The sequence below is a fragment of the Pelobates fuscus genome, chromosome 10 (genome assembly GCF_036172605.1).
Source record: "Pelobates fuscus isolate aPelFus1 chromosome 10, aPelFus1.pri, whole genome shotgun sequence".
NCBI classification, from domain to species: domain Eukaryota; kingdom Metazoa; phylum Chordata; class Amphibia; order Anura; family Pelobatidae; genus Pelobates; species Pelobates fuscus.
The window spans coordinates 144,096,560-144,158,899 of NC_086326.1; the positions used below are offsets into that span (position 1 = coordinate 144,096,560).

Genomic DNA, 62,340 nt, shown 5'->3' on the forward strand with positions numbered 1-62,340 from the left:
ACCAGTATAGTAGATATCATCTGCTGCTGTCCTAGTGTGCTAAGGGGGCAGTACTGAACTAGCAGGAGATTACAAGTTCAGCTCCTCTTTGTTAGAGAATGCTAAAGGTACCATGTTAAAATCTATTTTAAATCTAACAATTTAAATCTGTTTAGTTTGTTAAAACAGCGCCTGAGAGGGGATATGATAACATTATACAAATATATTCGGGGCCAGTACAAACCTTTATCTGGAAATCTTTTCCTAAACAGGGCTATACATAGGACACGAGGTCACACATTTAGACTGGAAGAAAGGAGATTTCATCTAAGGCAAAGAAAAGTGTTTTTTTTTACCGTAAGAGCAATAAGGATATGGAATTTTCTGCCTGAACGGGTAGTTTTTTCAGAGTCCATACAGATATTTAAACTGCAATTGGATAAATACTTGCAAAAACATAACATACAGGGATATCATTTCTAATTAGTGGGGTAATAGCTGCTTGATCCAAGGAGACATCTGACTGCTATTTTGGGGTCAAGAAGGAATTGTTTCCTAGTTTGATGCAAAATTGGAAGTGCTTCAGACTAGGTTTTTTTGCCTTCTTTTGGATCAACAGCAACAACATACGGGAGGAAGGCTGAACTTGATGGACGCAAGTCTCTTTTCAGCTATGTAACTATGTGTGTCTTTTTCTGAACATAGGAGCTATTTGCTCAGCTTGGTAGGAAGAATGACCCATAATTGATTATAATGCCAGGTTAGGGTTAAAGACCAATAGTAAAATCAAGGTTCTGTCACATATTAAACATTTCAGACACTCTAATACAACAACAAGAAGAACAAGCAGTACGTATGTGTTACACAGTATTTTTCGATGTCTGTCATACATGGATGGATATGCTCACACCATGGTTACAGCAGGACCTGGTGTCTTAATTTCCTAAATTAATTTTATGGCAAAACAGCATTAATAATCTTAGTGTATTTTTTTTCTGTAGATGAATCCATGAACACAATTAAAGATGAAGAATATCACATGCCAGTAGTGAGTGAATACGGAGTTAAAAATCAACCAGTGGAAATATATCTAACTCTTAATAAACCAAAGACAACACTGGGTTGCCCTTTAACCTGCAAGGGAGGGGAATCTGCTTCTCAAGAACAACATTTCCCAAACACCAACATTTCTAAACTCACAGGATGTGCACACATCGAATATCCATCTATTCCGATCAAGGAGGAACCAGCCTCGTGTGACGAAGGAAGTCTATCAGACACTGACATTAATACAGCCACAGGACGTGCACAGATAGAATATCCATCTATTCCGATCAAGGAGGAACCAGCCTCTTGTGACGAAGGAAGTCTATCAGACACTGACATTAATACAGCCACAGGACGTGCACAGATACAATATCCATGTATTCCGATCAAGGAGGAACCAGCCTCGTGTGACGAAGGAAGTCTATCAGACACTGACATTAATACAGCCACAGGACGTGCACAGATAGAATATCCATCTATTCCGATCAAGGAGGAACCAGCCTCGTGTGACGAAGGAAGTCTATCAGACACTGACATTAATACAGCCACAGGATGTGCACACATTGAATATCCATCTATTCCGATCAAGGAGGAACCAGCCTTGTGTGACGAAGGAAGTCTATCAGACACTGACATTAATACAGCCACAGGATGTGCAAAGATAGAATATCCATCTACTTATATTAAGGAGGAATCACCTGTGTGTGAAGGTGGACGTATAACAAATGTTAATACCTATACACCCGCAGAATGTAAACCTCCAATCAAGGAAGAATCCTTTTTACGTAGAAAAGATATTTGCACAGACAGTTCTGAACCCCCGGAACCCACACACACAGGATACACACTCCGTGTTATAAAGGATGAACTAATCTCACAGGAAGAAGAAGATATTACACCCATAGCAAATAACTTGATAGATTCAGAGGCAAATTCATCTGTGAAAAGGGATTTCATAGATGGTTGTATTGCTACAGAATATGCATCAACGGGAAGTAAATCCACACATGCCAACGGATTCTATAATGAAGGTAATCACATTCAAGAAACAAATAGATTAACCCCGATGCAGAACAATGAATATAGTAACAATAATAATAACAATGTGCCTAAGCGGAAGAAACCATTTTCATGTCCAGAATGTGGAAAATGTTTCACTTGTAAATCAAATCTTGGCACACATATAAGAATTCATAAAGGTGATAAACCATTCTCCTGCTCTAAATGTGGAAAACGGTTTACTCAGAGCTCTGCACTTTTTGCGCATCAGAGAATTCATACCGGAGAGAAACCATTTTCATGCACTGAATGTGGAAAAAGATTTACGAAGAGTACAAATCTTGTTACCCATCAGAGGATCCACACAGGAGAGAAGCCATTCAGATGTTCTGAATGTGGGAAATGTTTTACTCGGAAATTCTCTCTAGTTGCACACCAGAGGACTCACAATGGAGAGAAACCATTTTCTTGTTCCGAATGTGGGAAATGTTTTACAGGTCGAACAGCTCTTGTTACACATAAACGAATTCACACAGGAGAAAAACCATTCTTGTGTTCAAAATGTGGGAAGTGCTTCACGCAACGTTCTGCTCTCGCTACGCATCAAGTCTTACATGTGAGAGACGCTATTCAACTTTTATAACTGGGGCAAATGTGTAAAATAATATGTAAACAAACATGCACAAAACAGAGGTCAATTTATATTCTGAGTAAGCATACTAATTTGTTTTAATACATTATTATTATTATTATTATTATGTTATTTATATAGCGCCATCAAATTCCGCAGCGCTTTACAAAGGGTGGACGAACAGACATGTAGTTGTAACCAGACAAGTTAGACACACAGGAACAGAGGGGTTGAGGGCCCTGCTTAATGAGTTTACATGCTAGAGGGCAGTGGCGTACATACCGGGGTCGCAGGGGTCGCGGTTGCGACCGGGCCCGGCCCACCAGGGGGCCCGGCCGCCCTGCCACCCGGTATGTACCCAGGAGCTGGCCACCTCAGGGCCCCCCGAGGCTGGCCCTGGTGTCACCCGGCTGGCGGGCGAGTGAGGGAGCTGGGCAGAGAGCCCTCAGGGGAGAGTGCTCCCTCCCTCGCTCGCACCGCACTGATGCCGGAAGATGACGTCATATTCTGGCTCCGGCATTAGTACGCGAGGGAGCTGAATAGGGAGCACTCAGGGGAGAGTGCTCCCTCGCCAGCCAGCCTGCCCGGTGACCGGCCGCCCACCACTGGACCCCAGGAAATCCCCTCAGCACTCCCAAAGGTAGGGAGGCTGGGGGATTACATATTTTTGTTAAAAACGTGTGTGTGTGTTAGAGTGTGTTAGTGTGTGTTAGTGTTAGAGTGTGTGTGTTAGTGTTAGTTTTTGTGTCAGTGAGTGTGTTACTGTGTGTGTGTTACTGAGTATGTTAGTTTGTGTGCATCTGTTAGTGAGTGTGTTTGGTGTCTGTTAGTGAGTTTGTGTTTTGTAAGTGAGTATGTATGTCTGTCACTGAGTGTGTCTGTCAGTAAATGTGTGTGTCTGTTAGCTAATGTGTATGCGTCTGTTCGTGAGAGTGTGTGTGTGTGTGTCTGTTAGCCAGTGTGTATGCGTTTGTTGGCACTGGGGATCCCTCCGTCCCGATCCGTCTCTCAGCTCCGAATGCGCATGCGCGGTAAGCGCCGAGCGCGCATTCAAACCGCCCATAGGAAAGCATTACTCAATGCTTTCCTATGGACGTTCAGCGTCTTCTCACTGTGATTTTCACAGTGAGAATCGTGGAAGCTCCTCTAGCGGCTGTCAATGAGACAGCCACTAGAGGCTGGATTAACCCTCAGTGAAACATAACAGTTTCTCTGAAACTGCTATGTTTTCAGCTGCAGGGTTAAAACTAGAGGGACCTGGCACCCAGACCACTTCATTGAGTTGATGTGATCTGGGTGTCTGTAGTGGTCCTTTAAATGTATGTGTATCTGAATGCACTGGCGTACATACCACGGTCGCAGGAGTCGCAGCCCTGCGACCAGGTGCCCGCCGCCATGTGTTGTGGCCCTGGCCCGCGCAGAGTAAGCGCGGGGGTACGGGGGGGGGGGGCCACGGGTTAGTTTTCGCACCGGGGCCCCATGGGTTGTGTGTACGCCACTGCTAAAGGGAGTGGGGTAAACTGACACAAAAAGGTAAGGATAGTATTAGACTAGTGACAGTTGCAGAAGAGGAATCAGTTGGGAGCTATTAAGAGTTTAATTGATAAGCTTTTATGAAGAAGTGGGTTTTTTTTTGAAGGAGTGGAGACTGGGTGAGCATCTAATGGAGGAGGGAAGCGAGTTCCACAGGAACGGTGCAGCCCTCGAGAAATCTTGAAGGCGAGCATCAGAGGATGCTCACTTAGACTCACTTAGTTGCAGCTGAAACTATTAGCTGCCTCGGATCATTATCCTTTCCAAGAATCCTGGGTTACGGTACTTGAAGGCTGTATGTACAGAGCCCCGTATCAGTTCTAAATGGCTTTCTCACTGTTAAGCAGACATGCTCAGTCCCTTGCAACCTAAGCTTCGATCATAAAATGGTGGAGGCATGCTCTAATTCACACCATACCAAGTGGATGGGCTGAGAGCATCACCTTAACACTGAAACCTTGCTCCACCTCTGCCATATTGTAATTGGAGGCCGAGTCATTATGATGGGGGACCTCGCACACACGAACGTGAGATACAATAACCACTTCAATCAGTTGAAATGCTTATGTTGCCTACAGAACTACTTGGCGTTTAGTTGCCCAGAAGAGATTCGTTGCCCACTAACCGCTGAATGGCAGTGAACTAAAATCTAAATAGCAAAACTTTAGTTAAAATAGGCAAACTGTGCCTATAAGATAGTTGGAGAATTTCTCCTGATTAGCTGCTTTTAAATTTAGAGCTTAGAGAATAAACCGAACCTAAATCATCAGTCACATTACTGTGCAGTGGCATATTCATTCATCATTCAAAAATTCATTTAGGAAAACACTCCAAGCACCTTAAATACTCCAGAGCACTGTAGTGGCTATGGTGTCACGAGTTCCCTTGAGGTCCCCTTACGTAAGTTGACAAACCATTTGACGTCTGACCTAGAGTGCTGCTACCTGCCTCTTACTTGTGGTATTGAGAACCAGAAGCTCCTGCTTGGAGCTCCTGTACTTTGTCATAATTAACTAGCAACTTAGTCAGCTTTAAAGGCAAAATGAGGTGAACTGTATCTCGAGAATGGTGGGTTACATTTTGTTGGTGACTTTAGGAAAATCGTCTGAAATGGCCAGCAACTAAGACATGTTTTATTTTGCTGTTTGGAGAAATTTACAGCAGGTATCTGGTTGTTTGGTTAGGTGCTCTTTATTACTTATCATATATGGCCCATGATGTCAGAAAGAGCTTGAGAAACATCACTCTTGCGATATATATTACATGTTAAACGAAGAGTCATTCATGTCAAGTTCTGGAAGTGATTTTAGACGTAATTTTCTTTTGAGTTCATTATATATGATATATATAGCATGTTTGTCACAAATGAATTGTCTGGATTCACTAAGATGATCTGGTATGGTTACAAAGAGATTAGGAGTATCTGTACATAAATAGGTAGCACTGTACATTTTCAGCCAGGTTTGGAATACAATATCACCATGAAAAAAAATCCCTTAAGGGAGTAGATGACGTACTGGAAAGACCTCTAGTGGGGATAACCCACAAACAAACTACATAGACATTGATAGTCTGATATACCAAAGGATATATAAGATATGGTCATATAAATCTTTTGGTATATTAGACTATCAGTGTCTTTGGAAAACAATATTCCTGCTCCACCCACGGCCCCTCCTCAGGAGTGCCACCCAAAAACACGAGATGAGCCAAAAAGTGTATAGAATCTCAGATGAAACCAAAAAAAATTGTAATCCATTTTGAGAGCCAAATTAAATTTGCAGTGGATTGCCATTTCCTTACCAAAAGCTCTCTTAAGACAGAAATACTGGTACTTCGCTAGTACGTTAGTATTAAGGTTTTCTGTTAATATTTTCTTTTGTTTGTGTTGTGTAATTTTTTTGTAATGTTTTTATTTGTATGCACTGTAACAAATATTTTTCATAATAAATGTTCCTTTATTAAGTTCTGCCTTTGTCTGGTATAAGACTTACATTACTGAATTGACATGGATATAGTACTGTGATTTCATAGACATTTTTGGTTAAATTGTGTTTTGTCAATTTTTCATCTAATCTGGACCAAGGACTCCCCATTTTACATTTTCCCGGTGGTGGCAGGTTTTATAACCCTGCTCCCTTTTTTCTCAAAGCATCTGGAAAGACTTGTCTTTACCCGTCTGACTTGCTGCCTCAATTCTCAACTCTCTCCTTGATCCTCTTCCGTCTGGATTCCGCCCCCTTCAACTTCACGGAAACCGCTCTGATTAAAGTTACAAATTATCTAATTGGGGGGCGTGTCTGGCAGAACATGGCCGCTTAATCACTGAGCTCCACGAGGCACCCGCTATCAGGACGATTAAATCGCTCACCTCACCCAACGGAAAAAAACCCTAATGGGTCGCAAGAGACAGGCAGAAGCCAGCGGCACCCCAAGACCGGCGGGACCGGGAGGCGAACAATCAATAAGGTCCTTCCTACACGCCACGACCCGCGACATGACACCGCAGCACGAGACGGAGGCCGCCAGCCTGACCCGGGACTCCACTCCCTCCACCCCGGCTAGATTCTCATTGTCACCGTCCCTGCTGTCAGAACCTCAGCTACCGCCGGACGGTGAGTGGAGGGCGATACTGCCCAATCTGCTCACCAAGTCTGACTTTGAGGCCCTTTCCGACCGCCTGGGCCACGTGGTCCGGGAGGAAGTGGCCCAACTCAGGACAGACCTGACAAACGTGGAGGCAAGGATGTTAGTGGCGGAGGCAGAAACCAGGGCGCTCCGCACGGACCTCAAGCAAACTAACACCACAGTGACAAGCTATGAGGCAGACATAGCCCACCTAACCACCTAACCTAACCGCGGAATGAGATATGGAGGCCTAGCTGAAAATGTCCCAGAGCTCCTGAGACAGATCTCCAGCCAGGTACTGGGAAACCAAAATATGCCCAGACTGGGCCTAGTCAGGGCCCACCGAGCACTGAGGCCCCCACCCGCACTGGAAGAGCAACCCAGAGATATTGTGTGCTGCCTGGACAACTTTCAATTAAAGGAAGAAATATTACACAGCACGACGCATGGGCACCATCCGCCTGGAGGGCCAAACTCTAGACATTTATCAAGACCTATCCCACTACACATTGGTGGCCAGACGAGCCCTGCGCCCAGTCACCACAGCCATGCAACATGCCGGCATACAATACAGCTGGAGGTACCCCTTCTCACTATCAGCCCGCCACGGCCCAGATTCTCTGGTGGTGAGGAAACCCGATGATGTTCCTGAATTCCTGCGCACCCTGGGACTCCCACCGGTTACGGTTCCCAATTGGCTGGCGAGGTCGTTCCTCCAACAAGCAAACGGACCCCAGCAGCCGCAAGGACGCGACCCAGGCCTGCACAGGCCCCAACCACAACGCCACTGAGATTGGCGCCGCGGTCAAGCAAGACGCAAGATCTAAACCCACAACAAGCCGCACTGCCTTGGCGGAAGAAGGGGGACCTCCACAACACCAAAAGGGCACGACGGACCGTGAGTACTATACATGGGGACACATGATCACGAATCCTACATGCAGGGATTAGGGAGGGGGGGAAGGGGGTGGGGGGCCGCTTGAGGAAGGGGACTGACTGCACAACGCTCCCAGCAATCAAAAGGGGGTATGCCATACGGATAGCAAGCTTGGGAGGGAACCCAATCGCTTTGGGGTAGGGGAATGGGATGCAGGACATGCTTTTACAGCAATGGTGGACTCGGGGACCATATGGGGATCTATATGTACCCTTACTCCCACCCACACCCCAGATGGCAAGACCACTATCCCTAACCAAAAAAAACTATATACATATACCTAGCAGTTAGATAACAGGTTGGGGGATTGTACCTAGCTCCTAGCTCTGAGAGGGGAGACGCTACACATGGCCACGCGCCCCCCACCTCACCAGGTCATGATGACACCAAGGGCAGGCCAGGGGGAAATTGGCACAGTGAGGCACGAGCTGAATCATTGGGTCTCCGGCCGGCGTCTCGCCCCCCCCCCCTCCCCTGCAGGGGCATTGTCCAGCATACCGACCTGGGCCCAAACAACCACCCAACATCAACCAGGCGACAACCCACAAGATGGCCGCCGGCCATGTGCGTGAGCTGCCAACAGAGATCGAGCTATCGCTGATACACAAGTGAGATAGCCAACAAAGCTGAAGAAAGAGCACCCACTATTGTCCTACCAGCCTATTACAAAGCAATAAAGCTTCTGGAAGCTGCAACTGGGATCAAGCCGCAATTTCATGGAAATGATGGCAATAGCACCTACCACGAGACAGAACGATGCAGAACCCACCTAGACAGCACTGACCACTCAAGGCATCAAGACGGAAAGGACCGGAAAATTTTGGGGACACGCTGATGTGAACCCCCTGTTATCGCTCATCTGTGGTATAAGGTGACAACTAGTTAAAATGTTCCCTGCTAACACACAACAAGATTATCTCCAGCAATGTAATGACTCTTTGTAATTCTCAGTCCCAGGATTACCTCTCTCTAACGCCTACAGGACTCAGAGATGTTATTATCCCATTGTCTTGATAATAACACTCAGCAAACGAACACCATTTCTAATTCACCTAATCTCATGTAGGCCTGACAAGTCCCCTAGCACTGTTTTGTTTATCCTTATCAGCATATGACAAGCATTTAACTCATTGTGGACATCTAGTATCCTGAGTAACATATTAAGATAGCAAGCCCAGATGTATTTGTACTTGCATAAAATCAGACCTATTAGCCAATAATGTTCCACAGCCTGCTCTCTTCATGTTATAAAAAATGTGCTGTTTAACTGCCACGTATTGTTAAGCTATGAAAATGCATGTAGCAGCCATCGTGGCTCTGCACGCTTGTTGTTAATGCATGCACAAATAAAAATAAAGAATTTAAAAAAAATTTATATATATTTTCCTAGAATTGGGGAAACGTGATGATGTAGGCCGAGAGGGTGAAGGAATGTGCTCAGAGCTTGGTGTCCCTCCAAGTGCTCAGCCTGAGCACGGTGGGGACAGAAACAAAGTGGAACGCAACATCGTGTCCCAGAGTTGGACAGTTGTAATATTATCTCGTATATTGAGAAAGGGTGAATTGAAAGATCAGAAAAAGTATTTAAATGAAAAGCTCATTTGTACTTACACTGAATATGCTACTTACTCTATAAGTACTGTTCAATCCAGAGACAATCATCCTTGGACTGGGCTGGAGATATTACCCTAACAGCTAGATTTGTCTGGCACTGGAGTAGTTATACACTGGTCTACGTGGCAGCAAAGCTTGTTCAGTCACGATGGAAAGATGAGAGAAGGAACCCTCCAGATACTCGGAATGGCTCAGCAGTAAGGGAGGTTTACAATGTCTCCAGAAATGATATTTCCTCTGATCTTATAACCAGACCTATTACTTTTAAATTCTTTATTTTCTTTGTGCAAGGAATAACATAGCATTAATCAATGCCACAACAGCATTTTCAAAGGCATAAACATTGTGGATTTACATATATGGCATGAGGGTTTCTGCACATTTTTTTTTTGATAAGATATGAACTCGCTATTCCGTCATTAATGCCTTATTAGGTCGATTATCGTACGAGGGTCAAACAAAGCTTAAAATAAGAATAGCAAAACCAAGCTGGGTGCATGCTGGTCTTCTATAATGTATACTTCAGTCGTCTGATTACAATAGCTTAGGGTTGGTGAATGTGTTGGATTTCGTCGCTTAAACCTCGGGCCCTAGGTGCAGTCTTGCTTTTTTCGCTTAATTGTGCTTTAGTATGGCGTGCATGTTCTATGTGGTAGTGAGCAGTTACAGGTGGTCCGACCAGTCCAGTCATAAAGTGAATAAACAGGTGGGTCACGTGTGGAGTGTTATGTCCGTCTCTAGTGAAGTCGCGTTGCCTAGGTAAACTAAGTGTGCCTATTCTAGTCCTGCATGTGTCCTTTGTCAGGTTAAACATCATTTAAACATGCATTTATGATTTCAATAGGTGGCAGACATTTAGAGACAAGCTGGTGAGATCCATAAGCTGGGTGTTCATAATTGCGGTGTGGTCTATAGGCAGGCATCGTGATGGGGTATAGCACCAGGCATTCTGTCTCAGGCTTTGGTGGCATAAAGTTCCTGAGGGGAAGGTGGCGAAAGGTAAATCTTTCATTTAGTCCAAGTCCCTCTTCAGGTGGACGGGGTCTGTCTCCCCTCTGCAGCTGCTGGTGTGTGGTGTCAGGACGCTCAGGCTGTAGTGCTGGGCGAGACTTCTGCTTTGCCCACTCTGCTTGCGATGGTTTCTCTGATAGCGGCAATGGGGACGGTGTACATTTTCCTCTTCCTGTGCTGGCGTGTCCCCTAGTGCAGCGGTAGTTGGGGGTCGCTACTGTCCCTCTGGGGCGCTATGTTGCCTTGCTTGAAGGGGTGAGGGTGCACCGGGGACCCGTGGTCGGCCTCTGAGGGTACTGCCTCTGCTGGGGTAGGTGGCCTGCTAAGATACAGGAGTGCCTGTGGCGAGCCGCCATTGTGGATGAGCAGCTTGGAGAGGTACTGGTCTGGGCTCCATCCCACGTGGCCTCCGCCATCTTGGCGTCCATGTCTGGAGCGCGGGTTATAGTGGCCCTGCTGCTTCGCTCGGCGGACCTGTTGGTGGTCGGGTCCCGAGGGTGTCGACCGGGATCACCCCCCCGGTCCATAGGGGGGGGGTTCGGGGCCGGTTCCCCCGTAGGTCTGACTCTGAGCGCCGGATGGTGTGCGGCAGGGCAGCGGCCGTCCGCCCTGCTCGCCTCTGGAGTAGGCCGCTATGGAGTCAGGTCGGCTTCCTCCTCCAGGGGACTGAAGCCCGTCGGGCCAGCCTCACCCTGGTTCCAGGGTACTCCGCCCGGTGGGGGCCGACGTCGCCGGTCAATTTAGTGCCAAAAATCGGTAGGTTGCTGTGTAGTTTCGCCTCAGGCTGCAGGAGCTGGTCCGCCATGCGACCAGCCAGCTCGGCGGTCCGGCCCCGCCCCCCGACCTATTACTTTTAAATAACCTGTGACAGATCCATCTGTCTAAATACTAATTGCTGGTTCGTCTGTTTTATCTACTTTCGTGGAATTACCTGCCCGTATGTCCCTGTTCGTTTATTGCAAGTTATACCGAATAAAACTACCGAACGGACGGCCACCCAGAAGAGAAGTGTGCTACTGGTTAACCTCTTGGCCCCATTTAGAACGTGGTGGTTAACCGCAGACACCTCTTCATTTTAAACGTATGCAGGATGGTCGGCATACAAACGACGACCACAAGGCGCCGGACATTTTAAACACGCAAATGAACAGCGGTGTTCGACGAAGAACTTATGGAACTCTAAACGGACACTCTTTCTACTGAACACCGCTGAAACTGCCGACCGCCCTTCTTATCATCAGGCATACAAACGCCGGTCTGTTCGGGACTTTTGATGATACAAATGGACTTAACCCAGATAGCCATCCCATGGAGTCAATCGTATACCGAAAGAACCATGTGAAAGACTTTGACTCCATGGCGATTGAACTGTGTGCATTGGGTCTGAGCGCTATTCGGTAGTAATGTGCGCTCAGATCCAGGCTATCTGGGGATACGTTACACAAATCAAATGTATTCGGTATTTTTACAGTTATGTATTTTTATGTATTTTTAATGTACCATGTAAAATGGCGGTTTGCCTCTATCCCTGGAGATAATTGGATTTCTCCCCAATTATCTCCAGGATAGATAGGAGGGATTTACTTGTGCAAAGGGGAGTGTTTAAACACGAGCCACTGTGATTGGCTACTGTACGTTATGTGTCCCAGTCTTCCATCTGGTGCCCTAGGGGAGTGTCCACCAGGTGGGAGACCTGCATAAGTACCGGGCAGGTAGCCCTCATTAAAGCAGATTCCTGCTTTACCCTCAAGACGGAGCTTGGTCTCGTGTTTGGGGGGATTGCTACTTGGAAGTATTATTTCACCTGTTCTAGCTGTGGAAGGAGTTCGGCTGATTCTCCGTTTGGTAGTTTAACACATTCCCTTATACTCCGTTCGGGAGTTTGGAGGTCTACCGCAACAGCGCCTGTGTCTCTAAAGGGGGAAGATCAACTAAACGGTGGGTTCACTCATTTAAGCTGGGAGTGTCTTAACATAGCCCTTTTTTTCAGAGCTGGATACTAAATAGATTTTTTATAGATATCTATAAAAAAACATTTTTTTTAAAGCCCTATCTTTGCTTCTGCTGAAATTATCTAAAACTGAGCTGAGAGATATTTAAAGCAAGTTAGGGCCTGTGCAAGCTGGGCTCTCAGAGACAATCTGGCCTTTGTCGTTGTGACTCCATGTGCTATTACACTGGATTGCTACCACTCCATTAAAATTGATCCATTTTGTACAAATAAAATCTACATGTTAGAAGTTGAGATTACCAGGAGTTATTTTTATTTTATTCTACTCTATTCAAAGAATCATAAAATTATTCACATATGTACTTGGTTTTTGTGGCACAAGTGAAATGCTGGCATTGTGGATTTATAAGGATAATTCAGAATATATGAACACACACATACACAGATGTACAGACACACAAATACAAACACTGACAAACATTGAATTGCACAGTCACACGGATACACACACTGACTCACATACAGATACAGACACATAGATACACACACTGCCACAAATACAGATACAGACACATAGATACACACACTGACACAAATACAGATACAGACACATAGATACACACACTGCCACAAATACAGATACAGACACATAGATACACACACTGACACAAATACAGATACAGACACATAGATACACACACTGACACAAATACAGACACATAGATACACACACTGACACAAATACAGACACATAGATACACACACTGACACAAATACAGACACATAGATACACACACTGACACAAATACAGATACAGACACATAGATACACACACACTGACACAAATACAGACACATAGATACACACACTGACACAAATACAGATACAGACACATAGATACACACACATTGACACAAATACAGATACAGACACATAGATACACACACTGACACAAATACAGATACAGACACATAGATACACACACTGACACAAATACAGATACAGACACATAGATACACACACTGACACAAATACAGATACAGACACATAGATACACACACTGACACAAATACAGATACAGACACATAGATACACACACTGACACAAATACAGATACAGACACATAGATACACACACTGACACAAATACAGACACATAGATACACACACACTGACACAAATACAGATACAGACACATAGATACACACACTGACACAAATACAGATACAGACACATAGATACACACACACTGACACAAATACAGATACAGACACATAGATACACACACTGACACAAATACAGATACAGACACATAGATACACACACTGACACAAATACAGATACAGACACATAGATACACACACTGACACAAATACAGATACAGACACATAGATACACACACTGACACAAATACAGATACAGACACATAGATACACACACACTGACACAAATACAGATACAGACAATTAGATACACACACACTGACACACATACACATACAGATACAGACACATAGATACACACACATACAGACACATAGATACACACACTGACACGCAAACAGACACAGATACATACCCTGACAAACATACAGATACAAATAATACATACATACAGATACAGACACACCAAAAACACATACAGATCAAAATTTTAGCCACCCTCTTGTTTGCTAGCTTTTGGGTGCAGGAGGGTGGCTTCTGTTGGCTGGGGCTGTTGGGAGTTAGGGGCTTGCTCCTCTCCCTGTCCACACCTTTCGTGGCTGGTAAACATTTGTGCAAGCACTTACTTGAGTCTCATTGCAGAGCTAGTAAGGCGTTGGAGCTCAGTAATATGTCTGGTTCCATGAGGCTAATGCCTTCTACGGCCAGAGAGAATCTGACTGGCCAGATCCTATTTACTGTCACATGCTGTTCTTAAATGATACAGGTATTCCTGGAAACACCATCTGGAAATAGAATTCAGGGAGTTTAGTGAGAACTATCAATTTCTGTACATAAGTTGTGGCTGTGGCAACTAAGAGTTAGTATTACCCTAGGATCTTATTGGTGTTAGATTAATACAGAGAGCACCTGTTTTTGTGTATAGAACACTATAACTAAGACTAAAGAATCTAGAATATAAAAAAATTATACTGGTCCAATATGGGCACATAAAATGAAAGCCACACTCTAAGCAATGTAAACAGCTCATTTTACGGGTGATGGGTGCAATCCCCCCACTGTCTGAAGGATTTGACAAGAAAAGGGCTCTCTTGGTGCCCAAAGGTCTACTGTAGCTTAGCTAGTCCAGACATGACCATCCACATTAACAGCGACTAAAACGGAAAACACCACTGTTTACCATCACTAAGCTTCCATTATATCGGACTTCCTCCTCTTCTACAACCAATGCATTTATTACGGTTTCTTTTCTAGATGACAGCCATGTCTTTATTCCATCTTACAGACCTGGACTCTACCCACATGTCCTCTTACCTCACTGACAGCACCATTCCAAGTCCTCACTCATCCTGCAAAGTAAACCGACCATAAATAACGTGATTTTACTTCTGTGCCATCACCATTCCCGCCATACCATAACCCACTAGTTTCTCACTTTTCACCAAATTGTTACTTTCCCTCCTCTATGCTGACCTGCATCACCTCCACTTGTCATTCTCACTTCTTTGTATCCAAAAATATTTATGTGTCCTCAAACAACGTTCCTGAAAAGCCAACTATTTGTTTACACAATGTTTGATGCTCCACTGTTCATTCCACTATGAGATCTCATGTAATATTTGTAGCCGAGCGCTAGTCCTGACCAGGACTCTCCTCCACTAGATCCATGAAAACAGGAAGTCTGGAACGAGTTGCTGAAATGTGAATAGCTCTATCCCTCCCCAGTAACCGGACAACACACAGTTCTGGGAGTACAACTAGTTTATTCAGCTCAAACACAGTGTCTTATGCACAGACCCCGAGCATGGGGCCTCCATACAAAATATACAGAAAAACTAATAAACAAATAAACACACACTATACTTGTCACAATGTACAGACAAATGTGACAAGTTGTGTAGTCTGGAAAATGAAAAATAGCCCGATTATAGTCGAATATTCGGTATAAATACACAAAAGCCTATGTTCAAAAATAAATGGAATGTCAAAAACGATCACTATTAAATGATAGAAATAGAGTAATTAAAATTGAAAGGGTAATAGAAGTGAAAAATTCAAAAATGCTCCACAATATACACACATATGGAGGAGTAGTTAAGTGTATGGGTTTCTGGTATCTACCGTATATATGTGAGCTTTATTGTGTCTGGCTCTATAGATATCAAAACACCATCTATTATAATATACTCAAAAAATATATATGTATGGGGGGCGGAGCCTGGCTGTGGAGCTGATCGAACGCGTGAAGCATGAGCTCCCGTCTGAAACCCTAAGTTAAACTGAATAAACCCGACTCTCGAGCTACAAGATCCCCCTAAATTGCACCACCCAGGTAGGGGATGCAAGGGAGATCGCAAAGAGCCGACTCACAACACGCTGAGCCGCCGGGAACGCGAGCTGAATCATCGGGGCCTACTACAGCGACAACCAGCCTGTTTTGCGGCCTGGGTGGAGGCAGGGGCGCGGGTGAGGCGGCCGATCACCCAGCTCGGAGCACCCAGGAAGCAAACGCTACCGCAGCGGAGGACCACCCACGAGCCCTCCTCTCCCCCCCTGCCGGTGAGGGATATCCCGGCACCAGCAACTGCCCCCGGGCAAAGCGAGGCACCGTATACTCCAGCCATTTCAGCTCCAACGCTGAAAGTAAGATGGCGGCGGATGCACCTGCTCTGGCGACACAAGGCCCACAAGCGACACTCGAGGAACGACTAGACAAGCTGCTCGACAATTTCTGGCGGATGCTGCAGGACAGAGGAGCACAGACTTCCAGGGAGCAGAGGAGGGAGAACAAACCTTCTGACCCTCCTGCCCCCCCCCAGCAGACAAGCGGCAAACCTAGGGTCCCCGTCGCTATGCAGCAGGGGAGACAGACAGCCAACTCACCGAGCACCCGCTCACGCCCAAAACTGCCCAGAGCTGGCTTCAAGCATCCTGGGCGGAAGGCCCAGAGGAAAAAGACCCTGGGACACGTTCCAAGACCACAACAGAAGAAACCTCCTCTCCAAGCGGCACACACCATCTCCAGAGCTCCCGCTCGCGGGAGCAGTGACGACCACGCACGGGTCCCAGAACGGGTCCGGTGGGACAAGCAACTCAGGATTTTAACCTCTGCAGCGCTAGCAGGCGAGGACATATGGCACTTGTACCCCTGCCGCCTCCCATCACAGGGCATCGGCTGAGCAGCCTACAGAAATGCCTGCACCACGCAAAGGACACTTGCGGTACCCACACCAAACGACAGACTTTCAGAGGCACATTAGAGGAAAACCCCCTCACTTGTTCTGGATTTGCATACTCTGACCGCAATTACCATTCTAGCAATGTCCTTTGCATTGACCCTGCTGACATGCCTGCCAACATACTAAATCACATGTTGTAAGGTTACTGCCTATGTGTACCACCAACATTATCACCTTTCAAGTACCCAACAGGTAGTTAAAATATGCATAATATGCATACCCAACAGGTAGTTAAAATATGCATAAGCATAATAGCTCAGCAGAATCCAGTCTAGCTAGCACCTCAACAATTAACACACACTCAGCAGTTAGACCAACCACGTCCCTAAGTCCTTGCAGAAATATATCTTGCCTTGTATGTTATCCTAGAAATGTTCCAGCCTGCTCATATAACTAGCGAGGTAACCTTGTGTTCGTAGCGACAAGTATATTGTTTTACACTGTAGAATGTTCTATAGACGACTCGTCTTAGCCTGAACCACACTGCAACTAACTCAGTATGTCACAATAGGTTCACTCAGCCTGTAGTTAGACCTGTCTGTATGTCCTCTTAACACTGTGCCTAACTCCAGCGATCCAATGTTCAGTTGCCCTAATCATTAACACATATGTGCTAGTCATGAATATCGTTGTCCAGTTAATTTTCCCTTATTATTATTTAACACTCTATGTACACTCTCAAGCACAAGTCAAGTTCCCAGCATATATTACTTCTGTATCGTTTTTTCCATGACATGTGTAATATGTTATCATAGTTAAAATCAAACGTGATCCTGCACTACTGTTTTCAAATAATATAAAAAATGTGCCTGTATATCTAATGCCATAACATGTTATACCACTGTTTACCTACTCTACCGGATGTCGCTGTTGTGGCACACACCGGCTGTTTATTCAATCTGTGCACAACCAAAATAAAGAATAAAAAAAAAAAAAAAAGATATATGTATGTATGAATATAACCCTTCTTGGTAATACATAATCTTATTAGTGCTTCTGATTTATAGATATTCCAATTAAAAGGAAAAAGAGAGAGATTAATATGCTGCCAGGCAGTATGGCAGTAAATTATAAATTGTGTATCTCTATATCTAAATATCCGCAAGTAAATCAAAAGCTAGTCTCTTCCAGATATACTTCCAATATCTCCAAATAGCCACAAAAATACACAGCCCAAAGGCTGATTTCTAGGTGGACAGATATGGATATTTCCTTGTACATTATTTGGAATGGAAGTGACCAAATGATGTGTCTATTATTTACATATCAAAAGGTTAAAGATAGTTACTGTCACGATTCGGGGAACCCAACACGCTAACACACACACAGACACACACACAGAAAGTGTGCAGTACCGGACCTAAGAGTGGCCGGGCTAAGCACACACAGAATAGTCAGGAGACAAGCCGAGTAAGGGGAACCAGAAAACAGAATAACAAGAAACAAGCCGAGGTCAAAGGGTAGGAGAAAGTCACAAAGTCAGTATAACAAGCCAGAGAGTACGTAACCAGAAAGCACACGTTCAGAATCAATACTATAAAGCAAAGACCACAACAGGGCAGGGAGGAACAGGAAAGGTAAGTATTTAAACCCACAGGTTAATTCTGATATCTAAACCTCCCAGTGTGATTGAGGCACTGTGCCTTTAATGCCGGGTCAGGTGACTGACCCCGGCGTGACATATCTTGGGCGGTCTCCCAGCGTGCAGCGTCATGCATGCTGCCGCTGGGGGACGTGGAGGAAGACGCGGGCGGCATCCGAGGGTGGAGGGATGCCGCTCGCCGAGCCCACGTGGAGAAGGGGACTGCGGACGGCTGGAGGGTGAGTGCCGCGAGCGGACTGCAGCCTCCCCTCGCAGCCGCCTGCAGGATCCTGACATTACCCCCCCTCGAAGACCGCCCAGAGGGTGGGAAGCAGAAGGCTTCAAAGGAAACCGGGCATGAAAGGAGCGGACCAAAGAGGGAGCGTGCAGATCAGAGCACGAAACCCAAGACCGCTCCTCAGGGCCGTACCCCTTCCAATCCACCAGATATTGCAGCCGACCCCTAGAAACACGAGAGTCGAGAAGGGCAGCCACTTCATACACGTCACTGGGGACAGCGCGAGGGGAAACAGGCCGCCCGAGGGGACGAGAGAACCAGTTGCAAAGCAAGAGCTTCAAAAGCGAAACGTGAAACGTGTTCGGAATGCGCATGGAAGAGGGCAAGTCCAGGGAGTAGGAAACGGGGTTAACCCTACGTAACACCTTGTAGGGACCAAGGAACCTGGGAGCGAACTTCATCGAGGGAACCCTGAGGCGGAGGTTCCTGGAGGACAACCATACCCTATCACCCGGAACATAGGAAGGGGCCGCACCCCTACGGCGATCAGCAAACTTCTTCTGAGCAGCTGCTGAACGAGACAGCGCAACATGGACCTGATCCCACATCTTCCGCCAAGAGGAGAGGTGCTGGTCCAAAGCGGGCATTCCCTTGTCGGAGAACGCACCGGGAAGGACGGAAGACCGAAACCCATAAGCAACCTCAAAAGGACTTAAGCCAGTAGACGAATGAGACACCGTATTCCTGGCAAATTCAGCCCACGGAAGGAGGCGAGACCAGTCATCCTGGTGCGCATTAGTGAAGCAGCGCAAATACAATTCCACAGACTGATTAGCACGTTCGGCTGCACCATTAGATTGCGGGTGATAGGAGGAATTAAACGACAAGGAGACCCCCATCTCAGCACAAAAGCCCCATCAAAACCGAGAGACAAATTGAGGGCCCCTGTCAGATACTATATCCTGAGGTACCCCATGCAAGCGGAACACTTCCTTGGCAAACACCTGAGCAAGCTGAATCGCAGAAGGCAGTTTCCTAAGCGGAATAAAGTGCGCCATTTTAGAGAACCTATCCGTCACAGTTAATATCACTGTCTAATATATATACATAATCTTATTGATGCTTCCGATTTCAAAATATTCTAATTAGTAGGAAAAAGAGAGATTAATATGCTGCCAGAAAGCATGGCAGTAGATTATAAATTATAAATCTCATGTATCTAAAAAAAAACACAAATAGATCAGAAGCTGATCTCTCCCAAAGGCTGATTTCTTTTTTTTTTTTTTTTGTAATTCTTTATTTGTATTCGACATGGGTGATGTGAGTACGGTCAACCAAGGTTACAAACATGTTATGGTACAGATTACAAATTGTATACATATGCAAATAGAAATCGCGTTTGTGTCAAACCACATGGTACGATTGGTCGCCCGTGCCTGTAGGGTCTACTGATCAGGAGGTTCTAGCTATCGGTGGTTCCCCTGTTCGTTTGTTTGCCTTGAGGGCTGCTCCCCACTATTTGCTCAGTGACCCTCTGTGGGGTCTGTTCGGGTGTTGTTTCTTAATGGATTCGTGTGGTGAGTGACTTGAGTACCCTGAGAGATCGTCTTATATCACATCGTTTGTGGGTCGAATTTTTGGCCAAAGGCTGATTTCTAAATTGACAAATATAGATATTACCTTGTAGGTTATTTGGAAGTTACCAAGTTATATATCTGTTGGCAACATATCAAAGAGGTTGGTCAATGACCATGTACCGCTGCCTGTGTTCGGGAGACAAAAATGGATAAGCATAAGGTAGGCGTCCGGCACAGTCTTAACATTTAACCTTGGTAGTTCACACAGAAACAGGTCGTGTGGTCCCGTTTCAGTACTAGGACTACTTAGGAGGCCCAGGGGCTGTTGGATGACTAAGTAACCCCAGTTGGATCATCTCCTGGATCTCCTTTCGCATACTCTCCCTCAGGGCTGCCACCAGAAATTTCGGTGCCCCAAACTTAGCTCAGGGTCTGGGCCCACAGGGACCGCCTCCAAATCCAGCCCACAGGAATACACACACAGACACAAACACACGCACTGATACAAAAGGACACCGATACACACACACACAGATACTGAAACAGACATACACGCATATAGGCAAACATACTGACACACACATACTGAGACATACACACAGGCATACATAGTGACAGACAGACACATACTAACATACATACAGACACACATGCATAAGGATACTGTCACTTCCTGCTCTGTTCTGTGGAGATGTCTGGCCTTAGCTTCTGGTATCCAGTACTCTTGTTACAATTCTTGTTTAGTATTTCTTGGTTTTTTGGTTTTCTAGTCTGTGTCTGGTTTTCTTTATGCTGGGATTTCTGGGTTCATTCCTGTAATCCATCCCTGGGATTCCCAGTCTCCAGGTTTCATTTAAATGTTTGTTTTATTTGCCACACCCGTTTGTTTTCCATCTTTCACTCTGTTTCAGTGTTCCTGCAGGCAGCTCCTTAAAGGGACACTCCAGGCACCCAGACCACTTCTGCTCATTGGAGTGGTCTGGGTGCCAACTCCCACTACCCTTAACCCTGCAAGTGTAATTATTGCAGTTTTTCATAAACTGCAATATTTACATTGCAGGGTTAACTCCACCTCTAGTGGCTGTCTATTAGACAGCCACTACGGGTCACTTCCTGGGTTCTAGCACAGGTTTCCTGTGCTAGAGCGTCGCTGGACGTCCTCACGCTGTGTGAGGACCTCCAGCGTCGCTCAAAACCCCATTGGAAAGCATTGAAATGATTTTTCAATGCTTTCCTATGGGGAGACGTAATGCGCATGCGCGGAATTTCCGCGCATGCGCATTAGGTCCCCTCGGCCGGTGAGCAAGATTAGTCTCGCCCACCGGCCGACGTAATCACTAGGAGGAGCGTCGCGGAGGCGGAGACAGCGGCGAGGGACATCGCCGCTGTCCCAGGTAAGTGACTGAAGGGGTTTTCCCCCCTTCACTAACCTGGGATTGGTGGGTGAGAGGGAGAGGGACCCTCCAGTGCCAGAAAAATGGATCGTTTTTCTGGCACTGGAGTTTCCCTTTAAGGCTTCTGCCCTTTCTTGCAGGTAAGTGCTATATATGTCTTTTGGTTGTTTTAGCATACATTAGGCAGTGTAGGACCTGCCAGATATGGGGTACATTGGCGTTGTTGGCAGGCTTATGCAATGTATGATCATATAGTGTGACTAAACCCCCATGATTTCCATATGTAGTACTTAGTTATTTCTCCTCTTGTTTTGCCTATGTTAACTTGTCTTGTTTTAGTTTGTATACCCAGTCCATGTCCAGTCCTGTCCAGTCATGCCCATGTTATGTTCATGTTTTCCTCATGTCTTGTGTACATGTTCTGGGTTTAGCTTACTATCCTTCTCTGGTTCTGGGTTCTACTAGTTCTGTCTTGTTTTCATGCTTGGTGCCTATCTCTAGTCTTGCCTTGTTTCTAGTACTGGATACAATCTTGCTGCAGAGCCTCCCTATTCAGCTCCTGGGAGGTCTGCTTAATTTCCTTGCTCCTAGTTCCTGGTATCCGCTGAAGCTGATTCATGTGGCTGCACAAACGCTGGTGCATCAACACCAGGGGGCGTGCGGTTACCCTGCACCAGACCCTGCTAATCCACCTCCACGCTGTGACTCCTACTCTGAACATCAGGCATACTGGGTCCCGGTCCTGCACCGCCGCCCGGACAGTGTCTGGGTCCCGGGCACCGGACCGCCACCCTGACACATACAGACACATACATTCTTACCTTTTCTTTGCAGGAGGGTGGCTGGGTCTGATGGGAGTCGACGTGGCGCTCCCCCTTTTTCCAAGTCCACGCTGGCTCTCCTCCCGCGAGGTGTGAGCTGGAAGGAAGTGACTACTTCCTTCCAGCAGCACTTGCGCTGCAGCTGCATTTGTTTATTTGTTTTTTTTAAAGGGGCCCGGTCGTGCTATAACACAGCCACAGCGCTGACCGGGCCCCTGAAGATATAGGGCCCATTGGGTGGCCCTAAGCGCGTGGGCCCTGGTGCAACTGCACCGGCGGCAGTACTGCCGCTACACGTGACAATGGTGGCGGCCCTGCTCTCCCTAACCGATTCGGTGATTCGGAAAGGGATTTGGCATAGTGGGAGCTGACCTGGTGTCTCTACGCGGTGAGTGGCCAAAGGAGTATACCTGGGCACGTTCGAGAAGATGGCTTACTTCTACCCTAGCAACTGTAGTACCTGGGTACGCTCCTGAGGGCTCATCCGCTCTCCCAACTTGACCTTGTCTAACTCACCTGTCTGACTCTTGTACCCTAGGAGGTTTGGTAGGGAAATGCCTCAGAGGCAGGGGCGCAGATCGCTCCCATCCCCTCCGCTCTTGGTAGGGCTTCAACATGTTCACATGGATCATTCATTGCTGTAGTGGAATGGATTCGCTTTAACCGACCTAATTCCCTTTGTTCAGCTGGCCGTACACCATCTGTTCAATTCCCGAACAAACTCTATGTGGTCCCCTTGTTACAAACCCATAATCACGACCATCCCTGGCTGTTAACCACAAATGAGCAATTAGCTCAAGTGCTTTCCCTGTGTGGCCATTTTGTCTCCCGAACACAGGTAGCAGTTACATGGTCGTCGGGTGTATGGAACTGTATGTCGGCTACGTGACCCTGCGAACACCCGGGAAATTTGTACCGCTGCCCGTTCAACTTTCCGACCAGTTAGGAGAATGGCGTTCGAGGGAAAGGAACTATTGAACAGGTGGAGCATTACTGCGCTTCTTACAGCTTCGAGGAAAGAACAGCGGAGATACCTAGTCGTGGTATCGGAGCTCCGCTACACACTGTATATACAGGGACCGTCTTTTTACCACCATACATTATATACACACACTATATACAGGGGGTGTATATTTACCCCCATACATTATATACACACACTATATACAGGGGATGTATATTTACCCCCATACATTATATACACAGTATATACAGGGGGTGTATATTTACCCCCATACATTATATACACAGTATATACAGGGGGTGTATATTTACCCCCATACATTATACACAGTATATACAGGGGGTGTATATTTATCCCATACATTATATACACACACTATATACAGGGGCTGTATATTTACCCCCATACATTATATACACACACTATATACAGGGGCTGTATATTTACCCCCATACATTATATACACACTATATACAGGGGGTGTATATTTACCCCCATACATTATATACACAGTATATACAGGGGGTGTATATTCACCCCATACATTATATACACAGTATATACAGGGGGTGTATATTTACCCCATACATTAAATACACAGTATATACAGCGGGGTATATTTACCCCCATACATTATATACACAGTATATACAGGGGGTGTATATTTACCCCCATACATTATATACACAGTATATACAGGGGGTGTATATTTACCCCATACATTATATACACAGTATATACAGGGGGTGTATATTTACCCCATACATTATATACACAGTATATACAGGGGGTGTATATTTACCCCATACATTATATACACAGTAAATAAAGGGGGTGTATATTTACCCCATACATTATATACACAGTAAATAAAGGGGGTGTATATTTACCCCATACATTATATACACAGTATATACAGGGGTGTATATTTATCCCATACATGATATACACAGTATATACAGGGGGTGTATATTTACCCCATACATTATATACACAGTATATACAGGGGGTGTATATTCACCCCATACATTATATACACAGTATATACAGGGGGTGTATATTTACCCCATACATTATATACACAGTATATACAGGGGAGTATATTTACCCCCATACATTATATACACAGTATATACAGGGGGTGTATATTTACCCCATACATTATATACACAGTATATACAGGGGGTGTATATCTACCCCATACATTATATACACAGTATATACAGGGGGTGTATATTTACCCCATACATTATATACACAGTATATACAGGGGGTGTATATTTACCCCATACATTATATACACAGTATATACAGGGGGTGTATATTTACCCCATACATTATATACATGGGGTGTATATTTACCCCATACATTATATACACAGTATATACAGGGGGTGTATATTTACCCCATACATTATATACACAGTATATACAGGGGGTGTATATTTACCCCATACATTATATACAGGGGGTGTATATTTACCCCATACATTATATACACAGTATATACAGGGGGTGTATATTTACCCCATACATTATATACATGGGGTGTATATTTACCCCATACATTATATACACAGTATATACAGGGGGTGTATATTTACCCCATACATTATATACACAGTATATACAGGGGGTGTATATTTACCCCATACATTATATACAGGGGGTGTATATTTACCCCATACATTATATACACAGTATATACAGGGGGTGTATATTTACCCCATACATTATATACACAGTATATACAGGGGGTGTATATTTACCCCATACATTATATACACAGTATATACAGGGGGTGTATATTTACCCCATACATTATATACAGGGGGTGTATATTTACCCCATACATTATATACACAGTATATACAGGGGGTGTATATTTACCCCATACATTATATACAGGGGGTGTATATTTACCCCATACATTATATACACAGTATATACAGGGGGTGTATATTTACCCCATAGATTATATACACAGTATATACAGGCGGTGTATATTTACCCCCATACATTATATACACAGTATATACAGGCGGTGTATATTTACCCCCATACATTATATACACAGTATATACAGGGGGTGTATATTTACCCCCATACATTATATACACAGTATATACAGGGGGTGTATATTTACCCCATAGATTATATACACAGTATATACAGGGGGTGTATATTTACCCCATAGATTATATACACAGTATATACAGGGGGTGTATATTTACCCCCATACATTATATACACAGTATATACAGGCGGTGTATATTTACCCCCATACATTATATACACAGTATATACAGGCGGTGTATATTTACCCCCATACATTATATACACAGTATATACAGGGGGTGTATATTTACCCCATACATTATATACACAGTATATACAGGGGGTGTATATTTACCCCATACATTATATACACAGTATATACAGGGGGTGTATATTTACCCCCCATACATTATATACACAGTATATACAGGGGGTGTATATTTACCCCCATACATTATATACACAGTATATACAGGGGGTGTATATTTACCCCATACATTATATACACAGTATATACAGGGGGTGTATATTTACCCCCCATACATTATATACACAGTATATACAGGGGGTGTATATTTACCCCATACATTATATACACAGTATATACAGGGGGTGTATATTTACCCCCCATACATTATATACACAGTATATACAGGGGGTGTATATTTACCCCCATACATTATATACACAGTATATACAGGGGGTGTATATTTACCCCATACATTATATACACAGTATATACAGGGGGTGTATATTTACCCCCCATACATTATATACACAGTATATACAGGGGGTGTATATTTACCCCCATACATTATATACACAGTATATACAGGGGGTGTATATTTACCCCCATACATTATATACACAGTATATACAGGGGGTGTATATTTACCCCCATACATTATATACACAGTATATACAGGGGGTGTATATTTACCCCCATACATTATATACACAGTATATACAGGGGGTGTATATTTACCCCCATACATTATATACACAGTATATACAGGGGGTGTATATTTACCCCCCATACATTATATACACAGTATATACAGGGGGTGTATATTTACCCCCATACATTATATACACAGTATATACAGGGGGTGTATATTTACCCCCATACATTATATACACAGTATATACAGGGGGTGTATATTTACCCCCATACATTATATACACAGTATATACAGGGGGTGTATATTTACCCCCATACATTATATACACAGTATATACAGGGGGTGTATATTTACCCCCATACATTATATACACAGTATATACAGGGGGTGTATATTTACCCCCCATACATTATATACACAGTATATACAGGGGGTGTATATTTACCCCCATACATTATATACACAGTATATACAGGGGGTGTATATTTACCCCCCATACATTATATACACAGTATATACAGGGGGTGTATATTTACCCCCCATACATTATATACACAGTATATACAGGGGGTGTATATTTACCCCATACATTATATACACAGTATATACAGGGGGTGTATATTTACCCCATACATTATATACACAGTATATACAGGGGGTGTATATTTACCCCCATACATTATATACACAGTATATACAGGGGGTGTATATTTACCCCCATACATTATATACACAGTATATACAGGGGGTGTATATTTACCCCATACATTATATACACAGTATATACAGGGGGTGTATATTTACCCCATACATTATATACACAGTATATACAGGGGGTGTATATTTACCCCATACATTATATACACAGTATATACAGGGGGTGTATATTTACCCCATACATTATATACACAGTATATACAGGGGGTGTATATTTACCCCATACATTATATACACAGTATATACAGGGGGTGTATATTTACCCCCATACATTATATACACAGTATATACAGGGGGGTGTATATTTACCCCATACATTATATACACAGTATATACAGGGGGTGTATATTTACCCCATACATTATATACACAGTATATACAGGGGGTGTATATTTACCCCCATACATTATATACACAGTATATACAGGGGGGTGTATATTTACCCCATACATTATATACACAGTATATACAGGGGGTGTATATTTACCCCATACATTATATACACAGTATATACAGGGGGTGTATATTTACCCCATACATTATATACACAGTATATACAGGGGGTGTATATTTACCCCATACATTATATACACAGTATATACAGGGGGTTTATATTTACCCCCCATACATTATATACACAGTATATACAGGGGGTGTATATTTCCCCCATACATTATATACACAGTATATACAGGGGGTGTATATTTACCCCCCATACATTATATACACAGTATATACAGGGGGTGTATATTTCCCCCATACATTATATACACAGTATATACAGGGGGTGTATATTTACCCCATACATTATATACACAGTATATACAGGGGGTGTATATTTACCCCATACATTATATACACAGTATATACAGGGGGTGTATATCAGCAGGGCGCTGAGCAGTGACGTCACAGTCGCGGCGGCCATGTTTGATGAGGGCAGAGAGCTCTTTAAATATTAAACCGGAGTCAGCTCCTCCCGCAAGCTGCCAGGCATTGATTGACAGTCTCTGGAATCCCGTGTACCGCCTTATGAAGGGGTGAGATGCCGTTTTGTTGTTGTGGTTGGTAGGATGTAGTGTGATTATCAGTATTACTGGCATATAGTGCTGCGTGCATGTCGCTATTATTAGGGGAGTGGGTGTCTCCTGTGTCATCTTTTGTTCAATTGTGTTAATCTGGTCAGCATTAGTTTGTACCTGGGTCTGCATTAGGGAGGTAGAGTATACCTGGGTCTGCTTTAGGGTAGTGGGGTATACCTGGGTCTGCATTAGGGCAGTGGGGTATACCTGGTTCTGCATTAGGGAGGTGGAATATACCTGGGTCTGCATTAGGGAGGTAGAGTATACCTGGGTCTGCATTAGGGAGGTAGAGTATACCTGGGTCTGCATTAGGGAGGTAGAGTATACCTGGGTCTGCATTAGGGAGGTAGAGTATACCTGGGTCTGCATTAGGGAGGTAGAGTATACCTGGGTCTGCATTAGGGAGGTAGAGTATACCTGGGTCTGCATTAGGGAGGTAGGGTATACCTGGGTCTGCTTTAGGGTAGTGGGGTATACCTGGGTCTGCTTTAGCGTAGTGGGGTATACCTGGGTCTGTTTTAGTGTAGTGGGGTATACCTGGTTCAGAATTATTATTCAGCATTAGGGCAATGTGGTATACCTGGTCAGTATTAGTTTTTACCTGGGTCTGCTTTAGGGTAGTGGGTTATACCTGGGTAAGCATTAGGGTATACCTGGGACACCATTAGGGTAGTGGAGTATACCTGGGTAAGCATTAGAGCAGGGGTCCTCAAACTCCGCCCCCCCCCCCCAGATGTTGCTGAACTACAACTTCCATGATTGTTTGCATTACATAGATAGCCAGAGAATCATGGGAGTTGTAGTTCAGCAATATCTGAGGGGCCGGAGTTTGAGGTCCCCTGCATTAGAGTATACCTGGGTCAGCATTAGGGAGGTGGTGTGTACCTGAGTTAGCATTAAGGTAGTCGAGTATACCTGGGTCAGCATTAGTGTAGTGGGTTATACCTGGATCAGCATTCGGGTATACCTGGGTCAGCAAAAGGATAGTGAGGTATACCTGTGTCAGCATTAGGGTATACCTGGGTCAGCATTAGGTTAGTGGAGTATACCTGGGTCAGCATTATTGAGGTGGTGTGTACCTGGGTTAGCATTAAGGTATTGGAGTATACCTGGGACACCATTAAGGTATTGGAGTATACCTGGGTCAGCATTAAGGCAGTGGGGTATACCTGGGTCATTATTATGGAGGTGGTGTGTAGATGGGTCAGAATTAAGTTAGTGGGGTACACCTGGGTCAGCATTAAGGTAGTGGGGTACACCTGGGTCAGCATTAAGGTAGTGGGGTATACCTGGGTCAGCATTAGGGCAGTGGGATATACCTGGGTCAGCATTATGGATGTTATAGCGGAGCTGCTGTAACGGCTACCCTAGTAGTGAGAGGGTATCAGCCGTTGGAGACGTCCTTTTTCCCGGCAAGCTACTGTGTAGTAGTGGAGTTGCTAATTCCCATCCACGAGATCCAAGAGAAGAGTCAGGCATAGCTGTTAAAAGAGCAAGGTGGTTATGCAGTAAATCCCCTTCCATGAACGAGATGAGGCTACGTTTTGAAGGGTCAAGAAGAACTAAATTTTAATGACATGGATTCTCCTTTTATGTGATTCTGCCCATGCAAGGGAGAAACCCATATAATTAACACAACAACCAATAAAACATAAGGTGCATCCCACACATCTCCTCCCCTCAGATAAGCTTGTAACCCAATTAACAGAGACACATTTTTCCCCAAGATAGCCCTATTCTGGGGGACCAACATATAAAAAAAATCAGCCTATTCGGTTCAGTGGTTCGGGAGATATGGGACTTTAAAGTCACAAAGGCTTGCCATACGTGCGTAACTCGACGTTCGCTAGCATCCCCATAGGCTATTAAGTCTTTCTACCGAACGGCAGGGGTTCGGTAGTTTTGGCACGAAGTTCCGGTGTTATGGAGTTCTCAGCGGTGTTTGCCTACTCGAGTGTCCGATTTTAGTTGCAGACACTCGACGGCAAAACACTGCTGTTCGGGAGTTAAGATGGCCGCGAACACGTGTAAAAGTCCCGAAATGGCTGCCACCCAGGAACTGAAACAAAGCGTTTGTGCGTTTCCGATTGAAGCTGAATGTGCCGATCAGGGAGGTAAATAACCACTTAATTAAACAGCAGGGTGGTCCGGTGTTCGGTAGTTTATATTCGTATAGGGAATACGTTAGAAGTCCCGAACTGCTGTATAACAATATCCACACGAAAACAGGTAAGGATCTTCAATTTGTTACAGCTGCAATATTAAATCCCAATATCTCCACTGGTAAAAGAAAGTAATCCAAGTAAAGCGCTGGAAATGAAGGCAAATCCCCCAGTAACCTGACGAAACACAGTTCTGGGAGTCAACTGACGATTTTATTCACATGCTCCAGTATTTATGTGGTTCACCATGCAAAGGGGTTGCCTTAATTATTTTACAGGGGTTGTACAGTAGGGGACTACATGGGGAACTAAACACACAGGACATTTCTCCCACCATGCACTGCTGTACGAGAGGGATACTCCAAAAGAATATTCTGTTAAGTGGATTATTCCTCCGTACAGCAGAACCGGGCTTTTCACTTAAAAATACATAACTGGCACATTATTCGGGCTATTGTACCGAATGACCTTTAGGCAGATAGCTGGGATCTGAGCGCATACTTCGGTAGATTACCGCTCAGATCCCAGCACAATCAGCCGAACGCCACATAAAATACAGTTAACCTAAATTCTCAATAAAACACACGAATGCACATTTTGAAGAAAAGTACCGAAATACCGGTGTTCCCGAATGGTCTGGAAGTCCAGCGGTGTTCGTGCCGTCGAGTTGCCAATTTTAGTTCCAGGCACTCGACGACCGAACACCGCTGGGCTAAAAGTGAATCCAAGATGGCCGCCGCCGCGTGGTCGGTATCCGAATGGCGGCCACCCCGTGAATCAATTAACAATGTTGCAATCTATTAATGGGAGCCAAACGACCTCCTGTGTGTGGTCTCCCATTCGGTACTTTGTTCGTTTCACGAACAGTGTTGAAAGTCACTGTTCGTGAAACTAGCATATGAATGCCCTCTATCACATTTATAAGCGAACATATAAAATCACGTAAGTTAACCAGCTTTTCTCGGACAACCCTTAGATATATAAAAGAATAGTCTGAAGTGGCTAGGTTTGTCACAGAGGTGGTGTGTACCAGGGTCAGCATTAAGGCAGCGCCTTTACCTGGGTCAGCATTAGGGCAGCGGAGTATTCCTGGGTAAGCATTACAGAGGTGGTGTGTACCTGGGTCAGCATTAGGGCAGTTGGGTATACCTGGATCAGCATTGGGGTATACCTGGGTCAGCATAAGGGTAGTGAATGGTGTTCAGCTATAATTTTAGTAATGGGGTGTCCCTTTATTGCTATTTGAGTATTTTATTTTTGTTGGTGATAGGAGGGCCTTCATTTATAGTTTGGGAAGGGAATGTTCCTTTGTCACCATTTGGGCAATGGGATATCCCATTGTAATTATTCGTATAGTGGGCTGACCCCTGAGGCTTTCTTGTGTCACTAATAAGATAGCTCCCGCCTGATTCCTCTCTTGACAATGTCACTAGTCTAATACTATCCTTATCTTTTGTGTCACTATACCCCACTCCCTCTAACATGTAAACTCACTGAGCAGAGCCCTCAATCCCTCTGTTCCTGTGTGTCCAACTTGTCTGGTTACAACTACATGTCTGTTCGTCCACCCACTGTAAAGCGGATTTGTTGGCGCTATATAAATAACGTAATAATAATAATAGTATGGTGTCTCTGTACCCAGACTAGGGTGGTGTAATATCCCATGTCTCAGAATTGGGGAAGCAGGGTGTCCGCTGGGCTGTTGTGTTGTGGTTGGTTAGGGTTATTTGGAGAATGCTGTATGGTGATGGATTTGAGGTAATAATGCTGGGGGTTAATATGGAAGATATTTCAGCAGGACACCTTCATTGGAGTCTCCCAGTACCAGAGAAGGATCCATTACACCAGAGAAAGCAGAGCTTCTACAGAAACCCATTTACATTGGACCATTTTCTGGATTAAAAAGGACCAAGATGTATTTTCTAACAATGACCCACTAACATGACACAAGGGCCCAAATTTAAAGGGGTACTCCAATCCTCTAAAGTAATCTAGGTTGCTAAAGAACTTTAACCCCTTAAGGACCAAACTTCTGGAATAAAAGGGAATCATGACATGTCACACATGTCATGTGTCCTTAAGGGGTTAAAGGTTACGTGCAACGTCCTCGGGCTTATTTTTTAAAATGGCTGATTTCAAGAGAAACTGGCACTTTTATAAGTGACTGCTTCTCATATTGAAGCATTGTGCCGAATGTTCCAAATGTCCCCGATGCTTCTCTATGAGTAAAACTGGATTGGACATGGATTTTCAGTAATGATGGTCTTACCACAGGAAGTGTGGGCTGGAGAGCAGAGATAGTCTTAGTCTTGGTGCTGAATATAAATACATTTATTTTGGAGTGCTTAATATTATTTTTAATGTTAGAGTGTTCCTTTAACCCCTTAAGGACCAAACTTCTGGAATAAAAGGGAATCATGACATGTCACACATGTCATGTGTCCTTAAGGGGTTAAAAACCATTGCTCTATTAGTTGTGTTTGTATACCTCCCTGGGACCGTCTCCATTTTGGGCTCGAATCCCTCTGTCACTATTTTCCATAGTATACAATCTATACTAATGTCCCTCTTTTCTAGGAGCTCCATATTGTTGGGGTGTCTGAGTGTTTAACAGAGCTCCACAGCAATAATACTCCCAGTAATGTGTCTGAGCGTATAACAGAGCCCCACAGCAATAATACTCCCAGTAATGTGTCTTTAAACTACAATAAATGTGTTTAGAAATCAGTCTGTGTAAATAAGATACATTGCTGTAAATTAAATTGTAGTTGTATAAATTGTTATTCGGAAGTAATTTCTCAACACAGCCCCCGTCCTTGGCCATGTCTCACTCTTTGTCCATTTCCAATGTTGGATGGTGTGTGTTCAGGTATCTCTGAGCTTGTTGTAGGAAGGATGAGATCTGCTTGTATTGGCAGAGCTGACTGATCCATTCTATAATGTGCTCTATTACATACAGTGAGAGCAGGACTATGACATCATAAAACACTAAACATAGGATAGGCCCTTGCACAATGAACTCTCATTACCCCAAGTATGGTCACTAGATAATCTTACCCCATGTTTATCCCCACAACCCAAATCTCTATCTCCAAGACGCAAATCAAGCAAGGGGTAAAACTGATTGTATGTTCTATTTCTGCCTGATTTCAAAATAAGTTGCATCCCAAAGAGGTTGGATTTTCCCAACTCTTCCAGAATTCGATTCAGAATAAACAAAGCACAGCAAGAATGATCAGCTTTTTAGATCTCCATGTTCGTGACTTGCTATTTTACAATATGCCTTTTTATAGATGGCACAGCCTGAGAGTTTAGGGTAGCAATGTCCAGCCATGGACGCCGTATTCCCATGGGCTCAGTAGTATGGTACTGGCTTCGTGTAATTTTTGGAATCTTTCTGTTGATAAAAGTGTGCTAATATTAAGGAGTGACAGATTTCTCAAAATGATTTAAAGTAAAATTCCAAGTGTTATCACACTATAGTGGTTATGGTGCCAGCAGTGCCCTGGCAACTCTTTAAATGTGAGTAGTCAAACCGTTTGCTCATCGTTGTATAACTGTGTAGATAATAAACCACAAATGTTGTATTCCCAAATGGCCACTCAGACATTCACTGAAGTTTTAATGCCTTTGATATAAATCCTCTCCAAGGGTTCAGTCTTCACATTGTATTCAGATCACCATGGGTTGGCTGGGGTACATATACTCAAAAGAAAAAAGAAAATTGTAGTGCACAATCAATTATGTAATAAAAACACAACTTATTCACTTACACAGAAGTTAAAAGCAGTAGATGAAGTAGCTCTGAATCACCACTGGGGTCCAACGCGTTTCGTCCATGTATAGGACTTCCTCAGGGACTTTGGTAGTGTTCAATAACAATCCTAAATAAATAATGATTCCCCCTTCCCTCCTCAGTCCTTTATACTTCCCTAAATGTCTAATAATCTCTTACAGGTGTTCTTCTGGTTTCGTCCGAGCAATGTGACGTCATTTCGCACGCCGTCCAATGACGTCATGCGTTCCACGGCCGAAACCCGGAAGTAGCTGGAGCTTGATGTTCCGTTTCAATATTCTTTACATGGCATGCTTCCAGTCAATGTAAACACACACACACACTCATGAAAAAAGGAGGGGTAAAAAACAAAGTAGGGTGGGGGACTAGGTATCTCTGATTGGCACTAATAAAATTAAATGAAAATAAGGAAAAGAGAATAAAAAGTAAAATAAAAAGATAAAAATTAAAAAATAAATATATAAAAATAAGAATATGAAAAAAATGAAAGAAATACATATATAATAAAGTTAAATAGTATAAAAATGAAACTAATAAAAAATGAAACTAATAAAAAAATAATGATATTAAAAATGGATAGTACAATTTATTTAGGGCATTCATTCTCGGGACGAGAATATCATTTTGCCTCTTTATAAATCACTGGTAAGACCACACATTGAATATGCTGTGCAATTTTGGGCACCTGTTCTAAAGAAGGATATTATGGCACTAGAAAAAGTGCAGAGGCGGGCTACAAAATTAATAAAAGGAATGGAACATATCAGCTATGAAGAAAGGTTAACAAATTTAAACCTATTTAGTTTAGAAAAACGTCGCCTGAGAGGGGATATGATAACATTATACAAATATATTCGAGGCCAATACAAACCATTGTGTGGAAATCTATTCACAAACCGGACTTTACATAGGACACGAGGTCATGCGTTTAGACAGGAAGAAAGAAGATTTCGTCTAAGGCAAAGGAAAGGTTTTTTTACTGTAAGAACAATCAGGATGTGGAATTCTCTGCCTGAAGAAGTGGTTTTATCAGAGTCCATACAGATGTTCAAACAGCTACTAGATGCATACTTGCAAAAACAGAATATTCAAGGATATAATCTTTCAATGTAGGGTAATAACTGCTTGATCCAAGGATAAATCTGACTGCCATTCTGGGGTCAAGAAGGATTTTTTTTCCTAGCTTGTTGTAAAATTGGAAGTGCTTCAAACTGGGGTTTTTTTTGCCTTCTTTTGGATCAACAGCAAAAAACATATGTGAGGAAGGCTGAACTTGATGGACGCAAGTCTCTTTTCAGCTATGTAGCTATGTAACTATGTAACTCTAAATGTGAAAGCGGACAGGAGTTTGTATACAAACTATTGCACTATTCCCATCTAGTGGTTAATTATAAAGTGATATTAACTAATTTTAATGGTGCCCCAAAAGGAGGGAGGGGGCTTACCACATAAAAAAGGGGAAAAAAAACATTTTTTGCAGAAACAAGAGGGTTATAAAGAGGGGACATATAAAAAGAGGAACTGTAAAAAGTTATAAAAAATTAAAGTAGGATATTTGTTTAAAAATGCAATATTTACACTCTAGAAATAGTTTTTATACAACCTTTAATAGTTAATATAATGGCTGCAGTTTGCTATATTATCTCATGAGTGTGTGAGCATGTGCCACTGTGTGTGCCAGAAAGTGAGTGAGTATGTCACTGTGTGTATGACTAAATGTGAGGGTCACTGTGCGTGAGTGTGTGTGACTGAATGTGAGTGAGGGTCACTGTGCGTGAGTGTGTGTGACTGAATGAATGTGAGTGAGAGTCTCTGTGTGTCTGTGTGTGACTGATTGAATGTGAGTGAGGGTCACTGTGCGTGAGTGTGTGTCACTGAATGTGAGTGAGGGTCTCTGTGTGTGAGCGAATGCAAGCGAGGGTCTCTGTGTGTGAGCGAATGCAAGCGCGGGTCTCTGTGTGTGACTGAATGCAAGCAAGGGTCTGTGTGTGTGACTGAATGGGATTGGTCACTCTGTGTGTGAGTGAATGTGGAGTGGTTTGCATTTATATATTTTTTTGTTTAGAATTAGAATTTAAAAAAGCTGATGTTTTATATAGCCTTGGAGCATCCACAGATTCTTATTTGCTTTACTCTGAATTGCAGCACGGACACAAGGTTCTTGGATCAGTCTGCAGTACTCTGTGCCATTTATCTGTACAAGTCGAGCACGCTGGTGATTGCTTTTTGTCCATATTCTTACTGTATGACTACATGTGAGCGATTGTGTCACTGTGTGTGACTGAATGCGATTGATTGTGTCACTGTGTGTATGACTGAATGTAAGTGATTGTGTCACTGTGTGTATGACTGAATGTAAGTGATTGTGTCACTGTGTGTGACTGAATGTGAGTGTGTCACTGTGTGTGACTGAATGCGAGTGTGTCACTGTGTGTGACTGAATGCGAGTGTGTCACTGTGTGTATGACTGAATGCGAGTGTGTCACTGTGTGTATGACTGAATGTAAGTGATTGTGTCACTGTGTGTATGACTGAATGTAAGTGATTGTGTTCTTGTATATTGCTGAATGTGATTGTGTCACTGAATGTGAGTGATTGCGTCACTGTGGGCGTGACTGGCTATGATTGTGTAATTCGTACTGGTAAGGTTTATATATATATATATATATATATTTGTGTTTGCTTCATAGTCCACCCTTTTGGCCCAATACTGTAAAATAAATTGTCCCCAAACACCCAACTGGAGAAGATTATATGGACCCACCTTGAAACAAAAATCTGTGTGCACGTTTACGACAATCTTGGATAATAGTACAGAATATGAAATGTTGAGCACTATAGACATACAAATCCAAAATATAAAGAAATACGGACACTTCCTTACACACTATACTCTGTTTTGGGTGCAGAAAAAAGGCTTACATATATTAATCCTGTTAAATGAAAGGCACGGTCTTAGATATGTTATGTTATAGTAATATATTGTGTTATGATGCATTCTTCTTTTTCCCTGAAGTTATTGTTAATAATCAGAATGTATATTTATATATAAAACTGCAGAGGTCCATTGAAGGTCATTCCCTTCCATATGGACTGTTATTCTGTGATGATGAACAAGGACAGGAATCAGATGACTGAGACGATTCTGGATCTCACCCTGGAGATCATCTACCTGCTGACTGGAGAGGTGAGGGGAGTGGTGCAGTGTTGCCACACAACTCAAACGAATCACTTGTAACTACCACTTCCAACCAATTTTACCACATGGCCAGTTGGCACTGCTAACAGAAATGTCACTCTATATCTACACATAGGACGACCAAAAGCAATCAATTAAAAGCTCCTCTACTAATGCCCTCTAAAGCACAACATAAGCTCCTGAACGTTCTCTTGTCTCCAGGAGAAAGACGTTAAAGATCTCCCCTTTTCACCATTTTAATTAAATGTAATTTTTTTTTTACTCCTTTAAACACGAATGGACAGTTTATGCACTTTTTAACGTTTTAGTACATTGGATGAAATGACATTTTACTGGATCAGTATTTGTTCTTCCTGTTATATAGGATTATGTCATTATAAAGAAACCTGGTTCTTATAGCACGCACAGCAGCAATGCCCGAGTGTCAGAAGGATCATACAAGACCCAAGGCCTTAGTATGGTGGTTTCACCTTACTCAATAATACAAGACGGAAATAAAGGCAAGAAAATACTGGAACTGATTGACAAGATCATTCATCTCCTGACAATCGAGGTGAAGATGCTGGGAATGAGATAATATTCAGATAAACAAGGAATGTCTGGATCATATATTTACAGTGATCTTCTATTTCTCCACACAGGAGTGGAATGATTTGGAACAGAGTAATCCAAAGAAAGATGTGGTGATGGAGACACACCAACTGTTCATCTCTCTAGGTAAGATGAAGTTCAGTCATATATATATATGTTTTGATTGCATACTAAATATTTTCATCATAAGTAATAAGATGACAAATAACTAGGTCCAGCTAAGCACTGACAGACGAATGGTGCAATGTCAGATTACAAGTAATGAGCATAAAAGACCATTTCTCTTGAGGATAAAATTAAAAGGTTACTCCAAAAAGTGTGTGTGTGTGTATATAAAATGGTCCAATCAAATGCTTCTCCATTAGAAACATTTGATTTAACCATGGAGAGGGAAGCAGGGACATCAGACAGAGCTTGGAAATCTGCGAAGGCAGATGTGTTCCAGGTAATTTTATGCTATGCCCAATGGGGGATTCTAAAGTAAAAAACTGAAAAAGGCGCAATTTAGTGCCGAAACGCACGTCGAGTAGACACCTAATGGATGTGTATTTTTAAAGGGAAACTATAGTGCCAGGAAAACAAACTCATTTTCCTGGCACTAAAGATTCCCATTCTGTCAAGGCTCACCCCTGTGGTGCAGAAGGGGTTAATAACCCCTTCTGTCACTTAACTGTGTCTGTGCTCAGATCTCGCGAGAGTGAACTAGCCCCGCAGAATGCGGGGCTAGAGTTCACTCACCACTGGACCACCAGGGATGGATGGCAGCACGGTCCCCCCTCCCTACAAAAGGTAAGAAGGGAGGGGGGATATTAACTAAACTGCCACCACACACCCACACATTACACACAAACATACATCACCCTCACAAACACACATTAACAGCACCCTTACACACACAGCACTCACACTAACAGCACCCTCACACACACACAACATCACATACACATACAGCACCCTTGCACACACATACAGCGCCCGCACACACACCCAGCGGGGAGGGTGTGTGTGTGTGTGTGTGTGTGTGTGTGTGTGTGTGTGTGTGTGTGTGTGTGTGTGTGTGTGTGTGTGTATGTGTGTATATATATATATATATATGTGTGTGTGTGTGTATATACGCGGCGTGTGTGTTTGTGCTTTAGGGTGCACACCCTTATACAATAGGCTGCGCACGCCTATGTGGGGAACTGAGGCTTCCATATAATGAGTCACCCTTGAGAAAGGCAGAAGATGTTTATTGTGTGGTTTATGGGTTTATATTGTTTGTATTTGCTGTGGTTTATATCAGAACTGTCCCTTTTTACCTTTTTAGTGGATTGTTTTTTCTTTAATCAAGTATAATAAATGTGATTTATAGACTTGTATGTGAGTCTGTGAGTGCATCTCCTTAATTTGCTATTCATGGTAATGATGGTAAATATACTGGTTTCATTATCAAGTGGGATGCAATTTCATATAATAGATTGCAATAACTGATTGACAGCTTGTGCCTTTTAGATTACAGCTATTGAAGCCATATTTCTTTTCAACAGATGGGTCAGTGAGCAGAGATGTACCAGGTGCAAATCACAAACCTATTCCAACAGTAAATTTTGGAAAGAAATCTGAACGAGACAATAAGGCCAATCACATCAAGACATATCTGAATATAAATAAGCCAATGAAGACACAGATAAACTCCAAAACTTGTAAAGATAAATCAGTAATGTGTGCAGAAGGAACATTAACAAACTATTACACACCTACAGAACATACACAGACAGGATACAGATCTTTCTATGTAAAGGAGGAACCAGCCTCACGAGAAAATGTCACAGACCCTGAGATTTCGAGATTCACAGAACATCCACAGGTAGAATATACATTTACTTGTATTGAGAAGGGGTCAGTTGCATGTGAACAGGGGAACCCCATCCATATAGACCATTATTTACCTACAGAACAAATACAAACAGAATATTCATCTAGTCAAATAAAGGAGGAACCAGCCTTACATGGCGTGAGTAATCTTACAGATATTGACTTCTATTTATCCACTGACCATTTACAGACAGAATGTGCATCTTCTGAAAGCAAGGAGGGATTAGTGTCCCAGAAGGGTGGGATCCTCAAAGACATTGATATGTATCCACCTACATATCAAACCAACCCACATCTTACATCATGTAATGTAAAACATAATTTGGCTTCATGTAAAGAAAAGGTTCACAAACAGAAGAAACTAAATTGTTTTGATTGTGGAAAAACATTTCCATATAAATCAATGCTTGTAATTCATCAGAGAGTTCATACAGAAGAGAAACCATACACTTGCCCTGTATGTGGAAAATGTTTTAGCCGGAAATCCCATCTTGTTACTCATCAGAAGATCCATACAGGAGAAAAACCATACAGTTGCCCTGAATGTGGAAAAGGTTTTAACCAGGAAGCAAATCTTATTGCTCATCAGAGAATTCACACAGGAGAGAAACCATTTTGTTGTTCTGATTGTGGAAGGTGCTTTAGCCGAAAGATATATCTTAATACACATCAGAGGACTCACACAGGAGAGAAACCATTTTCCTGTTCTGAATGTGGCAAATGCTTTAGTCAGAAGTCAGCTCTGAATACACATGCCAGGACTCACACAGGACAGAAGAAATGTTCTTGCCCTGAATGTGGGAAATGTTTTAGTCAGAAGTCTTATCTTAATGTACATCAGAGGATTCACATAGGGCAAAAATCATTTTCTTTTTCTAACTGAGAAAAAGACGTTGGTTCCAAGTAACCTCTTAACACCAAAGGACTCACATTTCTCCTAGGCCGAAGCCTTCCTTTCCTAACTTTCCAAAGCCTTCCTTGCTATAAACTTAAATAGACTCTTAAAAGTCTACATGCGGTTTCTGAAAACCGAACCTTCAAAGTATTTCTTACATTTTAGAGCATTGTAAACATTTAAATGCCTCATGGTCTAATTTAATGGACAAATAAAACAGAAGGTTCCTTATTCATTCTTTTCTTTCTTAAAGGGACTTTCTCCGCACCAAAACCACTTCATCTAAATAAAGATGTTGTAATGTATAAACCCAGTCCCAAAAGTCAGCGATATAAAGTGTTGCCTTGGCAAAAAAAATGACAATAATGCCCTTATAACACACCTCTAAAGACTGATCGACACTAGATGCACTTCATAAAGAATTTGATTTTCAAAGGTCACATACAGCATAACAAATACTGTTAATGGTTCTCCTAGAGAAGCACTGGATTCCTCGTAACTCTATGTGACACATCTGATTGATTGGCAGGAGTAGCGATTGACATGCATGCACCATAGATCCCTAGTACTTTTGAGAAAATTGGATTGGACCAAAAACAAACGTCCGAATGATATCAGAAGAGGGAGAGCAGCTTTCTTGCAGAGTCTGTGTGGGATTACAGCTGAGATTATATAAGGGGTGGCCCAAACGTAGGTATACAGTTCAATCAATGAAAGTCATCACAACAGATTATATGGGTACACATACACACTGACACACAACAAAGTGTCCGTTAAATTTTAGGCATTTAAATATCAGTGTGGCGGTTGGAAAGAATAGTGGTGAGCTTATAAATAATTTAGAACTTATAATGCAAAGTTCCATATATTGTATACCAACATTTTGGCCACCCTGTATATATATTTATTTTTAACCTTAGAGAGTTCATTCAAAATGTTACAAAATTCTTAATATCTACTTCCATGGCTGTATTTTACTGATCCATATCTAACCCAGGTGACGTAAGGAAGGTCTGTCAGGATCTGAAGAAGTGTCAATTTAACCCCTTAAGTGATACCGGAGAAACTGACGGAAGCCAAGCACAGAGAGATGGACACAGGTTTCTTCAGGAAGGAAGAGATTCTTTATTGGATCACCGATCGGGACTCAGAGGGACTAGCGTCACCAAAATACAGCAAATTCTGAGCCCCGGACAATAGTGCAGGCTCCTTATATAGGCACATAACTCCTCCCATATTAAGCTCCACCCGCACATTCTCTTAACCAATCAACACAAATAAGAATTAACTTCCTGTTTGACCGCATGGCTTGTCCAGCACAATGGAGGAGGGGAATACTATATCCTGTATTCTTGCACATGCTCCGTACACTACTGATCGTATCTTGCCTCGTGCAACCAACTGATCGATACGTCAGCATATGCACGTACACATGCCACGTGGTAATCTCGGCCTACTAAATTTATTTTTACCGAGATTCCACCACATTCCCCCCTTTGATGCCTCTTGATATTTTACAATTACTTGAGGCATCACATAACCTTAGTTTTGCTTACACCGCAAGTTACCTTGAACCAGACCAGACTTATCTTATGATGTGAATCTTCAACATTCATCTTCCTGCATTGGTTCTCCCTGATCTAGAGCCCTATACTTATATATCGCCATTATCTGTGCAGCAGCCTTCCTCTCTGCTACATTTGCTATCAGGCTTTGCACAGACCTAACTACTAAGGGTATAAGACACGGTAGGAGTAGACACAACAGTAAAATCAGTAGGACTCCACCTACCACTGCCTTAAGCCCTCCAAACCACTCATACCAGCTACCAAACCAACTACTTGGATTATACCCTTTCCATACCTGAGTAGGCACATGCGCTAGTTTAACCATATGGCTAGTAAGCTCAGCTATTGCTTGCCCTTCGTCATCTATTTGAAGACAGCAATTGCTTAGGTTAAACTTCCCACATACACCTCCCTCTACTGCCAAAAGGTAATCCAAGGCTAATCTATTCTGGTATACTGCTGTCCTCATCCTGGTATTATGTTTCACTAGGAGATTGAGCGCTTGTGATGTTTCATTAGTGATAATCTCAACCACCGCCTGTAACCTTATAATGCGGTTGAGCATATAAATAGGGGTTCTATAACCAAAGGTACCATCTTCTGCCCACGTGGCTGGCCCATAATAATCTATGATACGCTGGGGAGGCCATTCATTATCTTCCCAGGTACCTATCTCTAAGGGTCCCCTTTTCTTCCTATGATTCACATCATACACTTTAACACCTAAAGTCTCACCTGTTTCAATCGGTAACAAGAAGAAGGATGGTTTGAGCATACCCAACACACATGCCCCTTCCCAGTCCTGTGGCAGCTCCGAATAGGCTTTCTTACCACAGATCCAGTACAAATTTGCTGGGGCTCTCCAGGTAGATGTGATAGATAGATCAAACCACACATCCTTTAAACTGGCATATCTAGCAAACGGGTTAGATGGTTCTGAGACATTTGAAGCCGACCACCAAGTTGTATTTTTAGTATCATCATCATAAGCTTTTTGCCCTAGACAAGTTAATTCTCCTACAGAAGTATTATACATTATTCCTTTCCTTGCTATGCAAACATAACCTATGATGGAGGTCTTTAATCTCCACTCAGATTTACCTCTAACACTCAAATGATAATCGGCTTGTGTAGATATTAGTTGGTCAACTGCCTCAGAACCGGACATTACCTCCTTTGCTTCCCAAGGCCATTGGTCTCCCATGTTAGTACCTCCACACACATAGCAGTTGGTAACATTAAGACTACCGGCAATACTCTCGGCTAAATCTATGAACAGGTTTTTGGCGTTATGGGGGATCTTATTATCTATACTCATCTCTTCATAAAAGGAATGGTATACTTGATGAGTCTGGGAGGATACCGTATCAGTCTCTATTCCTATAAACAATAATGTCCCAGGATCTAAACCCGTCCCGTATATCTGAAACCCAAATAAATTGCCATACTTATCTAAGAACTTGTCGGGGTTATTAATAAGTATATGGACTGGGTTGCATTCCATAGACTTACAATAAGGGCTAGTCGGCAACTTAGTTACTATCATGTCTTTATCTACTGTCTGTCCCCAAGTCGCCCACCCCACACAAGACCAATATGGGCAAAAGTTATAGGCTTTATTTGGGCATCTAGGACTCACATATTTATTTTTACTACTGGGACAAATATATTTATCGTTAGATCCATACGTCCTCTCCCATCTAAGATCCCCACATACATTCCACGGCTTTCTACCACTTGATATCGCCTTACATGCATCAAATAGCAGAACACCCGAAGAATATACGGATTCTAACACCGTCTTATTAATTAGGGTCCCCTGAGGATCTCCATTCCTGAGAGTCAACCAAATTGTACGAGGTTGATACTCCGGACTGAAGCACTTAGGTTCTCCTACTCTTAAATGGCACACACTATATTCTATATTTAGGTATCTACATCTTGATACCTCTCCTTTACATTCGTATTGTGAATGCCAAATTAGGGTTTGGGAAATATGATTACCTGTTCTCGTAGTCTTAATGCATACCTCACAGCTAGGAGTGTCGGTACCTCTACCTTCCTGAATATAAAAACACATATAAATAAACACAATCAAAAGCACATCTTTCGCCGTCATCCTCAGTCTTCGTCCGTGCGACGGCGCCTCAGCTTCCAGGATGTGAGGGCTGCAGGGAATGGAGTTCTGCTCGTCTTCACAGGTGTCCCTTCGGGACTTTCCTGGCTTATATACTATGTGATGGTAAGCGGACAGGCTTTATTATGGCCTTCTCACTCACGTACCAAATCCCTGTAACAATAAAATTTGTAATCCACAATAATTCCTCGTTACTCCGACTGAGTAGTGCGTTTCAACCGGATCTTGCAGGGATTCTCTGGATCTGCTGTAACTTGCCAAGAATCGACTGCTGCTGGTTTAACCCTGGAGTGATGTATCCACGGAGTCACTTCTGCCACTTTAATCGCTGTAGGGGTAGACAAAAGAACAACATAAGGACCTCTCCACTTGGGCCCTAACGGTACATTATTCCACTCTTTAATCCACACTTGATCTCCTGGATGATAACTATGAACAGGGGGATAAATATTCACAGGTAATCTATCTTGTACCCATTTCTGTACCTCCTCCATAGTCTTACCCAACTCTACAACCTGCTGCCGGGTAATTCCTTCTCCCAACTGACTCAAATCCCCCCTTAAGTTACCAAGTACGGGAGGTGGTCGCCCATACATAATTTCAAAAGGAGAGAGGCCCATCCTTCTGGTAGGGGTACTGCGGATTCGCAATAGAGCTATGGGTAAGAGAACGTTCCACTTAAGTTGGGTTTCCTGACACATTTTAGCCAACTGGTTCTTAATAGTTCTATTCATTCTCTCTACCTTACCAGAACTCTGGGGTCTATATGCGGTATGAAGCCTCCACTTTATACCAAGCATATGAGTCAGTTGTTGTAGGCACTGATGAACAAAAGCTGGACCATTGTCCGATCCTATAGAACAGGGTAGTCCATATCGGGGTATTATTTCTCGTAGCAGGAATCTCACAACTTCTCCTGCTTTCTCTGTACGAGTAGGACATGCTTCTACCCAGCCTGAATAGGTGCACACAATTACCAGCAGGTAACGATGTCCACCCGATTTAGGCATCACTGTAAAGTCTATTTGTAGATCGGACATGGGGAGTCCCCCCATAAACTGGACTCCTGGTGGCTTTACTGGTCCTTGTCTTGCATTATTTTTAGCACACGTTACACATCTACGTACAATGGCCTGAGTCAAGTTGGACAATCTTGGTATGTAGAAATGTTTTCTAAGAGATTCTTCTGTACTGTCTCTCCCAGAATGTGTCCCGTTATGATAGTTCTGGACAATTTCTACTGCTAGTGATGCTGGTATAACTATTCTTCCATCTTCTAGCTGATACCACTTGTTCTCCAAATACTTTCCCGGTTCAGTCTTTAACCACTCCTCTTCTTGAGTTGTATAAACTGGAGTCCATTGAGACAGTGGGGTTGGTATTAGAGCAGCTATATGCCCCACATACTCCTGTCTTCCTGATTCAGCAGCACGCTTAGCTGCACTATCTGCCATCCGATTTCCTTTGGTTACATCACCATCTCCTCTCAGATGCGCTCGACAATGTATAATACCGACTTCTTTCGGCTCCCACACTGCTTCCAATAGTTGTAGGATTTCAGCTGCGTACTTGATTTCTTTGCCTTCTGAATTCAGTAGTCCTCTTTCTTTATACAAAGCTCCGTGGGCATGAGTGGTTAAAAACGCATACTTAGAGTCCGTATAGATATTTACTCTTAAACCTTCAGCCAATTGTAACGCTCGTGTTAGTGCTATCAATTCTGCCTTTTGTGCTGATGTTCCTTTCGCCAGTGGCCGAGCTTCTATCACCTTGTCTATTGTTGTTACTGCATATCCTGCATAGCGGATCCCTTCTTTCACATAACTACTGCCGTCGGTGTAATATTGAATATCGGGGTTCTGGATGGGAAAATCACGAAGATCTGGTCTACTTGAAAATACTTCATCCATTACTTCCAAACAATCATGTTGACTTTCAGTAGGTTGTGGCAAAAGGGTAGCTGGATTTAAGGTGTTTACAGTCTCTAAATGCACTCTTGGGTTTTCACACAACATTGCTTGATACTTGGTCATACGGCTATTACTAAACCAATGATTTCCTTTGTAATCCAACAACGTCTGTACTGCATGTGGGACTCGTACATAAAGTTCTTGACCCAGAGTGAGTTTATCGGCTTCAGCTACTAGCAGAGCGGCTGCAGCTACGGCTCTTAGACAAGGTGGAAGTCCGCTGGCCACTGCATCCAGTTGCTTAGACATGTAGGCAACAGGTCTTTGCCATGATCCCAAGTACTGTGTCAATACTCCCACAGCCATTCTTCTTTGCTCATGTACGTACAGGTAGAATGGTCGTGTGTGATCAGGTAGACCTAATGCTGGGGCACTCATCAAAGCCTTCTTCACATCTTCAAATGCCGTTTGCTGTTCTTGGGTCCATAAGAAGGGGTCGTGCTCTGTACCTTTGATGGCTGCGTACAGAGGTTTTGCCAGTATCGCATAGCTGGGAATCCATATCCTACAGAAGCCTGCTGCCCCCAAGAATTCTCGCACTTGTCTTCTATTCTTGGGTATTGGTATTTGGCAGACAGCTTCTTTTCTCTCTGGCCCCATAATTCTTTGACCTTCAGAGATATGGAATCCCAGATACTTGACGGTTGGCAAACACAACTGAGCCTTCTTTCTAGACACCTTGTATCCTGCCTTCCAGAGAATGTGTAGTAGATCGTGCGTTGCTTGCTGACAGATTTCTTTTGTAACTGCTGCTATCAACAAGTCATCTACATATTGTAACAATACACACTCTCCTGGGATGGACTCGAAATCCAGTAGATCTTGACTTAGAGCTGAACCAAATAGGGTAGGTGAATTTTTAAACCCTTGGGGCAGTCTTGTCCAGGTCATTTGGCGTTTTGAGCCCGTTACAGCGTTCTCCCATTGGAAAGCGAAAATACATTGACTTTCTGCGGCAATTCGGAGGCAAAAGAAGGCATCTTTGAGATCTAAGACTGTGAAGTAAGTAGCCCCGCCCGGAATTAAAGCAAGCAGGTTATATGGATTGGGCACGACTGGATGTATACTAACAACCGCATCATTGACTGCTCTTAAGTCCTGCACAGGTCGATACTCATCTGTACCGGGCTTTTGAACAGGCAGCAATGGGGTGTTCCAGGGGGAAGTACAGAATTTTAGGATACCATACCGTATGAATTTATCCAGATAGGATTGAATGTTCTTCTTAGCCTTCTGCGGGATGTGGTATTGTCTTAGGCTTACTGGATAAACCCCAAGTTTTAGTTCAATTTTTATAGGTGGAATATTGCGGGCCAGTCCTGGTGGGTTGTTCTCTGCCCAAACTCCTGGTATGTTGAATAATGTCTCATCACTCCTAGGGTTTTGGCTAGTCAACACTGTATAAAGTCGCCACTCTTCTTCCTTTGGTATGGATAAAGTCATAATACCTGAAGGTCCATTAAACTTTAGAGATGTTGTTCCATTTGGTAGGAACGTAATCTGCGCTTGTAACTTTGATAGCATATCACGTCCCAGCAATTGGACTGGACATTCAGGCATATAAAGGAATTGATGTTTTACTATGTGGCCTCCCAATGTACAGAGTCGACTTTTAAGAACCGGTTTTTCAGCACTTCTTCCAGTTGCTCCTATCACAGTAATAGTCCTTCCAGATGGAGGAGCAACTAGATTAGTCACCACTGAATGTTCAGCACCAGTGTCGATCATGAACGCACTCCTTTTTCCCCCTATTGATACATCGACCATAGGCTCCGCTCGACCAAGGGGGATGGAGCCCGGTCGGTATCAATAGTCCTCCATGACCGTGTCAGCCAATCCTACAAAGTCCCTGCCTTCTCTATCGCGGGACCTTTGCGCTGCTGGGATATACCTGTCTTCCCTAACACTTCCTCTGTTCCCATTACTCCCTCTATAACCATTACTCCCTCCGGGGCCTCCTCTACCTCTCGCTCTGCCTCTAAAATTTCCGTAGCCTGCCCTGGGTTGGTCTCTCTCGTACTGCTCTCTTTGTGGACATTCGTTCCTCCAATGCCCTTCTTCCTTGCAATACGCGCATTGATTCCTACTCAAAGGCTCCCTATTCCATCTATCGCCTCTATCCGGGCCCCGTCTATCTACGCCTGCGATCGCTACCGCTAGCATATCAGCCTTTTTACGCATCTTGCGCTCTTCCTCTTTCTTACTTTCTGTATCCCTATTCATATAGACCTTATTCGCTACCTCCATTAGTTGGGTGATGGACATACCTGCAAACCCTTCTAACTTTTGTAGCTTGCGCTTAATATCTCCGTAAGCTTGGCTGACAAAGGCGGAGTTAACCATTCGGGAATTGTCTGCGTCTTCCGGATTAAAGGGGGTATACAAGCGGTATGCCTCCAATAATCGGTCATAAAAGACACTAGGCGCTTCATCGCTTTTCTGGATCACCTCAACTGTCTTCGACATGTTAATGGCTTTCTTTCCTCCTGCTTTCATGCCAGCAATTATAGCGTCTCTATAGGCTCGGAGTTGAACTATGTCAGCACCATTTACGTTCCAATCGGGATCAGTGTTGGGATAATGTGTTGCGGCCCATGCTGCTGGATTAGCTTGGTTCAAGGCACGGGCTCTATCCTCTAGTGCTTTTATGGCTGCTTGATTTATTCTTGTTCTTTCCTCATTATTAAATAAAGTCATTAATAACTGCTGGCAATCAGCCCATGTCGGATTATGCGTCTGTACTATTGAGGTGAACAGATCAGTCATGGCTTGTGGTTTCTCAGTATACGAGGAATTATGGGTCTTCCAGTTTAAAAGATCAGTTGTGGTAAATGGGACATATACAAAGACGGGGTCAGCGTGTGCCATTTGACCTGCGGCATCGATATAGGCTGACCCAGGATTCAGGCGAAGAGGCATCTGATAGTGCTTTAATTGTTGGGCACCAGTCAACTGTCGGGTTTGGATGGGGCTACGTAAAGGGGCGTCAGTCATGGGTTCCGGTCGGGGAGAGATAGGGTATGGGGATGTGGGAGGTTGGTTTTGGGAAAAGGTTGTAAATAAAACACTTCGAGTCGAGCTAGATGAAGCTTGACCGGAAGTCTGAAGTGGCGCCAAATCAGGATATTCGTTTCTAATGGGGGTGGGTTCTGGTTCCGGAAGGGGAGATTTAGTACGAGGGGGGGTGGATCCTGTACTGGAGGAGGAAGCGGAAGTGGATGAGGTGTGGCGAAACCAGCTTCGCCACTGTGAACTGGAGAGGCCTGGCTGCTGGCCTCCTGCCCGCTGACTATGGCCCCTGGACGTGTTGCACTTTAGAAACTATATTTGGGCAGGTAATAATTTGTATTGCTGCTGCTGGCCCTTTAAAAGCAGCGATGGACATATTGGAACTTTTGGGACTACTGTACCTTTAAGACTGTGGAGCGTAGTACAGTAATCCTGCCTTTAATGTCATGTATGTATTGTGGTATGCAGTTACCTGGGTTATATATATGTACAGCATTCATCTGATTGTTCGGTAGAATCACTCCATTCATTGTATTGAGTGAAACTACCGAACAACCAGACCACCCAGGAATAAGTGTGCCTCCAATTACAGTTTGCAACAATGTTGCAAACGGGTAATTGGCAATCAGTGTAATGTATCCTTTGTCCTCTGGGTGGCCGCCATTCGGGAAACAAACACGTGGCGGCGGCCATCTTAAACTACCGAACAGCGGTGTTTTGCCGTCGAGTGTCTGGAACTAAAATCGGACACTTGACTAGGCAAACACCGCTGAGACCTCCATACTTCCAGAAATTCGTATGGAAACTACCGAATGACCCGCCGTTCGGTAGAAAGAACCCCACAAACAAGGGAATTCATTCAAACCCTCTCCAGGCTCTATAACACAGGCAATTCGCCTGTTTTCATTCCCTTGTTTGTGACCGACCGCAGGGCCAAAATGCATGGAACTGTTTTCGGATACTTTACCCATGCGGTCGGTCAAATCTTTGGAACCCCATATCTCCCGAACCGTTCATCCGAATTACTTGAATTTTGGATATGTTGTCCCCCTGAATAAGGGCTATCCAGCGATGCTGGATTTAAAGGTGTACCCCCTGTTTTTGGGGTACATCCAGGAATTGGGGAAAGGGGTGTACGGTATAATTATGTTAAGTGCTAATCTAAGGGGAGGAAATGTGTGGGAGGTACATCCATGTGATTGGTTAAATTCATCCTCCCCCTGGGAGTGTCCTGTATGTACTTGTTTGTAATAAAAGCCAGACTGGGTGTCCCAGTCTTGAGTTCTTGCTTAACCCTCAAAGCGATGTGTCGTCTCGGTCTTTGGGGGAATGGGATTGTATGCTGACTGCCAAGAGTGTAAGCCGATGTCTGCTTTTCTTGTTCAGCTGTTCCAGTGTTCGTGTGGTTCCAGTCGGGAGAATGGTGTTTGCAGTAGCTGCCTGTGCATCTGGAAAGGGGATTATCGCCTAAACTGGGTTTTATCCTCTTGTAAGTGAAACGGTCCGTTACAATTGGTGGCAGCGGCGGGATCGTTCCTACAACCAGAAGGACAGCTACAGAACACCAATTCCTTGGAGTTACAAATTGAGGGCAACGTTAGCATTCGTGCAGCGCCCCTGGCAGCAGAGGTATCCAGCGACTTGGAGCAGACAAGTATGGAAGGCTCGGACGCTGAAGATGATTTTATGGCCAAGGTGAGGCAGCAAGTGGCCCAGTATGGGGGTTATATATCCATGGACACATTCCAGGGGATCTGGAACCAGGTCATGGCTGAGCAAAACTCAAAGATGGACGAAGAGTATGATGAGCAGGAAGAGTGGTACAGCAGCAGAGTAGAGGCTGCATCCGAGGAGGTTAGCCGCCCCCCCCCGAGGCGGCAGGAAGAACCCGAAGTAGGGGTCCTCATAGATTGGTCCTGTGAGGAACCACAACAGGCAGGTGGAGATGGGACCGAGGTCTCTCTACCGGCCCTACAGGGATGCTGGGCAGTCGGCCCAGATCCCCAGCGGCAGTGTGTAACCCAGGGAGCTGATGGTGTCGTCCATCCTCCCCAGCGGCAGAGTAAGTCCCAGGGAGCTAAAGGTGTCGTCCTTCCTCCCCAGCGGCAGATTGTATCTCAGGGAGCTGAAGGTGCCGTCCTTCCTCCCCAGCGGCAGTGTGTGACCCAGGGAGATGAAGGTGTCGTCCTTCCTCCCCAGCGGCAGGCTGAGTTACAGGGGGCAGAGGTTGTTGTTCCTGCCCCCCAGCAGAAAAGTGATGTGCCAGGAAGGCAGTGTGAAGTAAAGGGAGAGGAGAGCAGCGTCCTCCCTCCCCAGCGGCAGTGTGTGTCTCCGGGAGCTGATGGTGTCGTCCATCCTCCCCAGCGGCAGGCTGAGTTACAGGGGGCAGCGGTTGTTGTTCCTGCCCCCCAGCAGCAAAGTGATGTGCCGGGAGGGCAGTGTGAAGTGAAGGGAGAGGAGAGCAGCGTCCTCCCTCCCCAGCGGCAGTGTGTACCCCAGGGAGATGAAGGTGTCGTCCTTCCTCCCCAGTGGCAGCGTACACCCCAGGGAGATGAAGGTGTCGTCCTTCCTCCCCAGTGGCAGCGTACACCCCAGGGAGATGAAGGTGTCGTCCTTCCTCCCCAGCGGCAGGCTGAGTTACAGGGGGCAGAGGTTGTTGTTCCTGCCCCCCAGCAGCAAAGTGATGTGCCTGGAAGGCAGTGTGAAGTAAAGGGAGAGGAGAGCCGTGTCCTCCCTCCCCAGCGGCAGGGTGTGTCTCAGGGAGCAGAAGGTGCAATCCTTCCTCCCCAGCGGCAGTGTGTACCCCAGGGAGCTGATGGTGTCGTCCTTCCTCCCCAGCGGCAGTGTGTACCCCAGGGAGCAGAAGGTGCCATCCTTTCTCCCCAGCGGCAGTTTGCCATCCAGAGAGAGGAACTTGTTACACCCTCTCTCCCACGGCAACCTAACCCACCAAGGGGAGATGTTAAGCCCCACAACTGTGCAGATGGGACCGTAGTCTCTGCACTTACCGCACAAGGGATAGGGACGGTCGGTCCTGTTCCCCAGCCTCAGTGTGATGGATCCAAAGGGGAGACAGTCGGTCTCCCCCTCCAGCAGTCGAGCTGTGCACCTAAAGGGGAGACAGCCAGTCTCCAGCAACCAGACGCCCACCAGACTACTCCCGTGGTAGTGCTGGCAACAGGACAGAGTACCGCTGGTCTCTGCCCCCTCAGCAACCCACCAAGGCAGCCTACCCGTCTCCCACCCAGCAGTGGTGAAACACCAGAACTTGGACAAAATCCTTCCTCACCCAGATGTAGTAACCGGTTAGTGTGGGTGGGCTGCTCTGTTATTTCTGTTTTGTGGGTGGGTTGCTGGACTAACCAGGGCACTGACCGGCAGAAAGTCAGGTACCCTGTTAGTCTAATTGGCAAAGGGGAGAAATGTGGCGAAACCAGCTTCGCCACTGTGAACTGGAGAGGCCTGGCTGCTGGCCTCCTGCCCGCTGACTATGGCCCCTGGACGTGTTGCACTTTAGAAACTATATTTGGGCAGGTAATAATTTGTATTGCTGCTGCTGGCCCTTTAAAAGCAGCGATGGACATATTGGAACTTTTGGGACTACTGTACCTTTAAGACTGTGGAGCGTAGTACAGTAATCCTGCCTTTAATACTTTAATGTCATGTATGTATTGTGGTATGCAGTTACCTGGGTTATATATATGTACAGCATTCATCTGATTGTTCGGTAGAATCACTCCATTCATTGTATTGAGTGAAACTACCGAACAACCAGACCACCCAGGAATAAGTGTGCCTCCAATTACAGTTTGCAACAATGTTGCAAACGGGTAATTGGCAATCAGTGTAATGTATCCTTTGTCCTCTGGGTGGCCGCCATTCGGGAAACAAACACGTGGCGGCGGCCATCTTAAACTACCGAACAGCGGTGTTTTGCCGTCGAGTGTCTGGAACTAAAATCGGACACTTGACTAGGCAAACACCGCTGAGACCTCCATACTTCCAGAAATTCGTATGGAAACTACCGAATGACCCGCCGTTCGGTAGAAAGAACCCCACAAACAAGGGAATTCATTCAAACCCTCTCCAGGCTCTATAACACAGGCAATTCGCCTGTTTTCATTCCCTTGTTTGTGACCGACCGCAGGGCCAAAATGCATGGAACTGTTTTCGGATACTTTACCCATGCGGTCGGTCAAATCTTTGGAACCCCATATCTCCCGAACCGTTCATCCGAATTACTTGAATTTTGGATATGTTGTCCCCCTGAATAAGGGCTATCCAGCGATGCTGGATTTAAAGGTGTACCCCCTGTTTTTGGGGTACATCCAGGAATTGGGGAAAGGGGTGTACGGTATAATTATGTTAAGTGCTAATCTAAGGGGAGGAAATGTGTGGGAGGTACATCCATGTGATTGGTTAAATTCATCCTCCCCCTGGGAGTGTCCTGTATGTACTTGTTTGTAATAAAAGCCAGACTGGGTGTCCCAGTCTTGAGTTCTTGCTTAACCCTCAAAGCGATGTGTCGTCTCGGTCTTTGGGGGAATGGGATTGTATGCTGACTGCCAAGAGTGTAAGCCGATGTCTGCTTTTCTTGTTCAGCTGTTCGTGTGGTTCCAGTCGGGAGAATGGTGTTTGCAGTAGCTGCCTGTGCATCTGGAAAGGGGATTATCGCCTAAACTGGGTTTTATCCTCTTGTAAGTGAAACGGTCCGTTACATGAGGGTAATGAGAGGAGGGGTGCAGGACTTCCTGCGTTTGCGTCACTTCCTCTTAACGGAAAGTAAGGGGGCGGCAAAGGGATCTCGGACTCAGGGGGCGTGTCCAAAATGGGCCTAACACCGGTCCTAGTGGACGAACAAGTCCTAGCTACCATGAGGCGACATTGCTCCTCGTGGCATGTCTGGAGCCATTTTGGCGAGTCATTTACGGCCTGTCTCCAACAATCAATATAAGGAAACTGGCCGTAAAGTTCAGGCCTACCCGATACAGCCACGTGTAAGCGCTGTACCAGAGTTGGATCCAAACTGCCACGTGGCGGCCATGCCGCAACCAAAGTAGGCCACTCCCTAGTGCACAAAGTAACCAAACGTACAGGAGACATCTTAACCCCAAAATCACAAGTTTTGAATCCCTTTTTAAAATTCTTTACCATACATCCTAAGGGATCCGGAATCGTTGACTGCGACGCACCCATACTTAACAATGGAACGTCGTCGACAACGAATACTATACACGCGTACTATTCAACAGTCACACCCGTTTCCTCTGGCAACAGCACCACGTGGTACAGTTACCAAGTGAAACGTACACAATAACAATAAACACTCAGGGAATTCCCGTACACACACAGCTGTTACACCAGTCACTAGATAATCAATATTATGCCCTTTGGCGTAACTATACAGTCACCCACGCTATAATTCTCTATATATGAATTACCCGTCTATAACACACCCCAGTAACATCGTCTTTTACAAATAGCGGTTACAGTACGGTTAGCATAGGTCAAAGCACAAGTTAAGGTCACAATACAATTATTAGTGGTTATGGTGTTAAAACATGCAATTGACGACAATGATTAGTACTTATATACAGTGTCAGTAAATATACAGGGTTATGGTACCGTGCACTATGATACAGCAACACACTATTAACACTCTCGCTAGACGGCTGAGCTCGCGCTATCTAACAAGATATACACTTTACTAAAACAATCGTTAACACATTTACAATTCCCAACTAAACTATTGGCCAGTACCTTGAATGGACTACCTAAAACTATATACACCCGTTTTGGTTAGCCACACTGCCCAATCACCACATATAGCGAGCTAGAGAACCGAATTTACACAGGCGCCTCTTAGTCGCACTATCAAAAGTCTAGTGGGTTCCAAATTTACACGCCTTCCCACTTAGCCCAGATAGGTTGAGAGCTAGCGAACCGAATTTACACAGGCGCCGCTTAGTCTCCCGGTCCCTCCGACCTAGCGAACGTAATTTACACCCTAGAACGCTAGTCTAGACAAGACACCGGTGTCCGGCTAGGGCTATTTACACCAGGACCCCGCCTGACTAACAAAATCAAACGGTCTGACTAAAGAGCGTTCGATCGAGCGGTGCGCCTTCGCTCCTTCCCTCCGACAGAGGGGGCAGATACACAGATTCAAAACCCCTTTGGGCCTACCGCACAATCGGTATACCCCTAGTGGGTCCTGCCGTCTAAAACAGCAGTTGTCTTACCTCCTCGTTCCTGAACCTGAGTTCACACTCATCGACGGGGACACCCCAGCACTTCTCACGTAGAGGCCGATGATCTCCTGGACAACGGACCAGTGGCGCCGAGACGAAGGGAGGTCCACGCAGAAGTTCAGGGGTGCAGCCGTAGAGAACGTGGGCAAAGATAGACCGTCTCACGCCTCTGCCTCTCAGCTACCGTTGAACGATGAGCTTCCCGGCCAATGCACCAAATGATACCGGAGAAACTGACGGAAGCCAAGCACAGAGAGATGTACACAGGTTTCTTCAGGAAGGAAGAGATTCTTTATTGGATCACCGATCGGGACTCAGAGGGACTAGCGTCACCAAAATACAGCAAATTCTGAGCCCCGGACAATAGTGCAGGCTCCTTATATAGGTATATAACTCCTCCCATATTAAGCTCCACCCGCACATTCTCTTAACCAATCAACACAAATAAGAATTAACTTCCTGTTTGACCGCATGGCTTGTCCAGCACAATGGAGGAGGGGAATACTATATCCTGTATTCTTGCACATGCTCCGTACACTACTGATCGTATCTTGCCTCGTGCAACCAACTGATCGATACGTCAGCATATGCACGTACACATGCCACGTGGTAATCTCGGCCTACTAAATTTATTTTTACCGAGATTCCACCACATAAGGACAGAGCTTCAAAAGCTTGTTTTGCACTTAATGACACAAGCAATTTTTGTATTTTTTGTTGTTTGCGTTTTATTGCACCAACACATATTATATACCGTTTTTAAAGGACAAAAGGGCCTTTAATTTGATCTTACATATATATACATAAAATGCTTATTTATTATTAAAACAAAAAAATGCAAAAAGAGGGAAAATATTTTTTTTTAGTTTTGGCAATAATAATGTGTGCACAATTAGTGCAGGTTAAGGAAAGTAATTAAAATAAATGTATTTAGTTGTTCTGATTTAGAGAATATATAATGTGTCTGGGATTTTAATTTTTTTTTTTGATAGTTACAGGTCACAAATCACAAGGAACAAAATAAACTTTTAATGTGGAGCGATTTTAGAATCTGGTATGTTTGTCTTGTAAGCTTAATAGCCATAAAAGAAAACAAAATTGCCACACAAACGTATATATTTATATAAAGTAGACATCACAGGCTATTTACCTAAGGTTGTTTTGACACTTTCTACATAGCCATTTCACCGCCAATCTCTGCTAAATATTGGAGTCAAATTTAGATTTTTTTAGTTTTTTTACACAAACCTATAACAAAGAGTTATAACCACGTTGCATCACTCTCAATGATGCGGCCTGGGGTTGTTGCCATGGAGACCTATACACAAATATAAAATGTAAATACCACACAGACTTAAAATATTGATACAGTGATTGAAACTGCATAAAGGCAGGAGGACTAACTACCGTATTTATCGGCGTATAACACGCACTTTTTTCCCCTGAAAATAGGGGAAAAATCGTGGGTGCGTGTTATACGCCGATATCCCATAATTACTTACCTGTCCTGAAGCGTGGGCCGGCTTCACAGCGCGCACCGCGGTACAGGAACTTTAATTTCAGGTTCCGGTTTCCGGCGGGACTGAAAGGAAGTGTGCACAATAGTGTGCACACTTCCTTTCAGTCCCGCCGGAAACCGGAACCTGAAATTAACGTTCCTGTACCGCGGTGCGCGCTGTGAAGCCGGCCCACGCTTCAGGACAGGTAAGTAATTATGGGAGGGGAGGAAAGTACACTATGGGAGGGGAGGGGGAGGAAAGTACACTATGGGAGGGGAGGGGGAGGAAAGTACACTATGGGAGGGGGAGGAAAGTACACTATGGGAGGGGAGGGGGAGGAAAGTACACTATGGGAGGGGAGGGGGGGGAAGTACACTATGGGAGGGGAGGGGGAGGAAAGTATACTATGGGGGGGAGAAAACTATGGGAGGGGAGGGGGGGGAGAAAACTATGGGAGGGGAGGGGGGGGAGAAAACTATGGGAGGGGAGGGGGGGGAGAAAACTATGGGAGGGGAGGGGGGGGAGAAAACTATGGGAGGGGAGGGGGAGGAGAAAACTATGGGAGGGGAGGGGGGGAGAATACTATGGGAGGGGAGGGGGGAGAATACTATGGGAGGGGAGGGGGGAGAATACTATGGGAGGGGAGGGAGGAGAATACTATGGGAGGGGAGGGAGGAGAATACTATGGGAGGGGAGGGGAGGGGGGGAGAATACTATGGGAGGGGTGAATACTATGGGAGGGGGGGGAGAATACTATGGAAAGGGGGTGACACTATGGGATGAGGGGGGAACACTATGGGATGAGGGGGGAATACTATGGGAGGGGGGGAAATTTCCTGGAATTTCTTTCTAAAAATGAGGTGCGTGTTATACGCCGGTGCGTGTTATACGCCGATAAATACGGTATATACATCAATATCCACTAAACACAATGATTAAACTGGGATCAATAATGCTTAATCTCCATATATGCTTACAATGTTTATGAAAATCAGAAAGCCAGGGTCCGAGGTGGACCTACATCAACAAAAGAGTATCAACTTACAACCAATTGTTGCCAAAGGTGTGCCGATCCTGGTTCTCCACAATTAACCACCAGAGGGCGTGCAGGGGAACTAAAACTCCTGTTACTGCTATCCATCCAATGATCACATCATGCGCTCATCTTAGAGCCGAAACAGGACTAGTGGAGTGAGGGCTCTAGTACAAAACTGTAAACAGGGCTCATAGAAAAAATGAAACATAGGAAAAATAAAACACCATACTGGGTATTGCTGTCTAATCAATGAAGGCATATTGCTATATTCTAATTCAAAATAAGATTCACTATACTATCATCTCTATATTAATAAGTGATGGATTGTGTAGAGACTGAGCCTAAATCTCAACAATCCGGAACTAAAGGATCCTCAAGACACTTATATCCAAGTAATTGATATTAAAGGCAACCAGAGGGCATAACGTTCCAATTCTTGTTAAATCACTAAAGATATATTCCTATCATTCAGTACAAAATAGGGTTCACAATGCTTCCATACCCCCTATTTGTAAATCCTCAATCATGTCTTAACATCATAGGACTTTGGTCCGGAAAACAAATGAAATGTAGGAGGATTGTCAAAACAAATATAGCTGGATGTTCAATATTGCTTTTCTGAACACTAGAGGGCATACCTTATCCACCACAATAGGACTTGCATTACTCTAATCCTAACAAATTCAGCATAATTCCTCTGACCACGAGAGGGCATACCGTGTCAGTTCAGATAGGACTCACATCACTCCAATCTATCCCACATGGGAGGGATATCCTGTATGTAGAATCTTGATCTAATTTAAACAAACACTTGAAATAACTTGATCTAATAATAATTAAATGGGTAAAAACATCAGGAGTGGTAAATAATTGTCACAATAGGTAAATGGTTAAGGGTGGGCACCTGACCAACACACCACATGAGTGACCATAAACATGCACATGAAACGAGAGTCCATCATGACCACCAGTGTAAGAGATTTCATGAAACGCATACTGTAGCGGACTGGACCCTGTACCAGAGTGTGCCCCAGTTTCCTGGAGGGGACTGCTTACTCGCCTCCTGCCCAGTGATTACTGGCCCTTTAAGAACCAGCCAGGGACCTTCTATGACTTTTTGGGAACAATACCCCTTTAAGACTTTGCAGCAGATTACAGTAAGGATGTCTTTTTTAGTATGTATGTAGCATTAGTCTGATTGTTCGGTAGAATCGCTCCATTCATTATATTGAGGAAACTACCGAACAACCAGACCACCCAGGAATAAGTGTGCCTCCAATTACCGTTTGCAACAATGTTGCAAACGGGTAATTGGCAATCCATGTAATGTGTTCTTTGTCCTCTGGGTGGCCGCCATTCGGGAAACTAACACGTGGCGGCGGCCATCTTAAACTACCGAACAGCGGTGTTTTGCCGTCGAATGTCTGGAACTAAAATCGGACACTCGACTAGGCAAACACCGCTGAGACCTCCAGCAATTCAGTACAAAGGATCACACGAACAAGGGGATTCATACGAATCCTCCCCAAGCTCCATAACCCAGTCAATTCGTGTGTTTCATTCCCTTTTCTGTGACCAACCGCATGTCACAGTTTTCACCGCGACATCCAAACTGCCAGACGAGGTTGCCCCAGAAGTGCCCAATAAGGGATTTGAACCTGGGTACTTTTTAGTCCTGGGCCTGCGGTTTCTCCTCTGAGCCACCATACAGCCTGAAGTTTGTATCTTGCCTTGTATCCAGAACTAGGGGCTGGACGTTATTCTGTGGCTGTTCCAACATTCTCAGCACACCTGTTGCTGATGGCCTCATTAGCCAGGTATAAAACACTGCCTCTCCCAGAAGGCAGTGTCAGTTCCTTGACTCTGGTGATCGGTTTGCTGTTTCCTGTTCTCCAGTTTGCTCTTGACTCCGGCTTGTGTTTTCGTTTATTCTGACTTCTGGCTTCCTCTGATCCTTGGCTTCCCATTACTATTCTCCTGGTTTATCCGTTCCAGTACTGTGACTCGGAATTATCCTGCACAGCCCCCGTGCACCGACTCACAGGCCAGGTGAATTCTTGCCTGACCACCTCGGCCTGTTTTTTCTTGTAAGGGTGAGCATACATCTCTGCCTGCCGGACTCCCAACCCAGGTAAACCCTGACACCGCAGGGCCAAAATACATGGAACTATTTTCGGATACTTTACCCATGCGGTCGGTCAAATCTTTACCTCCCCATAACTCCCGAACCCCTGGTCTGATCTGGGTGATTTTTGGATATGTTCCTCACCCAGATCAGGGCTGCCATATTTAAAGTGGTACCCCACATATTCGGAGTACATCCAGGAATTGGAGAAAAGTGTACACTGTATAATTAGCTTAAGTGTTAATCTAAGGGGAGGAGATATGTGGGAGGTTACGTCTATGGGATTGGCTACTGTACTAATTATGGTGAGTCCCTCCCTTGCATGGGAGAATCTCATAAAAGCAGGCATGGTGTAAATAAACCTCAGTTCTACTCCTGATACTGTGTGTCATCCAGTTATTGGGAAAGGTGATGGGATATCCTTGGATCATATTGCTGATTGTGCTGGTTACCCTGTTAGATTTATTACTTGTTCCTGCATCCCCTGGATATATAAGTGGAGTTAAGCTGTGAGAAATCAGCTCTCCGCTACACATACCTATCCCCCAGTGGGGCATCGCATACCAGCTCACACATACACTTGTTATAAAACCGCTGAGAGTATACTTCTCGTTCAGGCCATCTGGATGTACTGTTCTTAAAGTTCTGATCCAGTACAATTCTCGTTGAAGTAACATCTTCTTGCAGTCCCCTCCCCTCCTTGGTAATGGTATGTGGTCAATGGCCATTAATTTTAAAGTGGGTAGCGTGTGTCCTTTTTCCAAAAAATGTTTTGCCACTGGGAGATCTTTAAAGGACCATCAATGGATTATGTCATGGAAATCCTTGAATTGGTCCTCACGCAGAACTATTTTCGATTTGAATTGGATTGGTATAGACAAACAGCAGGCACATCAATGGGAGCTTCTGTGGCTCCAATGTATGCCAACGGCTACATGTTCATATTTGAATCTCAACATATATTGGAGCCATTTAAAGATATCATTTTAGTATACGGTCGTTACATCCATGATATCTTTATGATTATCAGGGGAGACACGGGTGTTGAAGAGGCTATGGTACAGAACATCAATCAATGCACCCCAAATGTCGAATTGACAATGACAGTGGACCTGCTGACAGTAGACATCTTAGATGTACGAATCTATAGAGAAGGTAACAAGCTGGCATATACACTGTATGTATTCTAAACCAACTGACAGAAACACTCTACTACAGGTGAAAAGTGTATATGTATTTGTGTGTATGTGTGTATGTCAAAGAGTGTGTGTGTGTCTGTCAAAGAGTGTGTCAGTGTGTGTATCTGTGTCAAGGTTTGTGTGCAACTAAGTGTGTGTATGTGCCAGTATGTATCAGTGTGTTTGTATGTGCCTGTGTATCTGTGTCAGTGTGTATCTGTGGGTGCAAGTGTGTGTATGTCACTGTGTGTATCTGTGTGTGTGTGTGTGTGTATTTATTTGTGAGTCAAGGTGTGTGTATCTGTGTGTCAGATAAAGACCCTTAGGGGTTGAAACGTCGCTTTGTAGCTGCTGGTTCCAATAAATTGCCTTTTTCTTGGAATTCATTGGGAGTGCCTGGATTCATTTTCTATTTTTACTATTATATTTGGTCCATTTTGGTACTGGGACATATCCAGTGAAGCACCCTGGATTCCTTGGCAAGGGGTGGAGTGCACTATCTGCCAGTGTGTATCTGTGTGTCAGATATACAACTGGCACATACAAGCACACACCGGCACATAAAAAAAACATAAATAAAGGGCAAAATTGGAGAAAAAATAAATAAATTTGCGGTGGGAGGGGGAACATACACTAAGTCAAAGGGTTCCACGGGAAAAATTAATTGGGAAACCCTGGATTAGAGTAATGTAAGTCCTATTGTGGTGGATAAGGTATGCCCTCTAGTGGTCAGAAAAGCAATATTGAACATCCAGTTATAATTGTTTTGACAATCCTCCTACATTTAATTTGTTGTCAGGACCAAAGTCCCATGAAGTCAAGACATGGTCTACATGATTGATGATTTACAAATAGGGGGTATGGAAGCATTGTGAACCCTATTTTGTACTGAATGATAGAAATATATCTTCACTGATTTAACAAGAATTGAAATGTTATGCCCTCTGGTGGCCTTTAATATCAATTACTTGGATATAAGTGTCTTAAAGATCCTTAAGGGTCAG

At 44.2% G+C, this 62,340-nt stretch overlaps 1 protein-coding gene across 1 annotated transcript; it reads left to right on the forward strand.

The window, feature by feature from the left end:
- Positions 1-981: 981 nt before the first annotated feature.
- LOC134574843 (gastrula zinc finger protein XlCGF48.2-like) lies at positions 982-40,972 on the forward strand. The gene is made up of 6 exons (XM_063433901.1): positions 982-2,665; positions 27,951-28,021; positions 37,082-37,208; positions 37,585-37,773; positions 37,862-37,937; positions 39,341-40,972. Exons 1-6 carry the CDS (start codon positions 989-991, stop codon positions 40,549-40,551), a joined length of 3,351 nt encoding a protein of 1,116 aa, XP_063289971.1. The 5' UTR covers positions 982-988; the 3' UTR covers positions 40,552-40,972.
- Positions 40,973-62,340: the final 21,368 nt, after the last annotated feature.

Bases quoted from the DNA above. Each gene is read 5' to 3' on its own strand.
- LOC134574843 (XM_063433901.1), top strand. From the start codon at position 989: ATGAACACAATTAAAGATGAAGAATATCACATGCCAGTAGTGAGTGAA. The intron at 2,666-27,950 runs TAACTGGGGCAA...ATTAAACCGGAG, and splicing joins GAGACGCTATTCAACTTTTA to TCAGCTCCTCCCGCAAGCTG. The intron at 28,022-37,081 runs GTGAGATGCCGT...ATAAAACTGCAG, and splicing joins GTGTACCGCCTTATGAAGGG to AGGTCCATTGAAGGTCATTC.